The following is a 72,089-nucleotide window of genomic DNA, read 5'->3' as shown; positions in this document are numbered from 1 at the left end:
CTCCGCTCAGCAGACTCACAAATTTAATAATAATGCAATGTAGATCATGAAACGTTATGTTTGACAATACACTTCCAAAGAAAAAAAAGACAAATAACGCAACAGAATATTAAAAGTCATATGATATTTCACTGCCTGTTGGTTAGTCAAATCTATTGGCAGTTTCCTCTATAAATTCTCAGTACAAAGTACAATAGATTTTATCCATCTGACAAGTAAAATATCTACTATTATATAATATATCTATTTCACAGTTCACAAATCTGAAATAACTGAAAATTATTTTGACTATTTTCTATAATCATATTTACAGTCGGCTCAGGAATATTCACATAAATGCTATACATAAATACATTATTTGATTTGATTAAACATGACTGCAGCTATAAGCACAAATAGTTTTCTTTGTAATATCATTAGCATCACAGGAAAACAAAAAACACACAAAATAGACTTCTACATAAATAAATAAATAAATAAATTAAGATAAAACAAAACATCTGACAACCATTACCATGTGTGTATTACATTTCTAAAATGTATTTTTTTCTTGTCTCCCTGTTTTCCCCAGTTTCCCTGACTATAGTGGATTTGATTAAAATCGAATTCTGATTTATAATGAAATGTAAAAATTCCAATCAGTATTACATTAATTTAATTTATTAAATTTGGCTCTATCTTCTGAATATGGTGACCAAGCTTCTATTTGTATCAAACAGAACTATGCTGCCCTCTTTTGGTCCCACTGGATCATACCTTTGGGTCAAAAGTTGCTTTGTAAGAAAACAAGGTAGTCTGAGCTACTTCAGCTTAAGAGTTCCTATAAAGAATCTATTAAGCATTTTAATAGTAACAATACCATCTGCTCCACAGAAAAGCAGAGCGATTTATTCGCAGCATCCAAAGTGTGCGTTCAGACACACTAATCTGACAGACCATCACCTCCCGAAAGCTTTTGTTTGCATCATTTGCATTCACCACAGACGAAAAGGGCCTCCTGTGTTATTAAACTAATCCTCAATCCTTTGTTGCTAGTGGAGCTGATCTTTTGACCTCCGTAGTGCAGTGATAGGAAGCCGTCAGCCTTGCGGATTGGGGCGAGCATGATCCTCACCTGTGTTCATATTTCTCTAACAGCTGCTTGGCATTATGTATCTTTCTGATGCCACCAGGAGTGTTCTAGTCACCTAGGAGGATGGATACCATGGATGCTCACTAATTCTGCTCTATACTTGTTTGCTAGTGATAGCGTTTAGTGAAACCCAAGTGTCTATCAATCTGGTTATTAGCTGACTATAGATACAAGACTTTGTATGCTTTATTTAAATGTCATGAAGCACTAGAAGAGCAGTGTTTCGTGTGAATTTTGTCAGATCTTATTATGCAAACATGAATTAAAAATGGTATTCATTCAACAATTTACTTAAAATATTCCTCCATTTCTTCTTCTTTCTTTCTTTCTTTCTTTCTTTCTTTCTTTGCTTTTAGAATAAATATCAATGCACAAAGTATATTTGCTGTAGTTTCCATTCCAAAAAAAGTTTCAGTTAAGACAACTTTTAACTTTTTTTCCCATAAGTATTTTGACACAATTTTGTATTACTGAATACTAACTAACTAAACAGATGAATAAATAAATTATATATTATTTTAGTTTTTGTAAAGGTTTTCCTTCATTGAAACAAAGTCAGTGTGGTATAACCAGCATAACCACTTCTTTGGACCCTCATGACTGTGTTTCAAGGACAAGGCAATTTGATAATGTCTTTAATAATGTCACATTTTATGAAAATGCTTTGTTTAGGTCAAATGTAGTGACCCTAAGAAAGTGTAGTAGTTTAGTTTACATGTACTTACTAATATAATAACAATTAATTATTCATAATTACATGCAAGTAACCCTGAGCAAAACCCAAACCCAAATCCTAACCCTAACTGTATAATAGTATTTAATTAAGATTACTCAGTATTTAATTGCATAGTTACACTGTAACAAGGACACCTTAAAATAAAGTCTAACCCAGTCCTCTTCTGCAGGTACATACTATGTATTTGTTAAAGTAATTACATTAACTGCCTTTATAATTAAGCCAAACATATGTAGTTTCCTTATATTATTCACCACTTTCTTAGCTAACTACAATGTAAGAACAGGTGAGTGCACATACTGTAAAATAAAGTGCAAAAGAAAATGAGATGATATTAATGACTATATGTTAAATAAAGGAACTAGTAATAACAAACAAATAAATAAATAAATTAAAAATAGACCAACTACATTGAGCTGGGTAAAAAGGCCTTTGTTTATTCTGCTTCCTTTACATGGAATTTGCTGCAGAACAACTTAAAACTTAGTAAATTGATTCCTTTGAGTGTTTTTAAGTTAAGAATGAAATGTTTTGAGTTGGACTCCCTCACATGTCAGTGTTTTTAATTGAGATTTCATTGTAAGTGCATAATTGTCTTTCAAACTGTTTCTATTACTTTATTTGTTTTTATTTTCATGGTTTTTTTGTGTGTGTGTGTCTTTGTACGTATGTAATGATGTGATGTAATTCAGCTGCCTATCTTGGCCAGGTCCCCCTTGCAAAAGAGATTTTTTTATCTCAATGGGCTTCTCCTGGTTAAATAAAGGATAAAAAAAAAAAAAAAAATTCATATATATGTTGGCTCCTGAATATCATATATACTGGGATCTTTTGATTTGGGCTAGTTAACATCAATCTACTGTAGCAACCACCTAAAATACACTACAAACCCAATAAGTTATTCTCTGGCAACCACCCATATATTGTTAGAATATTTTCAACATGGCAGCTACATTTACTACCATTTAAAAGTTCATTAAAAAAAAAAAAAAATCTAATATTACTATTACTTGAAATATATATGAAGGAAGTGTGGCCAGATGGAATAGAGGAAGTGAAACAGGTAAGGGGTATAAGTACACAGTAAAGTGTATAATTGTGCCCCACCTCACTTTCTTCTACTGCTTATAATCTCATTTTGTGCCAACATCATCCTTTAATAGGCATAGAGGTTTTGGGGGTACATACAATCTTTTACAAAGAAAGTTGCTTAACACCCACACCATCAAGAGGCCACTTCCGTTAGTCCGAAATGGTCACAGTTAATATGGTTACCATCTGCCAGATTTTAGAGGAATACGTTTTAAATGCTGTTGCTAAATAGTAAACCACTTTACAAACCACAATCCAAAACCACTGAAACAGACGAAACCTTAATTTGTACTACTTACATGTTAGTGTATAGCAAAACATTAATGTCTTAAGAGAAAACTAAATGGCCAACTGCTCATTATGGTCATGACTGGTTAGCAGAAAACCATAACATTGGTTATCATGATTCACATGCTATATTCCAAGTCTTCTGAAGTAATATAATGAATTTGCAACTGGATAATTATTAGAGTTAATAATTTATTTATCATTACAGGATTATCACTGGAGTTGAACAACGGTTATTATCATGAGCTAAATCTAAAACCATGAAAATGAATGAATGTTCACTACAATATATAAAACTTCTCAAGGTTATGTATGTAACCATTGTTCCCAGAACGTAACGAGATGCTGTAACACCTCTTTGTGACCTTGTCCTGAAGCATGTGTGCAATCATTCCAACAGAGTGGCAAGACATAATGGGCAGGGTGATGTAGGGACCAGAAAGCTTAAAAGTGTACCCATTGTAAACAGAATTAGCTTCTGATAGGTCAAAGCAAGCGCACACAGGGATGCAGGAAATATGTAACCATGATTACATAAATAACCTGAAGACATCCCTCTTCAGGAACTTGTGTTGTATCAGAAATGCTATGGGAACGAGAATACCAACTCTACCATATTAACAAATGAAGGTCCTTCCTGATCACATTCTCCCGTGAACACTCATCGTGAAGGGACACAAGGTCCGAGAACCAAACCAAACAGTACCAAAGGAGCTGGATGTGTGAAAAAGAACCACAGAGCACAGTGAGTGGTCTCCAGAGAAGAAAACAGGTCGACTTGGCCCTTGCCAAAAACGCTCCAAATCTGGAGCCTACCTTGACTGGATGTCTGCCCCATGACCTTGAGGACTTGCCACCAGCCTTGACAAGATGTTGCTCCCTGATTGAGATGACCTGGGATATAGACTGCCCTCAGGGACAGAAGCCTTCCCTGGGCCCACAGGAGGATCTGGAGTGCCAGTTTACAAAGTGCACATGACCGCAAACCTCCGTTGGTTTATAAACAAGACCACCGAAGTGTTGTCTGTGCGGACCAGCACATGTTGAACTCTGAGGTCTGTGAGGAAGTGTTTCAGAGCCTGAAACTTATCTCCAGGCAATTTGTGTTCAGAGAAAGATGATGACCTTTCCTACAGACACTGGGCTGAGTGACCACTCATGATTGCTCCCCAATTGAGGGATGCGTCCGTTGTAAGTGTTACACAATGACATAGAGCATCCAACACAGGTCCCTGAGACAGGAACCAAGGCTTCTTTCACATGACTAAGACACAAAGGCAGTGATGTGTGACCTTGATGGTTTCACTTGGTGAAAGTGTGAGGTGACAGCGCTAGACCGAATGGTATACTTGACAAAAATTACTTTAACTTAATTAAATTTTAACAAATTTAAGGAAAACTGAATTTTTTTTTTCAAAATAGTATTAATAATTATTTTAGTTTTTACTACATATGATTTTCTGCACATGGTTACATTCCCATATGACATCTCATGGTCATTAAACTAGAAAGGAAAACTGTCCAAGCCTTCCATTGATTTCTGAAGAAATCAATGAGAAGAGATTAAGAAGATTCTCATCATTAAAGCTTAATTTTAGTGGTTAGTCATGCAGAGATCCCAATCACCTGTTTTTCACATGCTAAGTGTTAATAAACTCCCTACAGAGGGGCAGCTTGATTGAGTTTCTAAAGGTGAGATGACAAAAGCTGGATGGGGGATGAAAATGGGAGGAATGAGGGGAAGGGGGGAGCTATTGCTCAATAGTGGGTAGGTCTGGGCTGGCCTGTTGGTGTTGCGGGGACCCGGAGCATTTCGTGGACAGGTGTCCTATGATGGAGGTGGGGACGATGATCCGGGTCCCGGACGTCCCACAGGTCACCCCCGGTCAGGCTGGCGAGTACCAAATACCAGTGAGTATCAAGGGGGGTACATATCCGGCCTTGGTGGATTCCGGATGTAACCAAACCTCAATCCATCAAAGCCTGATTCAACCGGGGGCATTGGATACAAGCCGCGTGGTTAAGGTGCGGTGCGTACACGGGGATGTGGTGGAGTATCCGGTTGTCCCAATTAGCATTCAATTCCGGGGACAAAAGCATAGTGTGGAGGTGGCGGTTAGTCCCCACCTCCGGCATCCGATAATTTTGGGGGGAAATAAGGCACGGAGGGAGACCGTGAGGGTACAGGTGGGAGAAACTGAGCCAGGGCCGCCGGGGTCTGCTTCAGGGGAACCGAACGAAATCGGGAGACTAATTATTTCGGAGCGTGATGACTTTCCTCTGGAGCAGTCTCAGGATGAGACACTAAAACATGCATTTCAACAGGTCCGCGCCATCGATGGCCAGTCTCTCCAACCTGCCGTCCCGCTCTCCAATCCGTATTTTGCCATTTTAAAAGACCGGTTGTATAGAGTGACCAAAGACGCTCGGACAAAATTGAATACAACCCAATTGTTAATTCCAAAGGGCTGCAGGGAAATGCTTTTCCAGGCGGCTCATTCTAATCCTATGGTGGGCAAATTGGGACAGGCCGCAACACTAAATCACCCCATGGCCTCTTTCTTTTGGCCGGGCATTCATGACAATGTGCGCAGGTGGTGCGCGTCTTGTCCGGAATGTCAGTTGGTAAACCCACCGGCCGCCCCAAAAGCGCCTTTGCGCCCTCTTCCCTTAATGCAGGTCACCTTCGAGAGAATTGGTATGGACCTCATCGGGCCATTAGAGCGATCGGCACGAGGACATCGCTTTGCATTAGTCATAGTTGATTATGCAACGCGATATCCTGAAGCGGTGGCCCTCCACAACATTTCCGCTAAAAGTGTTGCAGATGCCCTGTTTCATCTTATCTCCCGGGTGGGGGTTCCAAAAGAAATCCTCTCCGATCAGGGCACGGCGTTTATGTCACGTACGTTACGCGAACTGTACGGATTGTTGGGCATTAAATCGATTCAAACTAGCGTCTATCCACCCACAAACCGATGGCCTGGTCAAACGATTTAATCGCACACTTAAATTCATGATCCATAAGTTCGTTCACGAAGACGCCAAAAATTGGGATAGGTGGCTAGAGCCCTTGTTATTCGCTGTGAGAGAGGTCCCGCAAGCCTCCACGGGGTTTTCCCCCTTCGAGCTTCTCTATGGATGCCAGCCCCGGGGGGTGCTCGACGTACTGAGAGAAACGTGGGAGGAGGGACCATCTCAGGGCAAAAACGAAATTCAGTATGTGCTGGACTTGAGAACAAAAGTCCACACATTGGGGTGGTGATTGGCGGAGAGGATGATCTCGGGCCAGAGGCGAATATCAAACCACAATCCCTCGCCCTGGCTCCAGGTGGAGGTCACCTCTCGCCATCCCAACTCACTGATTGAACGAAATTGCAGGCGGAGTTCGCCGACGTCTTCTCGCCCCTACTGGGCCGTACTAACCTGATTCAGCACCATATCGAGACCGAGCCGGGCGTGGTAGTTCGCAGCCGGCCGTATCGTTTACCTGAGCACAAGAAAAAAGTAGTTCAGGCTGAATTAGGCGCTATGCTTGACATGGGGGTAATAGAAGAATCTAATAGTAACTGGGCGATAGTTTTAGTTCCGAAAATGGATGGCTCAGTCCGATTCTTTGTGGAATACTGCAAGGTGAATGCTGTGTCTAAATTTAATCGACATTGGACTTAACAAAGGGCTATTGGCAGATCCCCTTGTCTCCACTGTCCAGAGAAAAGACAGCTTTCACAACGCCGTTTGGATTACACCAATTTGTTGCCCTTCCGTTTGGCTTGTTCAGGGCCCCAGCTACCTTTCAGTGCCTCATGGATAGGATTCTGCGGCCCCATGCTGCGTATGCGGCTGCCTACCTAGATGATATCATTATATTTAGTAATGATTGGCAGTGGCATATGCAGCATCTGAGGGAGGTCCTGAGGTCGCTGAGGGGAGCGGGACTCACGGCCAACCCAAAGATGTGTGGGATTGGCCGTGTGGAAGTAAGTTATCTGGGCTTCCACATGGGGCATGGGCAGGTGCGTCCCCAAATTGATAAGACAGTCGCTATTGCGACCTGCCCACGTCCCAAGACCAAAAAGGAGGTAAGGCAGTTCTTGGGGCTGGCGGGATATTATAGACGGTTTATTCCTAATTATTCGGACCTCACCAGCCCTTTGACTGACCTTACTAAAAAGGAGGTGCCAGATACGGTCCAGTGGACGGAGCCGTGTCAGCAGGCCTTTACTCAGGTCAAGGCTGCTCTGTGTGGCGGGCTGTTGTTACACTCTCCTGATTTTTCTCTCCCTTTTCTGTTGCAGACAGACGCGTCAGACAGGGGGCTGGGGGCAGTCCTGTCCCAGGAGATAGAGGGGGAGGAACGGCCGGTGCTGTACATTAGCCGGAAGCTCTCGAAGAAAGAGGCTAAGTACAGCACCATCGAGAAAGAGTGCCTTGCCATCAGATGGGTCGTCCTCACCCTCCGCTATTACTGTTCGGACCACGCTCCGCTGCAGTGGCTCCACCGGATGAAGGATACCAATGCACGGATCACTCATTGGTATCTAGCTCTTAAGCCTTTTAAGTTCAAGGTGATCCACAGGCCGGGTGTTCAGATGGCGGTGGCCGACTTCCTCTCCAGAAATGGGGGGGCGTAGAGTGAGAGGAAACGAAAGCAGTATTGAAGTGTCAGAATAAGAGTCAAGGTTTGGGTGTTTGCAACCTTTTAGTTCTTTTTGTTTAATAAACCTGTCAGCAGTCCAGCAGACCCCTTTGTCCTCTTCCTTCCATCCCACGAACTTTGCTACAAGGTCATTGGTCACAGTTCATCAAGTAGAGTTTGGTCTGATGATGCTCCAGTACTTTTACAAGAAACTCCCCTGCTTTAACTTCCCATAAAGTGCAAATATATTTCACCACAATCTGACAATCAAACATAATCTTAATAGTAAAAACCTTTTAGTCCACAGCCAGTTTCAGTGTTCACAATAAGTGTGGTATGCGCAGACACCCCCTGCTAATGAGGCATTGACCTCGGCCCAGAAGCACTACATTGTTTGAGCTGCTTATTTATTTATGACTGTTTGATGTATAGCGTGCTACTCATGATTAATTTCTTAACACAGACCTTGATCAATATGCAAGATTAATGGCAGATTTACTTTAATGTTATTTTTATTGGAAACATGAATGCAGTGCATTTTTCCCCTCTCCCCAACTCTAGCAACACTTGATTGATGTCTGTGCCGCATCAACTCCAGCTTTCCTTTAATTCCCTGCATAATAATTATTTTTTTCTTCCTCTTGTGGGCTTAGTCAGTTGCTGAGAATCTGCCTTTGTGGCGCACTCAAAATCTCTTGTTAAAAATTAAAGTGATTGTATTCTGCTTTCTAATGCAAATGGCGTCTCACGTGGCCTGCAAATTCATATGAGGTCCAGAAGACGGAGAGCATCCAAAAGGAATGCAACACAGACACACAAAAAAAGCTGAATAGGCATGAAGGTGGTGTTATCAAAAAATCCTGATGGCCTTTAGTTTACCTGTCTGTCTTCCTGTCAATCAAAAACAAAACAAAAAAAGCTTCGTTTCTGGACGATGTGCCTGTGTTTTCTTTGCCGGTTTTGTTTCACTTGCATATTGTTGTTAATCATAAAACTATATGGGCAAGGAGTTCTTTATATATATATATATATATATATATATATATATATATATATATATATATATATATATATATATATATATATATATATAGTTTTTATATATAATGTAAATATTTCACATTTAATCTACCATGTAACTAGCCATGAAAATTAATTAAAAGTAAATACTACACTAATTAATGATTTTTCTTCACTGTGTGTGTGTGTGTGTGTGTGTGTGTGTGTGTGTGTGTGTGTGTGTGTGTGATAGGTATTACAAGGAGAGGGTGACTTATGAGGACATAACCCATGTCCCGATTTTTCAAAACGCTTATAAATCATACAGATTGAGTTTTTTTGAGAAAGTACAAATGCACACATTTTCCTGTGAGGGTTAGGGTAAGGTGTAGGGTTGGTGTAGGGCCATAGAATATGCAGTTTGTACAGTATAAAAACCATTACATCTATGGGATGTCCCCACTTTTCACAAAAACAAACGTGAGTGTGTGTACAGTACAGAATACAGTATGAGTTTTATGGGTTTCTGAAGTTGTTTTCATTTGACACTTGAAATCTTCAGAGGTGAAGAGAATCTTCAGAGATTCTCTCAGAAGTGAAGCACAAGCAAAAGCTTCTTCTGCTCTCTTATTGTCATTAATAGTCCTTCTAGAACTGTCTAGAAGATTGTCAAGTACTGAAAATTTTTAAAGAACATATGAGAACCGTATCAAGTTCAGAGGCTGGAGGGGACAAGAACAAGAGGCATGTGTTTCATTTAAACCGTTTCATCATGTAATACGTTGACACTTGGGCCACATGTAGGATTAAAGGAATAGTTCATTTCTGGAATAATTTCAATCACCCTGTTTTTGTTCAAAACGCCTATGACTTTCTTTCTTCTGCAAAACACAAATATCAATGTCTTAATACTATCATGGCTGCACTTTATTATAAAATGAAAATGATTGTGACTCCATACTTCAAAAAGCACAGAAAAAGCATCATATAAGTAGTCTATGGTATTTATGCACTATTTTTAAGTTTTCTGAAGTCACTCAATAACAGACCAAAATAAGGCGTCATTTACAGATATGATTTGTGAAAAAAAAAATTGTTTCTAATGAGAGTATTTTGTGTCAGTGATTCAGATGATACAGATTTTTTTTCCAGACTGAACTTGCAGAAATTAAATTATTTTATGAAGTTGCAATTTCATCTGATGTGATTAATAGGACAAAGTATGATTTTTAATAAAAAATCATATAAAATAAGCTAAAGTGGACGCCACAAAATGGGATAAAATAAATGTTATATTAGGGTATATTTAGATGACAAAGATGTACAAAATATAAGAAAAATGTTTTCCTTTGCATACATATAGACTGAACACATAATACGCATGCGCAATGTCACCTTCCTAAATTTAAGCGGTATCATTTGCAAAAATATGCACTTTAAAACCGGTTTTAAGTCCCCTGAACTCCATCGTCATGTGAATGAATATATAAAAAGTTTTCCAATTTTAGTTGTAAATGGTGTTGTGTAAATGCTGCTTAGCATTAAAGAAAAATAAAAATAAAAAAATAATAAAAATTATTTTACATATATATATATTATTATTATTATTATTATTATTATATTTGTAATATAAAATAGTTTACATATTTGTTGTACAAAATATATATTTTTAAATAAAGACACATATCCTTCTCAAGCACCATGATATAAAATATTAAGAAAAAAAATTAAATGTAAATAACATTGAAATAATTAAGTGAGTAATTTTTAGAGAAAAAAAAAAATTGCCAATAGGGTAAGAAATAATAAATACAATAAACTAAAATTACCTCAGTATTTATTTTAACTAACCCACTGAAATATATATATATATATATATATATATATATATATATATATATATATATATATATATATATATATATAATTTTTATTATATATATTTTTTTTTTGCATAAACTCACCTAAATATGATTATATATATATAAAGAGTTCAGATGCAAAAGCCTCTAAATGCCATCTTAAATTTTAATCTAAGATTAGTATTTTTAATCAAGCTGCTATGCTTATGTTGAGTCATTTTACACTAATGGCAATGTGCAGGTCCTTTTCGAGGCTATTAAAGTGAAATAACTGAACATAAATAGGAGCCTGATAAAAATCCTAATTTTAGATGAAAATTTCAGATGGCACTTAGAGGATTTTGCATCTGAACTCTTCATATATATATATATATATATATATATATATATATATATATAATTTTTTTTTTTTTTTTTTTTTTGAAAACAAGACTTAACACATAAGTCAATTACATTTGCTCCTTTTTTGTTTTGTTTTGTTTGTTTCTCACAGAAAGTTACATTATTACTTCCGATGACATTAATTAGTCATTTTAATATTTTTTTTATAAAAGTTCTAATATAGATCTAGATACATTTGATATTATCTAGTTATTTCTAGAGATAAAGTGAAGTTTTCGGAAGACGTAATGTATGTAATTCAAAAGTAACTTGACTATATTGACTATTGACACACTGATTGTATTTCAATTTAATTTGTATGTGGTTTCCACTACAGATTTGTTTTCAATAACTGAGCAACCCCTATGATTGTCCCACATGATTGACTCCGTATGAAAGTACATTGACATTTGCAGTTCATGTTTAAAGAAATGGAAAGCATGGCAAGGTGCCTGGGATTTTCTCAAACTCCCAAATGTGCAGCGATAACACGTCCACAAAAAGAAGCTCCGAGCCTTGAAATGGGAGAAAAAAAAAACATACTGGTCCCTGAGGACTGAGTGTGTGTGTGTGTGTGAGAGAGAGAGAGAGAGAGAGAGAGAGAGAGCGAGAGAGGGAGGGAGAGCTGGGGGTGGAACAGGTCATGTAACATTACTCCATGCATATATGTGCTCTTTTTTTTTGTTTTTTGTTTTTTTTTGGTTGAAGAACACCATCTAGTCAGTGGCAATATTTTTAATAGGAGTCATATTGGTAGGCAATCATTAAAGCAAAAATAAAAGGAATGTAAAAGTGCTTAGAGATAAGAGGCATTTCCACTACTACAGGTGAAAAGGTTCTTTTATTCTTTAATCAAAATAAAATGTTGTCATAATTAACATGCCCATAAAAACAAGAAGGTTTTGTATTGTTACTTTACATATTTGAACATTTAAATCAAATTAGGCATCTTATTTTATAAATATTCAAAATGTTACATATTCTATCAAATCTGTCAAATCTGATATAAAACTTTTTGCCCCTTTTCAAGATAAAATACATTATAAAAGTTATATAAAATGGCAAGAAAACTAAATAAATAATAAAAAAAATGTGGAAATATGTGGAAATATCACTTTTCACTTGGGAAAAGGCAAAAATATCAGGTGGCATATCATTAAATTAAAAAGAAGCTAAATAGTAATTGTCAAAGGTGATATAAAATCATAAAAGTATAGACTTTAAATGTTTATAAATTTAATTGTTTTTCTTAAATTCTGGAGGCTGAAGTAGCAACATATTGTGTCAAAATAAAAAATTTATACATCATCATTTATACACAAAGTAAATATGTTTTTAATAAATTAACATTTGTGGACAGCAGTCATATCACCATCAGCATGTGATCATATGAAACAGTTTGTCTACTGTCATCAACTCAACTTCAGTGTTGTATTTCATACAAATGTAAAGAGAACTCAACACTGCAATAAGCCAAAGCTCACCCGTTTCCTGTCTGAGCTGGGACTCTCTCATAACCATCTGCATGAAGGCAGTAGCGGTTTTAGGCACGGGCGAACCGGGCAGCCGCCCGGGGCGTCATTTTTTCGTGACACATTGGGGGCGGCAGCACGAGCAGATAAACAAAAAATCCTCTGTGTCGTTTTTCGTCATTTATATCATTTCACTGTGTGTGGAATTGGCAAATTGGCGCTCCCTGCAGCTGCCGGCGCCCCTGCTTGCTTAACATATCCACTGAAGCTTTGTGTTGTGAGAGAAGTGTAAGGGAGTGGGGCGAGAGGCGCGTGCGACATTTCACCTCTGGGTCTCTCTCAAATGGAACGGACAGGGCGGGGGTGGACGGGGACGGGGGATCCACACTAGTAATATAATTAATAATAGGCTAAAGTCAGTCACACACTTCGACTTTCTTCCAAATAACGCACATTTCATTCATAATGTTATAATACAGGCCTATAGTTCCTGCAAATGAAACTAGGTAATACAAAACGATTATGCGGTCATCAGGGTGAATTGGTTTAGTCTTGACTTCTGGTCCTGAGTGACAGTTGGGGGGATGGGAAATCTGTTGATTGTCGAGTGCCAAATAAACAGAGATGGAGAAGAAAAGGTCAAAGCCAGGTGCCCAATTTCGAAAAAAAAGAAAAGAAGAAGAGGAGAAACGAGCAAAAGATAAAGGTATGCAACTATTGTCTCTGTCCCAGCCGGCATTTCAACGTTGATTCAACGTTGAAACAACGTCAGGTACCATGGTTGAATCAACGTTGAAAAACCTTTCGATTTTGCAAATTGGATCAACGTTGAAATCACGACGTTGATTCACCGTTGAAATCGTGACGTTGATGTACGGTTGAAATCACAACGCTGATTCACTGTTGAACTCCCGACGTTGAATCAACGTTGAAAAACCTTTCGATTTTGCAAATTGGATCAACGTTGAAATCACGACGTGGATTCACCGTTGAAATCGCGACGCTGTTTCACCGTCTTACCTGCATTATGGGTGAATTAGGGTCGTGCTGCAGCCCTGGGATGAAAGCTGAATGAGGTGTTGATTTTGAAAAGTTAATCAGCGTTGATAACACGACGTTGTTTCCCCGTCGTACCTTGCACCGTGTGTAAATACACCTAGATCCTAGTTGGCATTTAGATCAACAATGTACATGCAAGGCTAAAAATCTAATGACTGGCAGCAATGGCTTTACAAACAACTTCAATAAACTACCACATGCTCAAAATTGTCAAACAGCAGTTAAATTTTGGCAACATACTGTAGAAAACAGATGAAAATAATCCCACACTTTATTATGCAGAGTATGCATGGAAGTAATGCTAAAAACAGGTAGTAGAACAATCCAAATACAATAATATTTAAAGGTTTTTGTGAAATAATTTGGCACATAAATGCATATTTTTTGCAGCACTTACAAGACAAACCCTTGTACCTTTATGACAGAAACCAGTGGATCTTTTATTTTGGTGGAAACCTACAGTTTCTGTCAAAAACATGTTTTAGTAATGTGTCTCATTACAAGAGTTGTGTACATTTGTGCCGTGAAAATGTGTTGGAACAGTTCGACAAGGGAACCTTCCACCAGTTGGTTTCTAATGGGAACCCCCCGGACTGTGTCTTCTTTACCGTGGGGAATGCAGAATGAGATTTCTACCGCAGGGCAGTCTAAAATGTTAGAACCAGCAGCCTTAGTGTATACAGTGTGGTTGTGCTTCGGGTGATCCTTGAAAGTGTCCCAGCGCTAGGTCCTTTCTGACGCCGTCCCCTCCACTCTCTCCCACTTGTGCACTTTCTGTACCGTCCTGTATAAACATTTACATTTAATCATTTAACAGACGATTTTATCCAAAGCGACTTACAAATAAGAACAACAGAAGCAGTCAGGTGTACAAGCGAACAACAACAGTATACAGGTGCCATGACAAGTCTCAGTTAGTCTAGTACAGAACGCATAGCCAGGTTTTTTATATATATATATATATATATATATATATATAAAAAAGACAAGAAAAGAAGGAAAAGTGCTAGCATTAGTTGGTTAAGTTCTGGTGAAAAAGATGAGTCTTAAGATGTTTCTTGAAAATGAGTAAACACTCAGTTCGGATTGAGAAGCTGGACACAGTCCAGGAAAAGGTCCTTGAGAGTGATTGTGAACTTCTTTGGGATGGCACCACAAGGCGTCGTTCACTTGCAGAGTGCAAACTTGAGGAGGGCACATAAGATTTAACCAGTGAGTTTAGGTATGTTAACAATGTTTGACAATAACTTTGATATTGTGAAATATATTTAACTGAAAACTGAATGCAAAATAAATCACACAATATTTTCACTTTACAGTACAGTAACAGTGAGGTTGGAAACAAAGTGGACAACACTATTCATTAAACACTTATTTTAATGTATTCAGATGAAAATGTACAATATTAACAAATTATTCATAAGCAGTGTTTTCAGAGCCCCCAGTTACACTGTTTTAATCAGAACACTAACATTACAGTGTAGTAAAACAAGTCAAATCAAATTCAGTACATTTTTATTAAACTAAGCACAACCAAAACCTATCACAAAAGGTCAAAGCATCTCTAGCAGAAGTGACAGTGCAATGTAGCAGAAGAACAATTTCTTACCAATGTTTCAAGAACAAGCTGGATCCTCGATGACTCTACAAGGGGAAAGAAGAAAGAGTTTACTGAAAAGTTCTTAAAAAGCAGGATTTCATATTATACCATTTCTTTAAACCACTGGTTCTCAAACTTTTTATACCAAGTACCACTTCAGAAAATATTTGTTATTAAATATTAAGTTGCACCATAATGACCAACGTTACATTTCAGCAGCGTAGTAGGCCAAACTATTCAGCTACAGGTCTACAGTTAAAAAATGAGGCAGTTTTATTCTAATAAGAATATTTATTGTTGTCAGACACTTTACCATGTTTGAACATTAACACTACAACTGTGCTTACATACACAGGTAAATGAAAAAAAAAAGTTTAAATTAAAATGTAATTTTAAATGTAATTATGTAACAAAAGTTACAAAACTGTACTGTACTTTAACTGTAACATACTTAAATGTGCAAAAAAAAAAACTTACTCAAAGATTAAGTTAAAATATATTAACATTAATTAGTTTAATTTAGTGATTCACCTGCATAACAACTAGAGGGGGCCTGACACTTTGAGAACCATGGCTTTAAACAATCCTTTTTTTTTTCATTTTCTTTAATTCATTAAAATTATATTATTTAAATACCGACATTTGCACTTATATGTTGCAGAAAACACTTTGAAACTAATATAAGAATACAAACATATATAACACACCTAATGCATGGGATTCATATCAGGAAAATATGGGAAAATCTCTAAAAGACAGACATTAACACATAACTCACCAGCAACACATTAGGTGAGCATCTAACTTGATCATCTGTGATAAAGCAATGCAAAAATAGACACACGGGTATTTATTTATCTGCAGGTTACATGTCCTTTAAACTACCCATTTGTAAACTCTGGTAATACTTTACTATTTTCAAAAGATAATAAAGATAAAGATAGCGATTTTCTTACCTCATTTTGACAGGATGTTTTCAGGACCTCGCAGAACACCTGACCCTTCTTGTGTTCACAGTTTTTGTTCTCCATTGACATGTCACGACTCAAATTCGCTCGAAATAAATAAAAAAGGCAAATATGAAATAATTCGGGACCGACCGAGCAGTCAGTTATAACGAGCAGCAGCTCACAGTTAGCCGCCTCACTCACAGAAAGACGACAATAACGGTCATATTTTTAAATGTAGAAAAGCGCGAACCGATTCATTGTCCAGTTTCCTGAATGACAGCCAGATTAACCAATCATGATAGAAGTAATAAAATAAAACTACCAATGGGAGTTGTTTCAGTGTGATAAAGCAGCGAAATGTATAGTTTTATTGTTGTTAATGATGATAATATTTAACATTTTAGAATAGGTATCATGACTAAAATATTTTTAAATGCTATTAAAATAATAATTAATTTAAATAATTTAATATAAATAATTTAAAAGCTTGTTAACCTTTTTCTACCATTTAGCATTAAACATATTTAACGTTGTTTCATTAAAACAACTGACCTTATCTCAACCATATTTCAACGTTGAAAGTTGGTCATGTGCTGGATGTTTTTCAACCATTCAGCTTTAAACGTTGAATCAACTTTGTTTCAACGTTGAAACCACAACTGACCTTATTTCAACCATATTTCAACATTGAAAGTTGGTCATGTGCTGGATGTTTTTCAACCATTCAGCTTTAAACGTTGAATCAACGTTGTTTCAACGTTGAAACCACAACTGACCTTATTTCAACCATATTTCAACGTTGAAGGTCGGTCATGTGCCGGCTGGGGTATGATTACAGTATCCATTTCATGAATGAAGGGCTAATGTTAATTTGTGGTGGGTATAACTCTTTGTTAGCCTTTTTGCTAAGACTCTTGCTATGCTTATAGAACAATAATTTGGTTTCAACTCAATCACGAGATCTAATTTATAATATTGTGCTTTGCAATAAAACTGTTAAAAGTTCAGTTATCATTTCCATCAGTTGGTTTAACATTAGGCCCTGTAAATAACCAACGGCATTTTATTTGCTACACAGTATGCTAAGTATTGTTTCCTAAGTATAATTTTACAAGTCATAACTAAAAGTGTGTCATGCGTATAATTTGAGGCAGTGACCTAATGGCACCTCCATGAAAGTTAGATTGATATACAAATTTTGGTTGAAAAATATCCTGAAACCCAAAAAGTTTTTGTTTTTGCCTATACATATAATTTAAAGTCATTTTATTTTTTTAAACAACTGAGTCCCAGTGACCATAGCATAACGTGAATAAAATATAATTTTTCAATGTATTTTTTTTTTTTACTATTTGTTTCTATGCTCTAAACAATGTGATGACATGGGGGAAAAATGAAATAAATAAATGTTTTTTTTTGTTTTTTTCGGGTCTAGGAGGATATAGCGTGTAATGACAGCCAGTTAGTGTGTAAGAGCATGTTTATGTAACCCTTCTATTATGTTTTGAGTCAATTTGACCCTAGGCTGTTTTAGCTTTATAAAACATTATCCTATGGTCTTTTGATTTCAAATGCAGTTAAATTGCAATTTCATGGGCACTTCTAAAATATTTTGGAGCATCCTCTGCCACTGGTCAGGATGAGCCAACCACCTCCTCCGCTACACATATGTCTCCACAAATATCTGATATTGAGGATGAAGACCTCTTTGCCTCTACTTCTACCCATCATGAGCTTTCAGGTGTGCATATCGTGTGTGTGTGTGTGTGTATGTGTGTGTGTGTGTGTGGGCTACAAGACAACTGCAATTTAATGTAATTTTAATATTTCTGATAATTTATGAGTAGGACTGTGTTTTTTCACTGCTATGTGTTTTGAGTAATATGCCAATATGCTGTCTGATAGAAATTCCTGGAGCTGAACCCCCACTGAGCCCCACTGGCCCTCACATCTGACTGACAGGATTCGGACTGAGCTGGTTCACAGAGGACCAAGTAAAGTGCCACCTGGCTTTGTTTTCCGTAGGAATGAGAGTAATGGGAGAAGTTGCCACCACTAATATTTTAATAAGACATTAGTAAGTGGTGAAAAGATGGCAAGAAGTTGGCTGATTTCTTCAATTAAGAACAACAGCCTCTTTTGCTTCTGCTGCAAATTGTTTTCCAAGAGGAACATCAATTTAACAAGTGCAGGAATGGCAAATTGGAAACATGCATGCAATGATCTCACATCATATGAAAACAGTTGTTATAATAAAAGTATTGCTGTTTGTGCAGAACTTTGTTTGCTATTTTTTGTGTTTGTGTGGGGGGGGGGGGGGGGGGGGCGCTCGAAAGGGGTCTCGCCCAGGGTGTATTTCAATGTAGAACCGCCACTGCATGAAGGCAACATCTGTACAGGCATTTCCTGCCTGACCTTGAGACAGGCACACACACACACACGCACACACACGCACACACACACACACACACACACACACACACACACACACACACACAGGAGAAGCTAAATCACTGACAACTAAGGAGACTAACTAACACAAGAAAAAAAAAGAACATTCTTACCTAAAACACACTATGGCTGCTAGAGTTAATCAATGAATCCAGTTTAATGTTAATTGTTAAACATGAAAATAAATTGACATTTGTCTAAATATTTAAAGTAATAAAGTAAATGTTTAAAATAAGCTTACAAGATTTAACATTTATACACATTAGTCACCAAAAAAAAAATAAAAAATAAAAAATAACCTTTTAATTTTTTTAATTTATAAAGTTTTTTGTTTTTTTTTATTTTGCATTATAATTTTTTTTACTGAGTTTTAGTGCATTTTCTTTATATGGAAAAAAAGGGTCTCAAAATATGTGCAGTGTCACATGGTTAATGCAGATTGTCTTATGAGCTGAGCAGTTTACTTCCTGTTTGAACCATGATTTGACAATGGCTGCATCAAAGCTCCAAAAAGTTCAATAAAGTATGCTGACATAAAAATATTGCAAAGATTATATTATCTTTACGGTGTCAAATGTTTACGATTATTCAGTTCTGTTGAGTGTGGTGATAGAATGAGAAAACTTTTTGATTAATAGTGATTGCCGGGATATAACTTTTTTTTTTCTTAGTAGTGTTTTTATGTATAATAATCGCCATAAAATGTGATAAAACAATTTAAAATGTGATAATAACTGGGCTGAGATATATACTCATTTTGATGATTGCAGGAATTATTTAATTTCAATATACACACTATCCCACCGTTCACAATTGTGACCAACCATGTAAAAAAAGAAAGAAAAATATTATTATTATTATTATTATTGTTATTATTATTAACCATTTCAAGGTGTTACTAATGACACATTATTCTGATATTTTCATGTCTGAGAAAAATTTGTGATTAAATGGGTTTAACAGTCAATTTTTTTTGTGTAGGATTTACTTTAAAACAATTTCTGACTGTAAATTGCTGGTAAATTTCACAATTAATTAAAAATTACATTTAATCCCTAAAAAAAGGCATTTTCTATAATTAAAAGGGTGCAATAACCTCTTCGAAAAAATTACCAAAATATATCAGAAATTATTTATTTATTTATTTATTTTGATAAACAATGTATACTGCAACACATGATTTGGTAAATAACATTAGATATCCAAAGTATCTAAAATGGAAATTTAAATAGGATGTAGAGTGATGTGAGGACAATTCGGTAGCATATCCTGCTAAACAATACAGTATGTGTTTACATGCTAAAACTTTAGGGAACTATTACACAAACAGAGATCTCTTCAGCACACCCGCTCATGAGTGCTGGTATTCCCACAGGCCACACTCATGTTTTCCAGCCTGTAACAGTTGGCCTAATGTTATTGTGAGGTCATGATGCTGGAACAGGAAGTGAAGATCTTTTTCTCTGCACGCCCATGAGAGAATACAGGGACACGATGTGTTATGCTAAATGCTTGATATGTAAAGATTTGTGGGTCTGGTCAATATACTCTCAGTCCTGAAAAAATTCTGATTAAACATTAAGTTGATAAAGTGGTATAACAGCTCCAAATGAAACGTTTACTAATACGTATAGCTAATTCAGCTTTTGTTTATAATGAAAGATTAAGTAACATTTTGGCTTATGTCTAAAGAAAATATATTGATTAACTATGGTCTTTATAATAAATAATCTTTTAACTTTGTTTGATTGCTTTTTTCTTTGGAATATCAGAATATCTCTATTTGTGCTCAGAAGTAAGATGACCTATTGTGAATTGCATTTATCTTTTGAGGGTGGCCAATTCATGAACTGAAAAATAGTGACACATTCTGAATTGCATGTACCATTATAGTCACAAACATATGAACACATTCCCATATTCATCCAGACATATGTCCTGGGTTAGTAAACATGAACTGCTATCTGGGATGAAGGAAGATCAGAACCTGCATGTGACAGACAGCTCTTACAGTAATGCACATTCACTGTATAGACAGGTGCACATCTTCACACTGTCCTGGCTCATCTGTCACAGAGGGAAGAAAGAGACCCAGAAAAAAGGCATGGAAAGTGGGAGGAGGGAACCACTGTTTCAGGGCTCCCTGGGGGTGGCAACTCACTGACGGACCGTTATCCAGCCGGCCCTGATGGCCTTGGCGGTGGTCCCCAGATGCCCCGGAGGGTCCCTCTTGTGCTGAGGGTTGACAGCTGCTCTTTCCCCTGGGGTGAGACAGAGAGAAAGAGAGAGAGAGAGAGAGAGAGAGAGAGAGATATTCTGAGTGCCACCTCTATTCATGTCTCCGCTACATACAAGAGCTGATGGGTTCTCACAGGGCCAGACTTTTGTGCGCAGACTAACAAACATAAATAGTCAGTTGAAAAATAAAGACCTTATTCAAATTTATGGTTTTATATACTCTTTTTATGGTTTATATGTTCTATATTAGTACAATAGTACACTTTATGGTTTTAAACTATGTGAATAATGTTCATATTCTAACATGATGAAAATCTTCTGGAACACCTGTGTGAAATAAAGGAAACTGATTTCATACATCCACAAAAAATTACCACCAAATTAAGTGATTACAAATGGTTGAATAAGCAGAAAAGTCATTTCATAGATAAGCTCTAGCATAATTTGTTGCCATATGATTATTTTAAAACTTTTTTTTAATACATTTTAAGTGTTTTCACATGTCCAAATACCTTTATTTAAAACCTTTATGGAAATAAAAGAAGATATTTTAAATAATGTGGGTTACTAAACATTTGCTGGTCCCCACAGACTTCCATATTATGAAATCAATAAATAAATAAAACCTTTGGAAGTCAATGGGAACAAGTGTTTGGTTACCAACATTCTTCAAATTTTCTTAATTTGTCTCCAGCAAATTTGAAAGTGAAAGTAAATGATGATAGAATTTTTACTATTGGATGAACTGACCCCTAAAAATATCTACCAACACATTGATTATGATGCTTTCCTATCAGTCTTGAAGGAACAGGGGAGGAGCACAAGCTGTCTGGGTTTGTGGACTGACAGCATTAATCTACTGTAGAAAACTCTCTCAGGATTCATCACAGACAGGTTGAGAGAGTGCAAACACCCATCTGTGCAGATTTCTCTAAGCATCAGTGATAATAGTTTTCCCTCATCTGATTGCTGACAACTAATGTGGATGTGGCGGGACGCAGTTCCTCCTCGTGTGAGAAACCCACGCTCGTCACCACTGTGAGAGTGGGAGGCAGAGATAATGAAGGAGATGTCTGATTGGTCAAGACAGCACATGCAAATATCACAAGAAAAATTCATGCTCTGCAGTTTGGACTGTTAAAAACTTTTACTGATAGACTCCAAACAAATATTTACCCTAATCCAAAAGCGGTGTAAATATTCTTGACTGTTTATACAGCGAAAAAGTGTTTTGTTAAAAGGGTTACATGACGCTGCAAAAAAAATAAATAACATTATTTTGTGTATTTGATGTAATGAAATGTGTTATGTGGTTTAAGTTTCAAAAAACAGATTAATTTCCACATACTGTACATTATTGTTTCTCCTCTATGCCCCACCTTTCTGAAACGCATAGATTTTTACAAAGCTCACCATTCCGAAAAGTGAGGTGTGCTCTGATTTGCCAACTATGCGTTGCGTTATGATCTGCCGAATACATCAAGCCTGTAATGGAAATGTTCCGCCCCATACTGTCATGACAAAAACAATAAAACCCATTATAAATTATGAATTTATTGCATCCACATAATAACAAATTATAATGACTTATACTGTCTTTTTATGCGTTGTGTTGCTTGCACCACGTAAACATAAAACCATGTCTGCATCTGTGATCGGAGAAGCGAAACAAAAAGCGCTACTCTACACTGCTTTTTGAATAGTCAGTAGCTAGATGGCTAACATCTACAAATAAATTACAAAATGCAGCCTTTATTTTGTTGCCTTTGTTACCTGTTAGACTATTTTAGGCATTTCATATTGCTCATATTTTTCTTTGTTGTAGTAAGTTCTTATCACTGTAGGCATAGTTGTAGGAGTAACCCATGTTTGCTCTCTTCAATAGGCTATTTTTTCAGATTCACTCATAAAATATCTACAAGGTGCTTCAACATCTCTATTTATTTGTTATCACAATTTATTTACTACTTATACTTATTTATGTTTATACTTATCAATAAGAAATCTAAATTCTCACCTAGTGCACTAACAGAGCCTGGGCCGGCCCTGTGGCAGCTGCAACAGCGAACAGCAAAGTTAGGCTTTCTTTCTTTGCGTGAACATTTGGGCAGTGTTTACAAATCTTCCCACACAGGGATGTAGACGTGGGGATGTGTTTAAACGAGGCATTTTAGGAGGGTGTAGGCAAGTCTTAACTTTTAAATAGAATATTCCTTTGGGTTCGAGACTTAAGTCTTTGCAACTTTAGGGATCTTATCTATGTACAAATAGCTTGTAACACTCCAAAGAGAAAGGCAAATTTGAAATCGCATCATATGACCCCTTTAATGACGAGCAGGTGTTTAAGCTGAACATAAGTCCCTCGGTATTGCATTATATCTTCAATGTAATTGGGATGAAACAAATTCACACAAATACATAATGCAAATTTTCTGTCATGGATGTGCAATTACTGACAAGATATTGTACAGCAATTAAGTTAATTTACTGTGTAAGAGGAACTAGAAAATCCAGACAGATGTGGCTTCTGCTCCTAATTAAGGAGTTCACGAAACAGCCTGAGATTTGAAGTTGTCACAGTTAATTGGTAAATAAATAGTTTAGGAAGGTGTGAGGTGTTCCTGTAGACATTTATATTGTATATGTTACATGGCAAACGAGATTAGAGATGTTTGGATCCATTTGCATAGCTTTATTTAAAGACGTTTTCAAAACAGGCGCGGGTCAGATAATGGCAAATAGGTATATTGAGGGCAAGACACAAAAGTAGTCCAGTAAATGGGCATGGTCGATCTCCGGCGAACAATGTCCATAAAGGGTAATCCAAAGGGTTAATCAGAAACACAGGTGATGATCCAGGCAAGGGGAAAACATTATCCGAACAGGGCGAGATGAGAAGGGAATTCCAAGACAGGCTATATACTTCAGAAACGAGATACATGTACACAGGCTAGGGTCAAGACACAAATGACAAAGGCAATAAAAATGATTAAACTAGACTTTGACTAAGGAAACTCGGAATGGCTCTGTAATGTAGCTATCACCTGGGGAGCAATAAACACTACACAGTACAGTTTGAGAAGGATCTGAGTGAGTGTAATATAGTGTGTGTGGGATTGTTTACAGCTGTGTGCAATCAGTGCAATGGATGATGGGAAATGTAGTCCGTGGTGACGCATAACAGTCTGTGTAGTGAGAGAGTCAACATGATGGACAAGTGACCTCTGGTGTCGATCGGACGGAAGTCCATGGACAGGATTCGTAGCATTATATCTTTCAGAGTTATGAACCTTTTTGTGTGTGTTTTTGATCCATGTGACCCAGTTTCTCCCTCATGATGATTGTTATATGATTCCAGGTGTGTCTTGTTCTTCCCCAATTATCCTGTGTTTAAAAGCCCCAGTCCTTTCAGCTTGTGTTTGTCGGTTCTTGGACGTCCTTCCATGTGTTCCTGTTTCTCCTACGTTCCCTTTGTGATTGGATTATTAAAGACTGTGATATTGAAGAACTCCTCGTTTCCTCGTTCCTTGCTCTCCAAGTGTATTGTGACAGAAGAAAAGACTAAAACAGTTACCTCCGATTGTACCCTCTGTTTTCTTTTTCTCCAAGTGTTTTTCTTTCCGTTGTGTCCCATGTATTCCTTCCTTCACCCAGAATACCTCCTCCTGCTGCTGGAGCAGCGGGAGAAATCACTCGAGGGCCACACCAGACTGTCGTCTGTTGTCACACCAGACACACCAGACCCCACCAACTACTCAGATGATGCGCTCTGTGCATTCTCCGACGCCAGTTTGAACATGGCCCTTGAGCGAATTTTGCCGCGATCTGTGAGACAGAGCAAAGCCAAGTGATTGAGTGGCTCCACCTCAGCTCCTGGCTCCCTTGCCTCCATTGTCACCATTGATCTGTAATACTCGGATTTGCGGGTCTTGAGGAATTTGTGTTTCCCGAGTATTATGTGTGGGTTCTTGGCTATTTGCTGTATCTGATGTTGTCACTTGATAGAGGAGTCAGGAAAAGTCTTCTGTGCTCAAAACAGTTTATTTTAACATTTCTCTTAACTAACTCAACATCGTTCCAACAGATTTTCTTGTGCCCTTTTTTCTTTTCCTATCCTCTCTCTCCTCCCCCCTCCCTATTTTCACGTTTTTTTTTTTCCCCGTACGCTCGCGATATCTTGTGTACCATATAACTTTATTTAAACCTTCCCATTTCAATTCTTACAGATCCATCAGCTCCACCGGGCTCCCTCATCCCTCCGGTTCCGCCTTGGTCGGCCGTTGACCTGCTCGGTCATCAATGTTAGGCCCCCTGGATTTGGCAGCCATCCCTCCTCTACATCTCCTCCCACCATCGGCTCCTCCATGGGCCGCTGTTATGGCTGTGGTCTGGGACCTACTGTATTCCTCCTGCTCTGGGTCCCTCCTCTCTCCTTTCTGACTACTCTCTCCTTCATCACCCACCTGGACTCTGTCTGCCACCCTCCTCCCGAATATCCGTCCTCCTCCAGAACCTCCTCCCAAGTTCCTAGAATTATCCCTAATTAAACACACTTGATCCAACTAAACAAGTTCTTCTGGCTTATTTGAGAACTACATGGCAGGTGTGTTGGAGCAGGATTGGAACAAAAATTTGCAGGGCTCCGGCCGTCGAGGAATTGAGTTTGACACCTCTGTTTTACAACATGTATTTTACTAATATTTCTATAAAGACACAATCTTGCAGTGTTGTACATACTGTACATAAGTAATCATACAGACTGCACATTCTCAGATAACTTGACAGCTCAGAAGTATCTGCAGGGAAAGAACTGTTTGATTTATTTACTTTTTCCAACATGATGTCATGAAAATTCAGTGTAGTACTCTATTATAATTTCTACAAATATGTTATATGCTTTAAAGGAATTTGTGCAGGCTAAATTAAAAGATGAGAATTGTGCATCAATCAACATTTGGTTGTTTTTGTACAGAAATCAGTTTTATGTGTTACCAGTGTACACAAACACAAAAGCTGTATACCCTTTTGAGCTAATAATATTTATTTAAGTGTAAGTTGTATTTTTAGTTTCATGAAAATGCATAATATAGACTGTTTAATGTATAATTCCTATTTGAAAATCCCTACTACAGAAAACCTAAGAACTGGTGCTTTAAAGAACCCAGAGGAACCCATGTAAAATCAAGAACTTATTAATATCTAAAAATCACATTACCAGCAGCCTAACCATTCTTGAACCATTCTCCATCTTTTTGATTCAAGTGCACATGAGGGACTTGAAAATATAATCTGTGATAAATGTAAGCTTGTATGAATTAAAAGAGACTCAAAATGAAGTAAACTACGTCATATTATTATGCTACATAGTTAAACAGCACATCACAAAACACACACACGTCTCGAGTCAGTCTAAGCACATATCCACATTTCAATCCAAAATCTGGAATGAGCTCCACAATTATGTCTTTTTCATCACCCTACAAACACAATATCCCAACATTATTCCCAACAACAGGTGGACAAGCCAAAGAGGTAGGCCTTGGAGCATTTATTAAACTTCTCACTGTTTCTTGTAGCCTTCAATCCCTTTACCACATTTCCCAGCTCTACAGCAGTCAGGATCTATAAGCCTTCCAACTGAAAACCTTTCTGAAAAACTCTTCAATAGACCTCATGTAGCTCCTCCCCTTGTCTTGTGTTTGTTTTCCACACATGAAAGTAAGGTCGTCTGAATTTATGAATGAACTGCTCATTTTGAAATCTTCTCTGTCTACTGACAGTTCTTATGACATCCGCTTCAAATATTACAACAAACATGATTACTTTTGCTAACTTTACAAAATGTAAATCCACTTATCCTGCTATGCTATCGAGGTACTGGAAAAATGGAAGCTCAAAGACCGAATTCAAAAGATGGCTGCACACTTGTTTCTCTGATGCATAAGGTCTGTATGATTTATACAAGCTGAAGCAATCTTATTCATGCTTCCACAGAAGTAAAAATTGTGTGTTAAACTTGTCCGTTGTTATCAGTTATGTCAAGCACCATTGGCTCTTATTTTTGTCACCTGCAAGTTTGAAGTTCGAATAAGTTTGTACAAGTTTGTAGAAATTCAGTTTTAAATTTGGATAAGTGTAAATAAGTTTGAATAAATTCTGTATTTCTGGACCTTGACTGCTTTGGCTACTTTAGATTTTCTTTGTGTTGAAAAGAGCATCTGGACAGTCTGCTTAATATCTTTCCAAATGTGTTCCACAGAAGAAAGAAAGTCATACGGGTAAGAGCAAGTAAATGATGACAGAAGTGTCTTTTTTGGGTGACATATCCCTTTCATTTAAATTATTAGTCCTTTGTGCTTTGCTTGACATATTTTAATAAACTTTTTTATCGACTCTTACTGAAGCTGTAAAACAAATTGGTTTGTACATTCCTCCTGAAGAGTTCTCTCAGCACTGATTCTCACACAGTTAATCTATATCTGCTTTTCACGTGCACAGCACACTCAAGCTGGGCTGTTTCACCGAGCTCATGCTCACCGCACTGTGATGACTTTAATTGATCTCAACAGCTCTTAAAGATGACAGCCTGAAAACAATTAACACCTTTTCTCAGACGCAGCTGACTCTACTTCCGGCCAGCGAAGGCATAGTATTTGTTAATGCCAGCAGAGCAATGGGTCACGTCAACCCACTAAGAGTTTACAGTTAAAAAAAAAAGATTTTAGCACGCTGTAAGAACAGTGAGAGAACAGCTTTGACAGTCTAGTGTTGTTTTAAGAATTTAAACTCTCCAACTGCACATTCTCATGTCACCTACACTCTATGTACTTTATCTATGTTTTGATGTTAATTTAGTTCGGAGCAAGAAAAAAAACTTTGTAGACTTTCAAACTGATTAGCACATGATATATTTATGACATTGAAGAATACTTTTGCAATGACCTCAAACTTGTGAGTTTTGTCAAATTTTCCACATATGCAGCAAATGAACTGTTTTACAACTTGACAGGAAAGGGATTGTGTTTTTAAGAGTAATTAGAAACATTTGATCCAGTGGGTGCAGATGGGTTGGTTTAGGGGTTAAGTAGGATCCAGGTGGTGGAGATGGGTAGGTTTTGGTAAGTACAGTGTAGTGCCAGTGTACTTACATGGTAACTGCTCAGGAAGGAACTGTTCACAATATAAAGTGTAACATTCTGGTCCCCAACCACAATTTATATGTAAAGCCTAACTTGCTAGCCGCTGCTGTGTAACATCAGAGTAATTACATGAAAAATCGATAACACTTTAGAATAAGGTTCCATTAGTTAATGTTAGTTAACTACTTTCGTTAACATGAACTAAGCAAGAACAATCCTTCTACAGCATTTATAAGTCTTAGTTCATGTTAATTTCAACATTTACTAATGCATTATTTAAATCAAAAGTTGTGCTTGTTAACATTAGTTAATGCACTGTGAATTACCATGAACTAACAGTAATAAATGTATTATTCATTGTTTGTTCATGTTAATTAATACATTAACTAACATTAACTAATGGAACCTTATTCTAAAGTGTTACCGAAAAATCTAATATAAAGTGTAACACTTTCTCTACCAAAAAGTGTTGTTAGTCCTGTTTGTACTTTCATTATCAAAAAGTGTTGTTACACATTTGTACTAACACATACCATTCAGTGGGTTGGTACATATGTGTAGTTACACAAACATGAGAGCTGTAGATAATATGTACTAATGTGTACTTACACTGTGGTTACATACTATGTACACATCTAGTTACTATGTAAGTACACAAGTATTATACACAACGTGGGACCCAGATAAGTAATTAACTTGTAACTCCTAAATGTAACTAAATTAACTCAGTTAATTCATTTTGCTTTTAAAAAAATCAATAGATTCTTATGAGCACCTGTTTTTGTATCTTGTGACTTTAGATCCAATAGAGTAAGGTGCTTTATGTGGAATATTTTTTCTGCTGTTCCCTGAGCAATATCTTGACAGATACTTCTAGAGAAATGACAACAGTCGAGCAGTTTTGCTAAACAAAAGGTTAAGGCAAGGTGTAAAATCAAAGAGTTCACAAGCTAACTCAAAAGATGAAGATTTCTCTCTATGTACAAACAAAGTTTGCATCTCCTTAAAAGGTTGATGAAAGAAGCAATCCAAGTCTGTAAATTCAAAAGAGTTTTCTTGTCCCATGGGCACAGGTCCCAGTTCATGCCAGATTAGCAGTGTGACTTAAAAAGTGCTCATTTTTGCATTATTAGCCAGTTTATTTTGGTAACAACCCCGGAATGCATTCCCTCTTCTTGGTTGTGCTTGAAATAACTCTTTGAATCCAAATGCTGCCACACTTAATAAAGAAGGAGCCTCCCTCTTATGCTTAACTTAAAGGGATAGTTCACCCAAAAATGAAAATTCTGTCATCATTTACTCTTCCTCATGTCAACTTTCTTGTGTCTGTGAAACACAAAAGAAAATATTTTAGAAAAAAAGTCTTAGTGTTTGTATGTCCGTACTATGTCAGTCACTGAGGTAATGCGTTACTTTAGACTGACTTCCATTGCATGGATTAAAACAGTATCTTTTTTTTTTTTTTTTTATCTTCAGTATCTCTCTTTCCATAAAGCCATATAGGTCTGGAATGACCTGAAGGTGATAAAAAATTGTTTGGGTGAACTGTCCCTTTAAGATAAAGTTTGTTTTTAAAGGCGGTGCTGTAAAGTTGATTGTCATCTTTTTATTGTATCGTTGTCGGTTTATCAGTCAAAATTGGAAATGAGTAGCAACACAAGAAACTGAGATGTAAAAGGGAACACTCCACCCTTGAAACACTGCCAGCTTTTATGTGGCAAGCTAAACTGCGGGCAGCTGTTCAGACAAGGGATCTGAGTGGGATAAGGAACATTACAGTGACTGTAATTCAGCATAAACAGTCCATAACAGTGACAATTGTTTCCAGCTTGGAGGTACTGTAACAAAACTCTGGCATGGTTCCACGCACGGGCCACTAGAGTACTCCAGTGGGCAGTTTGACCTGGAGGGCCAAAACATGTAGTAACAACCACATGTAATGATCTACAACCATTGATTTTTTCCAGATGGTTAAAAGGTGACTGATTTAGAAACTCCAAACATTGCTCAATGAAACATCTCTATACATGTCCTCATGAATTAAATGCCTTTACTAAATTTAAAATGAATGTTCATTGTGGTTATATGTGTAAATTACATACGCATTGCCCTAGTTATGCTTAAACTAAATAATTAAAATCTGTTATAAAAATAATATCAAAGTTATTCAGAGAATAAATATAATAATATGTATAATATATAATACATATAGATATAAACATAAAAAATAATGATTTGTGTGACAATGAAAAATGTGAAATGAAAAATGTGAAAATGATATTCAACCTTAAAACATTTTGATCGGAAAATTGTACACATACAGATATTACAGAAATTACACACTAAGATATACTGAAATGTGAAATGAATGTTATATTTTTGGACACTCAATGCATGCCTATTCCACTGAAATGAAAACTTATTATAGTTAAAATGTATATTAAATGTAATTTGCTAAACTTTAGTGACTATTGTCATGCAGTGCAAGCATTTATGGTGAACTAAAATATAAATTAGTAATTTCTAGTATGTTGTATTTTTAAATACAGTTCTAATGATTAAACTTTTTGGTGTTTTTCAAAGCAAGTATAATATATAGTATATAATATATATTCCTTTTTCTATTATTGGGCAGGCCCAAGCGAATTGAGGTTGTGTTGATTTGCACATGAAACATATATTTCTTTGTGTGTGTGTGTGTTTATTTATTTTTTATAGCTTGGGCTGTGGGTTTTGAAAGGGTTACAGAACTGAAGCTTGGACAAGATTGGCGATCCAGAACTATCTGTCAGGTTTTATGAACGATAATGGACAGAGCTTGTTTACTCAGCTGAGGTTCCCATGACAAATGCAGTCTAAATCACTGTGCGCGGTCACGGACATGGTGCAGTATTTTCTTTTGCTTTCTGCTAGAACAAAACAAAGCATACATAAAAACAGTGCATACTTTCCCATTGTTCTTTGTATGTGTGTGCCATATGGAAACAATTGTCTGAAATATTGTGAAACGGTTTGTGTGTTTCTGCGTTTTTGCTGGTCCATGTTTATTAAAAATGCAACGCATATGCAAAAATCTTTATCTTGTATAGTTCAAAACAATGCCACGTTAACACAGAGCACGTCATTGTAAGTTTTTCATCGAAAAACCATAGAAACTTGGTAATCTTTAAAAAACAGGTGCTTTGGAGTAAAATGTAAATACCCTCATAAAAGAATATTTAATTGTTACGCGTGTTACATGTACTTACTATTATAATAACAATTAATTATACACAATAACATGCAAGTAAACCTAAATCCGAACCCTAATCCTGACCCTAACCATATAGTAAGTAGGCCTACATGTATTTAACTGATATTACTCAGTATTTAAATGTATGATTAAAGTACACTGTAAAAAGGACACCTTAAGTGTAACTAAATTAATGATGCACTAATGATTAACTATCTGGCATCAATAATGCATGACTGTATGCTTCTGAAAAAGTCATTTTTTGCAAGGAGAACGTGTTTTTTTTTTAAGTGTAGACTTCACAACAAGAATGTGAAGTATAAGAGTCAAATACAGTGTATATGGAAGTGTAATAGTGCCCTCTGTTGGGGAATTTATCCCCTCATTAAGAACTATATTAGCTGATAATGAGTATGCATAATATCAAATTTTTTGAATTTGATTAAATAAATAATCAGCTATTAAAAAGCTAAGCAAAATAAAAAAAGAACATACCTAATGGCATTTGGAAATGTATTATGATTTTTTATATATACATTTATTATTATTATTATTATTATTATTATTATTATTATTATTATTATTATTATTATTATTATTATTATTATTATTATTATGCTGGTATTAGTCTCTCAACAAGTTCTATATTCTGTTTTATTTAGAGATGAATAAGAGTATGAAATAGTCATTTAAATGGAAGATAATCATTCATACGGTTTCATGCACATGATGCATCTGATTCTCAGTTATTGTGTATTTTTAGATTTTAAAACTTTTAGAAATAAGACTGAAATAAACTATGACATTTACTTTTAACTGTGTTCAAATTACACTGACAGAAATAGCAACCTAAAACTATTAATATCTAAATGTAATAGTTATTATAATTCTTAATTATATGTAATAATAATTCAAATAATTTCATTATAAATTGAATATAACACTGTAACAATCATGCTATTTTTTACTTTTTGTTTGAGAAATGTGTTGTTTGCATGGAGGTCAGCTTCATTTATAGGCATATTTAACTCACGATAAAAAAAGAAAAAAAAAGTCCTTGTTGTTCAAAACTGTATGACTTTCTTTCTTGAGAGTAAGTACATAATGACAGAATTTCCATTTTTGTGTGGAATATCCATTTTAAAATGCATACTATTTGTTTCTGAAAGCCAGGAATGCATGGGATGTACACACACACAGTTTTATCAATGCCCTAGCTGCCATAAATTTGACGTTTCCAGCTAAGAGCAAAGTACTTTCAGCACTGTTTAAAGAATTTTCCCCTCAAAATCCAGAATGCAGTGCACAGATTCTGACCTGCTAAAACAGAAATTAACTGACTATTAGTGCAATGCAGTGCTAAAACCGAGGTTATGAAGCGAGTAAACTGACAATGGGCCGTCTATCTTGCTCCTCATCACTTTTCAACATGATACAGCACTTTCTCAGTCAGTAGGCCCCCGTCTTAAGTGCCTCCTGTGGACATTGTTTACCACTTTACACCCCCCCCCCCCAATGGCCACACCACTACTGAATAAAAACAGCCTTAGCTGTCAATCTCTGTCACTTCTCTTTTTGTTTAGCCGATCAAATGGTTCCCGAGTGTCCTGATGTCCCATCTAGACTTCAGATCTCCCTGCCCACAATGGTCTCTCAGCTCCTTCGAGAACATTAAGTGCCATCTCGCGTCTGTTGTCACTCTAGACCATCGATGTTTCTTACTTGTTTGATTGTCATCATGTTAATGATTTATTTATACCATGTGTTTATGTGAAAGGTTGCCCTTTTTATCTCCATCTGAATTCATCTTTAAAATCTCAGCATTTCACTGAAATAAACACATGGAGGCAGACATGGAGGCAGAATTGAGAAATGGACCCTGAATTGGAGATGACATCAGGAACCCGGTGGCCTAACCTCCGCTGATGTCTGCTGTCCATCACAAATATGAGCGTGATGGAATCAGGATGCCAAAGTGCTGACTGATTAACAGACTTTCAAGGATGGCTCCTTTCTGCCATTTTATATTTGGGCTATGAAGGATCAGTGTTTTCTGAATGCCTTGCGATGTTGTTTTTGACTGCAGTTGTTAGGCTTTGCGTCCTCTCATTGATGGGTGTACTGGAAATGTCCATTAAGTTTTGACAGAGACATTTGGTGAGCTTTGTCCCAGTTTCCACAGCCAGAAGTTGAAAGACAAAGCGACTTTGTACTGTTACTAGCTGCAACTTAAAACCCGTTATCAAGCACGGCTCCTGATTTTTGCACAATGTTTGCAATTCACAAATTATGTGATATAAAATCTATCTATGAATCTATTAAAGCAAATGAGGGCCCTTGAAAAGTATGGAATATATATTTTCGGGTGGGGCATTAGGACTGGGATTAGGGTCCGGGATCTTGTACAGCGCCCCTGCTTCCATGGTGTCTAAAATGGTGTTTTGAACATGTCTCATTGTAGACCCATGATATTCCTTAAATTACCAAAATGCAAATACCATGAACATTGTAATCCAAGGGTTAATTTGCCAGCAATATAATTGCAAACAGTAATGACATGCTATTGATTTAATTTAGTTCATTATAATTTAGAGCAATACATATTTATTTGGCAATCATAAAAGTACAATTAATAACCATATATTTCCGTCTAAGGTTTCCGATGAGTGTAGAAAACTCGACATAGCCTATTTGTGTCTTCTAATTGCTGTAATACTGTATATTTCTCTCTCTCTCTCTCTCTCTCTTTTCTTTTTCTTTTTTTAATGTACAAAACAGGATAAGCACTATAAATTGTAGCCCACTAATCTGGTTAGTGTGTTATGGTTCAGAGTAACATATATTCATTAGAAGAAATAAATAATTCGTCTGTTCTGCTTAAAACATTTACGAATTGTGTGCTTTGTACTTGGCTGGTTACGTATGTCGAGAAACTACAGTTCCCATGATGCCTGCACACGACGTCATGCACGCGTCCGTTCCCCCTTGACGCACAATACGCGTCACCGTAGTAACTGGCGATCCGCTGCTGTGTCGTTTAGCGCTGGAGCGGCGGAAGGGGCCGAGGGATTCTGTTATTATCGGTAACAGATATCCGAGTCCACCTGTGTATTAGTGCGGACTGGACGACACGATATTGAGGCGGAGAGCCCCTGCTAAGGCGCCGAGATGTTGAATATGTGGAAAGTCAGGGAGCTGGTGGATAAAGCGTGAGTACGCCCGGGCTTTTGCTTTCTAAAGAGCTTGTATGTCGATGCAGAGGCCCGTTACTTATAAAGGTGCGGATCCCGTGACGTCACACACCATCAGCTGAACACGAGCGCCACACGATTAAATATAACATTTTTTTTATTTTAGTATTTTCAACATATTTATGACCCCTTCCCGTTCATGTGTAATCTTCTATTAAATTTACACAATTCTACGCGTGTGTTTTTTTTTCTTGGTTGTGTATCAAACCCTGTGAGCTGTCTACCTAGGCAGCATCTTTGGGGACGGCAGGAGCGTGTAGCAATTTAAGGCATTATAGGCACTTTTCCCTTGCCTATATTGCTCTCAAAATGTTGACTAGGTAGACAGCTCACTAATTTTTCAGATATATTCTTCTTACGTATTCATTCATCTTGTCAATAGTGTTATCCCGCTAAAACATCTCACTATTAAGCAGCACATGAGCTTGAACGTTCTCTATTAGCATTTCTCCTTATCTTATGCACCGTCACATATGTTTTATTTGTGTGTATTATGTTAAAGATTGTGTTGTTTAAATGCAATACAGTTCACCGGTTACAGGCCCGTTATACATGCTAGCTAATTAGCCTATTAGCTAAAGTCAACATTATAAATTCGTATGGGGAATGGATAACGGTATCGCTCAAGGTTAACATCACAACACATCGATTATGTCAGATTTGACGATTAGCTGTCAACCCTAAAATTACGACGTTCAGATGACCTTAGTAGTACCTGTGGGCCTTGTTTTTCTCCATCACACTTGGAGCTCTTCACCTGTAAAATGAATTAATTTCAGATCAGTCCTTCTGATTTATTTAGTAAGTGATGGCAGAACCTTGTGGAGCAAATTGATGAGAAACTTCAATATTAATCTTGATTTTAAAACGTTTATTTATTTTTTATTGTGAGAGTAAATGTGTTTTACTTCTTTGGGTAGCCCAGTGATACACTGCATGTATTTTCTCAAAAAGTTAGTGCATGGCTATGTGCTCCATAATTGTTAAGAAATGTTTTCATACAATTTTAGTAGCAGGTTATAGTGGGAAGAGAAAAATGGTTAATGACAATTGATTGATTTTTTTTTTTTTCATTTGCTTTTTTTTGTACAGGCTACTTGTAAATCTATTCAGTTTTGTTATGCTGATCAATCCTTTTTCACAATACCTACACAGAAATAGTACATTTTCCAGTTTTTGGCAGTTTTTCAGTTTGCACCATTCAGTGGAGCATTTCTGTTTTATATCAAACTTTCACCAATACTGGAGGGATATTAACCTTTACTAAGGATGTCCAAGCATAAAAGGAAATATTTTTTTATGAATTTGAAGACTAGAGGTTTATGGTATAGCTATAAAATGCAAAAATGTTAATATTCAATGTATAACTTAATGTACTTGCTCCTAAAGGGTGTCTTTTTTAAAATAAATAATATAAAAATGATATATACAAATAATTTAGAATACTATTTTATTTTTATCGTTTTTTTTTTTTTTATGGTTTCTCATTTGTAAGTCACTTTGGATAAAACCGTCTGCTAAATAACTAAATGTAAATGTATGTTCATGCTTTCAGTAATAACTGCTCAAACAATTTTACTGGTCATAATTTTTCTGACTCCCTTTTTTTCTTGGTGTCTGCCTGGTGCACAAACAAGCCGTGCAGTCAAGTTACTGTAATGGAATGGCCACAGCAGAAGGCATCTTTTAAGCAAGCATATATTCAGCTGAAAGGAAATGGATATTGATATAGTTTGCCTTTTCATTGGCATTGATTTTGCATTGTTGGGTGAAGCTTTTTTGCTTGTCCTTGCAGTGATACCCACAATAATAAGTAATAAGTGTTATTACGCTTGTTAGCTTGGTGCAGGCAGCATTTGTTCCATTTTGTGAGATTGTTTGTGGTGTAACAGAATGTTGTGGTGCAGCATGGTGATGTCTTCTATTAATTTAGAGGCTGGATGAATGGAATGTACTGCTAGTTAACCTACTGGTTAACTTTTTAACTCTAATTTTTGTACTCCCCAGGACAGAAAATGTATTTTAAATGTGTGTTACAATTTACTCTACTTACTTTTGGTCATTGCACTCATATACTGCCCTGCAAAGCCAATATGCAGTAATTATTTTGTCAGAAATTCTTTCTTTATGCATCTCTTAGACTGTAGCTGTGCTACAGAGGGAAAGGAAGTGTGAAAATTGACTCAATTTATTTTGTGCATGTGGTTTGGTTTGGTCCTCACACTGCATATAGCGTGACCCATTTAGTATAACTGAATTAATAATAGTTATAATATTATTTCACTATGCACTTTACTGATTTAGTTTATATTTTAATAAAATATTAGTAAATAAACTAAATAATAGTGTGTGTTAATATTATAAAAAATAAAAGGCAGTCATAGTTTTTAATACAAATATATTTATTTTAAAGTAAACTCAAAGTTAAGATGCTTATATTTACCGCTACTTTCTTTGTTTGTCTCTTTAAGAAGAATCGCTTTATATATTGCATAATTTTAAGTCGCTTTGGATAAAAACATCTAAGAATAAATAAATAAAAGTGTTTTCCTCATATTCAAACTTGAAAGGAAGGCTTTTATTTTGGCAGGTTGCCAGCATGTAAGTATACACACTTCCGGATTTAGCGCGGCTGCTGATTAAAGAGCGTCAGTGGATGAATGTCACAGTTTTGCATTGTGCTTTGAAAATGGCATGGTATAAGCCTAGATTTATGCTTTCAGGTTGAAAATAAAACTTATATAATACAATTTGTGATCTAAAATGGTAATTGTGTATTAACAGCTATCAACCATGTCGGTACACAAATGCGCTGTCAGAACATATTTATATAACACATTTTTTATTTTGTTGCGCATGCAGACCTGCGGACCACTTATGTGCATATTATTGTATATATATATATATATATATATTGTTGTATGTATATATATATATATATATATATATATATATATATATATATATATATATATATAGAAATAAAAGCTAGTTGCCATTAGGGATATGCCGGTATCAATTTTCCTGTTGCGGTTAATTGATAATGCTTTTACCATGGTATACGGTATTATCACGGTAGTGAAATTTTGTTCTAAAAAAGTGGTCATAATACAGTATAACTGGTTAAATAGCTTTTTTTCTTATAACAAAAATAACTAAACATTTAAAACAATAAAGCAATACAGAAAATATATAGAAGTTAAATGTTTTACACATTAAAGTGCAAAAGAACTTTAAAAACCAATAGGTATCACTTTACAATAAGACCTCATTAGTTAACCTTAGACTAGTTAATGCATTAACATTCAATTCTAGGCAAGGCAAGTTCATTTATATAGCACATTTCGTACACAATGGTAATTCAAAAAGAAAGTAAAAAAAAAAAAGTTTTTTTTAAATAGTCTATTAAGTCTAAATATTTCAGTAATTGGCTCGGATATAAACACCATCGGGAAAAAAACAAATCTGAATGGTTATTTAAAATTATTTAAATATGGTTTAGAAAGTAACTGCTGCTTTATTTACTGTGTTTACAGGGTAAGGGCTGCATTTAGCGCCACCTGCTGTCAGAGAGTGAATGTGCTTTCATTCAGTGTCTCTCACGTGTTCCTCCATGTGCTTCTCATGTGTGCTTGTTTACATCAGACCGCATGCACTCTTTCAAGCAGCATACAGTGATGCTTTGCATTTTAAGCAGCTGATGCAAATACTTAGAGCTGAAACAACGAATCGATTTAATCGATTAAAATCGATTATTAAAATCGATTATTAAAATAGTTGTCAACTAATTTAGTAATCGATTCGTCGCTAAATAAATTTTATTTGCCATAAGCGGCTCATTTCGTGCATATTTCAAATCTGCGGTGACCAAAGTGTGGCAGTAATGAGCCACCGGAGGTTTTACTCAGCCAGTACAGCAGGTGAAGTAGCGAATAGCAATAGCTGACCTCGTTTTATGTCACATGCTTCCCGAACAGCGTCTCTGCAGCATTCAGCGGGAAGTGGGAGTACTTTACTTTGAGCCTTCAAAATGAAGAGTAACCTGTAAACTCTGCACTACTGAACTGTTTAAGGAGCCGTTCACATATGGTGCGATGCGCCTGTTTTTCCAGGCGCATCCACACCGCATCCATTTATCCTTTGCTGAAATTTCCGGGTCTTCATGGAGAGGGCACGTCATGGAGAGAGCACGTCATGGTTGCTTAGCAAAGGCAGACGCCTCAGGGGCGCTTCTGCCCGAGCGTTTTGATAAGAAGGAGAAAGCGGCGCGACTAGCGTTTTCCACGCGTTTTTAGGTGCGATATGTGAACGGCCCCTAAGAATTTTATTTGTGCAGATTCTCCAGTACAAGGTTGTTTGCAAATGTTTAGTCGTAAAAGCTGATAACACTGCTTTTTAACAGTTAACATTTAAAGCTTTACAAACATGTTATGTGATCAGTTTGTCGTTTACCAGTTCATAATTCAGACTTGCAGCCTAATTATGACTGAATGAGAGAGGTAAATGTTTGAGTATATTTAAAATGCACTTCTTTTCTAAGTATTCACTGCTCTTTTTCACACAGCAGGTTTTTTGTGTGTGTCCCAATTTTTTTTTTCTGGACAACCTTCTGATGGATTTTACTTTAAATTGTGAGTTCCATTCAGGTTTCATGCCATTGGCACTTTTTTTCGAAGGATTGTTTACAATTTCACAGCATAAGCTATAAAGCTTTTTCCCAGTAAATAATAAAATACAATGCACTGCAATTTTATTCTGTTTTATCCTTATACTTCGTGAAAATATGTTCTCAAAGATTCCTTAAGCTTTGTTTGGGATGTTAAACTACTTTAGGAGCTCTAAGAACTGCCATGGTGAAAACAATATTTGAAATCTCCTTGTGAATTTTGCTAGAGTATGGGTCAGTGTTTTGATTGCAGAAGAGTTCGACAAAGGATTACTAACATAATAAAACAACTCCAGGTATATTTTTGATGAGGATATGACAATGCAAAATGGTTAAAATCTCTTAAAAATCTATGCTGAATGATAAAGACCCTTTATTAATAATTTACTTGGGGAAAAAATGGAAAAAACTAAAATATAAGTACATAAACCGATTAATCGTAAAAATAATCGACAGATTAATCGATTATCAAAATAATCGTTAGTTGCAGCCCTACAAATACTCTTCTTAAAATGCATTCCAAATTCTGAATAATTTGTAATGTATATTTATTCACGGTATTTAGAAGTGCCCACGATAACAATATCATGCATTTTAATTAGAGCCCGACCGATATGGATTTTTGGGGGCCGATGCCGATGCCGATATTAACTTGAAAAGAGCCGATTTATAAGCCGATATTTTGATTTTGAAAATAAACTGGATATTAGACCCATTTGCTATAAGCTGCACTTACATAACATTCAATGGCAAAATATCTGCCTGTTCTATGTATGTGGGCTGTATAAACCATTTTCCAGAAGGGATTTATGTAAAAAAAAGCCTTAGATTATAGTCTCAATCACTAAACAATTGCACATCAAAAGTATATATTTTTTAACGATCAAAAAACAGTCTGATTTTAAACATTTAACACTTTTACTTTCTTCCAGTTGAAGCTGATTTTAACAGTCTGTGTGTGTACTGTAAATAAATTATAATACTAAAGTTAAAGTTAAAGTATTTGCAGAAGTAGTCCCACACTTTTGCTGCTACATCATTCACCCTTTTCAGCCATCTGTAGGGCAGAAAGAGAGACATAGAAAGAATAAGCATGTGTATTAATAATATCACCATGTATCATTACTCATGTCATCATTAGAATTATAATAATAATAAACAGGGATCTCCTACATAGGCAAAAATGAGAAATATATATATTTTTTTATTTGTCAAGCAATAGGTATTAACCTCCTTATATTTAACAATATTATTTCAACATTTTCCTGTTATGTCTGTAAAGCTGCTTTGAAACAATATGTAAGAAAAAAAAAGAAAAGAAAAAAGCGCTTGTTCAGCTCACATTTATTTACATGTCCCCTCTGATTTAATCATTTCTGACGCACCTACTGTAGTTACTGTAACTACACTATATTTGCTCTCACAGACACATTCACAACGGACCCGTATATCTCCTCTTCTCTTTGTGCAGTCTGAATCAAAATGGTTAACGTTAGTGCCATGAACACACCGCTGTCAATTTTGAGAAGAACCACCTTCAAACAAGTTAATAGCAAGCATTTAAGGGGCCTGCTAAAAAGGAAGCTATATTAGCGTTAGAGTAACGTAACCAGCCTGAATTCACCAAATTGTTCCCTGGGCCTGAGGGTAGCCTCTTCTTCCTTGCTTCTCTCTTAATTCTCATCAGCAGGACTAGCGCTATCGCTCGCTTCTTACAACGGGACAGATACATGTTTGCTGCTGACCGAAAAGAGGAACAACAGACTATGAAAGAGCTCCCGCTAAAAGTTTTTAAAACTCCGCCTACGCCATAGCGCAGAGCAGGGCAAATCGCGTTGTATCTGAAAGGCAACGCTAAACCCAGCGGCCAAGCGCTGTGCATACCGCGTCCTGTGTGAAAGGCCCATTACGCGGTCATTATGTGGGAAACACACCGCAATAGAATAAGCACTAAACGCTAACTTTATAGTTCGACCTCTTATTAACGTTCGCGCTCTTCCACTGATAAACATGGTATTAGCTTTGTGGCTAATCTAATATAGCAATGCATTAACGGCTGTAAGTGATGTTACAGAATATTTAGAAGTGATAATGATAGGACCGTTAACTAGAACTACCACACCGTTTTTATATACAGTGTATGAACTAAATCTACAATCATTTCACATGACGAACGACAGACTCACCTGGGTGGCTTGGCTGATCGCTTTCTTCTTTGTGGATTTCTGGCGCTGTTGCAACTCTGGAGCTGCAGACCGCCCTCTGGTGGGCAAACTATGCAACACTCATAACATGAGTGAAGAATATGAGACTGTTTCTCATGTTTCATCGGCCGTTATAAACGCCGATGCCGATTTAAATGCAATTAGCTCATATCGGCCGATAATATCGGCCGGCCGATATATCGGTCGGGCTCTAATTTTAATCACCGCAATATATCACATTACCGAATACCGGCACAAGTCTAGTTGCCTCAGTTTTTTTTAGTTGATATCTGTTAAAATGTTGTATGAATCAACCCTGTTACCCTATTATTTTTTTTTGTTACAATGACATTGATCGTTAAGCTAGTTTCAAACAGTGAATATTACAGATATTATTGTAACTAATATCTCCTGTTTTTATGTCAGAATAAAGCGGAAAAATACTGCACGCAAGTATGAAACATTATTTGGTGCTATTGACCCCATCTCATGTATATTTGTATAATAAAATCAGAATAAAAACTACAATTCCAAAAAAGCATCTACACCGCTCAACAGCTACGATCTGCACTGCGGCTGTTCTTCATGCCTTTAGTCAACAGAGCAAGTGTGAAACAGTCATGTGCTTACACTTTAGAAATATAGAACATTGATTTTATGAAATGAAATATTAAAGGATTCAAGTATTTTTATTATCATTTCAAAACATGGTACGTGGGCTGGAACAAAACTGAGTACTGAGGTGCAGTTAAAACCACCACACACCAACACACATGCAGATACCCAGTCATACACACACCAACACACATGCATAAAGGCACTAGAACCTAAAAATTAGTAGCATAGCGATATAAAGCAGTGTAGCTTAGGCAAATTTAGTAAAAGTATTATATCTATGAAATGCATCACTATAAAGTGCGTGCAACATTGCACAGAAAAAAGTTTATAAAATAGAAATTCAATAGATAGGAGCAAAAAAAGTCACCCGCATGTATGAATTATTATATTTATATTATAGGGCATCCAATGGCCGATATATGATGCACATTTTGTTTCGCTGATATCTTTGGCCATTTTTTTTTCCATTCATCTCATAATAGTGAGTTTATAATAGTAGTAGTGGTAATAGTTATAGTAGTAGTGGCCCTGTTTAGAGTAATAATACATGGCTCAAAACAATTCTAAAGCATGCTTTTTGTTTCTGTTTACTGACAGACACCAGTGTTTCCCACAGACTGCAAATTAATTTTCTGCCAGCAGGATATCGTTATATTCGATATTGGATATTGCACGATAAGTTAACATGCACATTATAATCAGCCCAGAAGTGTCGTCTGAATTGAACGTGTTTCTGCTTTCACATGCAAATGACTTGTTACACTTATGAATATGATAACTTTACAGCATCAATTCTAGTTGGGTGAAACGTAATGAAAGTGCTTTATTCAGAAATGTTTCAACTGTAAGGTAGAGTTGTCATATCTGTGATGCTTTTTCCACATTAATGTACGTTCGGTGCTATTTCTGCATTTTCTTTTACACAGTCCTTGCAAATTCTGTAATCTCACAACATTCATTAAAGAAAGAAGATTGGACATAACCCATTTAGTGGCTTTGGTGCTTTTTGGCAAGACTTACAACTGTTTTGGCATCTTTTGGCCCTAGCATTGATGACACAACCAGAAACAGAAGAAACAGACATACCCTTGTCTACAGACCTGCAAATACTCTGAGAAATCTAAGCTTAACCCTAACATATCCGAAAAATCGAATCCATTATCCTTTGAACTGTAATCAAATTGAATCGTAAAGGAAAGGTTGTCAGCAGGTACTGGAAGTATTCTGTCTTTAAAGATGCCCTTTTTGCATTTGTAGCAATGTCAGAAAAAAAAACAAGGAATTAAAAAAAAACAGTATTGAGAAATGCTAATAAAAAAAATTTAAACAAAAAAAGTTCAATCATATATTTAAAATGAAATATTTCATCCATATATATATATATATATATATATATATATGTGTGTGTGTGTGTGTGTGTGTGTGTGTGTGTGTGTGTGTGTGTGTGTGTGTTTGTTTGTGTCTTTGTTGTTGAGCGAAAAACCCAGTGCTAGCCCCAACTCTGAATCACCCTTCATAATTCACATCTCTTGGGACTTCTTTCCCTAGCAAACTTTCCCTTGTCCAGGTATCACTGCTTTCATCTCTTAGCTGGTGCTTTCGTTCTCTCTCCATCATACTTATTATAAACCACCACCATCCTCATCTCCATCGTAAAGTTTACTCCAGACCTTAGCTTTCCTCTGAAGCTGTAGGTAGTCTTTTTAGTCTTGAGGTGGCGGAGCAGGAAAGCCGAAACCACTCAGAGAGCTTTCATGTGAGACGTCTTGAGTTTGTTGTGGGTTTTTCGCAGGCCATAGCTCCACAGTGAATGTGTAAGTACACCCATTCATTCTAGCGAAAAAACAGCGAAGGAGACAATAAAAGAAGTGGAGAGTAAATCTCGGCAGGCCCATAGAACAAAGAGGTTGTGGATGCAAAGGATGGCAAGCCGCCCCTACGTCTGTCTGTGCCCCCTTCTCTTTGTGCAAAAGAAAGCCTGCCTCTTTTGCTTTTGTCTTTCCTGCATATTAAATATTCCAGTGGAATATGTGCAGCACAGTACACAGCGCACCATATGTGTGTCTGGAATGTATTTATTATGTGTGTGTGACTGCTTTACAGGCCGCTTGCTTGCATAAACCAACATCATTCATTATTCATTTGCCTGAGATTTTCCTTGTAATCTTAGCCCAACTTTGCAGCGCGCTTTCTACATTGAATAACATCGATTGCCAATCCCTCTATCATGAACTCTTGCTTGGCATTGAAACAGCCAAAGAATAGACACTGTGATACGTTGCATGTTTGTTTGTGGTCACGCCAGTAAATTTACAACTTTTGTACCTGATTGATGTGGTGGGCCGCCACAAATAGAAATTGAAAAAAGGCTTTGACTTGTTGAATAAACATGAGCAATGCACGTTTAAAAATCAAAAACCGGTGCGGGTGTTTTCATATCACTATTTCAGAAGGAAACCGACTGTTTTCAGAAATTTTCAATGTCATTTTTATTTCATCTTCCATGTACTACTTGATAAAGCAGCGTCTGTGAGCAGAGCGTTGCTTTGTTTTACAGCCGTTACTTGAGAAACCTCTATCTCTCCTGCTTTAAAAGTGCCTCCTGCTGGCTGAAAATTAATACAAATTAAATAAACAGTGATTTTAATTATTATTATTTTTTTTATAGGAAGGTCTAGTATTAGTTTTAGGAACACAAATCGAATAAAGTAATCAAATGTAAAACAGCATTGCATATTTGACTGTATTAATTAAATATTGTTCTTTATTAAAGTTACAAAAGCTTTTCAATCAAGAGCAGTGAATGATTTCTTTGTTCTTGTTCGATTAATATAAAGACTGACACTTTATGCACATAATGCACTAATACAACAGGCATACGTTCAGCCGGCTATGTCTGCTGTAGGATACTTACTAAGATGGGCATTTTGACATAACCTTTTTTTTTTGTAAATTTGTCCATTTAAACACAATACTTCAGAGAGAGCTTAATATGTGTGCGCGTTCTGAGGTGTGGGTTTGAGCGCTTCAGATGAGCGCATGCACAAATCTTCTCACTGAGCACACAAGCTCTTAAATGTTTAAACTGGCTAAGCTTAAATGAGTTTAGTTTAAACACAGATAGCAGATAGATGTTTGTTTTACATGTTATTTATAGCAAACCATATTACAGATGCTTAATAAGGTTTAAGTTGAACCGCAACATATGAGACAGACAAGAGTATTTTTTATGGTGGGTGAAATGCTATTTCATGCATACTGAGTTTTTTTACACTGTCAAAGAGTTGGATTCCCATGCTAAACATGGACAAAGTTTCAAAAATTGTACGTTTGAAGGAGTATTTTTGTTCCAAAAATACTCCTTCCGGTATGTCACAAGTTTTGGAAAGTTTTTTCGAGTATGGCTCTGTGTGACGTTAGATGGAGCGGAATTTCCTTATATGGGTCCTGAGGGCACGGCTGCCGGAAGAGCGTGCGCTCTCCTGTATAGCAGAGCACTGAGAGGCTGAGCACAGACAAACACTGATCAGAGCGAGAGCGTCGCGAAATGTCACAGCAGACAACCCTGCACAGATTACCAAAAAGAAAACAGCATTAAGGGACCAGTGGATGGAGTTTATTTTTACAGAGCATCAACGGAGTTGTGCAAGTGTTTTTGTTTGTTCCCTGCATTTCGAAGATGCTTGTTTTACAAACAAGGCCCAGTTTGACACCGGGTTTGCACATCGTTTATTTCTTAAGGATAATGCAGTCCCAACGAAAAAGGGTCACGATCGTGTGTTGGAACCGCATGCGGTGAGTAAAACTGCTTCAAATATCTCTGTGTTGTTAACTTAGCTATCGGCGCGTAAGCACATCAAGTAAACAACATGCGATGTTGTCATCAAACTGCACTTTCCACATGTAACTTACAGCTTAAAAAAAAAAAAATACGACATAAAGTGGAACTTAGTCATTTTCCAAAACCGCTAAGCAAATATATACAGTTTTAGTACATACCACATACAGACGCCTTTACTGATGTTGCTCTTGTTAAATTTCAGCCTCTGGATCTGTGTCACAGCTTCCAAACACTCTCAACGCAAAAGCCTACTCACGCTCGTGATTCTTTAGCTCCGCCCACACGTCACGCCTCCAGCCTGTCGTGTTTTTCCGGGAAAAATCGGTACAGACTATCTTTCTCTTATGAATATAATAAAACTAAAGACTTTTTGGAGTTATGAAGGGTGCAGTACTACTCTATAGGTACTCAAGATTAACAGGATATTGAGTGAAAACGAGCATTTCACCCCCCCTTTAATGATTACTCACATCATGTATGCATGAAAAAGGGTTATAATATAAAATTTTTCCTGATGGTTAAACCACATAACATTTTAAAGTTATTAACTGTACTTTTAATTTTAAGCTTTGGCATATGCATTTCAAACTAGATTTGTAGAAGTTTTTCTCTGTCTTGCATACTTTTACTATTTCATTGACCTTTAAACTATGAAGCAATTTATTGTTTTTGCATAAGTGTTTCCATAACTTGTGCAGAACTGATTTTACCGTAATTACAAATACTACTGTATTATTCCTTTTTTTGTCTTTCACATCATGACTGTTATCATGACTGTTACAGCTCTGATGTTTAAGGTTAAAGTGCAATGAATAATATCTTTAAATCACAAAAATGTATTACAGAATCTAGTTGACTGTTGATTCTCGTGCACAGCCAGCAGAAAATGTTTTGTGTCGCCTTGCATTGTAAAAACACCTTTAGAAGACCTTCATAATTTAATTTAATTTAATTTAATATATATAGATTAACAGGTCTTATTCATAAAATATGAGCAAAGTACATTGTGCATAACATTTGTGTTAGGGCTGAAACGATTAGATTTTTTTCCTCATTACTGTACAATGAAAACCACAGAATTGTTGACATTGTTGCAGATTTATTCAAAAAGAAAAACTTAAATATCACATGGTCCTAAGTTTTCAGACCCTTTGCTGTGGGAAAACCTTTTCCAGAGTGCTCAGGACCTCAGACTGGGTCGAAGGTTCACCTTCCAACAAGAAAATGACCCTAAGCACACTGCTAAAATAACAAAGGAGTGGCTTCACAACAACTCCGTGACTGTTCTTGAATGGCCCAGCCATAGCCCTTACTTAAACCCAATTGAGCATCTCTGAAAAGACCAGAAAATTGCTGTCCACCAACGTTTAGTATCCAACCTGATTGGAGGAATGGCAGAGGATCCCCACATCCAGGTGTGAAAAACTTGTTGAATCTTTTCCAAAAAGACTCATGGCTGTATTAGATCAAAAGGGTGCTTCGACTAAATACTGAGCACTTAAGACCATGTGATATTTCAGTTTTTCATTTTTAATAAATGTGCAAAAATGTCAACAATTCTGTGTTTTTTATGTCAATATGGGGTGCTGTGTGTACATTGAGGATAAAAATTAACTTAAATGGTTTTCAGCAAATGGCTGCAATATAACTAAGAGTGAAAAATTTTATGGGAGTCTGAATACTTTCCGTACCCACTGTATAACTCAATATTTTAACTAATTGCAAAAGCTGTATAATTAAAGTCTACTGATTTATCAGTGAAATAAACGACAGTCGATTAATCATACCAATAATCGTTAGATTAATCGATAATCAAAATAATTATGTTGCAGCCCTAATTTGTATTTAAATTAGGGATGTAATGATTTAGCCAACTTCAATTCTCTTACAATTTTTTCTAAGCAAAATAAGATTCAAGAAAATTATAAATGAAAAGGTATCCTTTTATTTTTGCTTGGATAAAATGCTGCACATTTCTTTGTGAAACAGAAATATGGCAAATAACAAAACTTAATTGAAATCTTAAAACAAGCCCTAAATCTAATGAAATAAGACAAAGTAAAAAAAAAAAAAAAAAACTTCATATAAATAAAGCCTTCTTGTGATCTTTTCATTTAAAATAAGAGGGACCCACTGCATTTGAATCATGATACAGAGATGCTGAATAGTCTGTATATTAAGTAAAAAAAAAATAAATAAAAAAATTAAGAAGTGTTTTTGAATTTGAAGTTTTTTTCTAAATTAAATTGCATTATTTGAAATTTTAAAACAAAAACAAGATGTTTTGTGAAACCGTACAACATAAAACCTCTGCAGAAACAAAGAGCAGAAGCTCTGAATGAGATGCAGATTCATGCTCTGACAGCAGGTGGCACTTAAGGAACAGCATCAATACAGCATTCCTTGGTTACCATTGTAAACAAAGCAGAGTAGCACTTACGAACATTGTAGTGATGTGTCGTTCTTGAACGATTCGTTCATTTTGAACGAATCTTTAATGTGACTCGGGAAGAACGAGTCGTCTCGGGGAGTGATTCGTTCAGTCGCGCATGCGCATTATTCTATGGGTTCTGTTCTAGTAGTAGTAATTCACCTGTCAGTCAATGCAGTCTTGAGCCGGAAAGAGAATTGATTAGTTCATAGTTCGAGTCTATCGGGTTTTTGACTCGTTCCTCAATCACGTGACAGCCCAATACGTTAAACCCAATGCAGCATGAGCCGGAAAGAGAATTGATTAGTTCATAGTTCGAGTCTATCGGGTTTTTGACTCGTTCCTCAATCACGTGACAGCTCAATACGTTAAACCCAATGCAATATGAGCCGGAAAGAGAATTGATTAGTTCATCTCATGAGTCTTCGGGTCGAGTCGTTCCTTAATCACGTGACAGACCCATACGCTAAAACCATAGACACTGACAGTAAAATAATGCAGATAATTGAATAGTTCATCTTTCGGTTCTTCGGGTTCTTCGTTCTTTTGTACTGTGATGTGACAACATTGGCTAGAGTAATTAGTTCATTTACAACTTTCCTTACAAAATGGGTGCATAGTACTTATTTATTATTAGTATTATTTACTCTTACAGTAACGTGATGCATTTCTGGTTTCAAATTGTTGTTTTTAATTTCTGTCATGGTGGTACTTTTCCATAACACTGAATGTGGAAATAAAGAGTTGGTTATGCTTAAAATGTTGATCTTTTTTTCTGTCTGTTTGTTTGTTTTTGTTTAGTTGTGCAGTTATTAAATCAGATTGTCTGTGTAAACCATACTTTTGTAACATATGACACTTTATAAACATTAAAAACACTGTACATACTTTTGAATAGTTGTTTATTGTTTATTACAGAAAAGCTTTGTAACAAAGAGGACAACTATTCCAAAATAAATTAAAATAATAAAAATGTAAATAATTAAAAATGAAATTAAAATTAAAAGATAATAAAGCCACAGGGTCTAATAACCTTAACAAATGAACTTTAAAAGTACAATATAAAAAAAAGAAAAACTAAATATTGCACAAAAAGCTATTCCCAAAATAATTTTAAACCATTTGAATAAAAAATAAATGAAAATTAAGAGATACTAAAGCTACGGAGCCTTATAACCATAACAAATTACCTTTTAAAATCACAACAACAAAAATATTGCACAACAAGCTAGTCTTTTTCTAAATAAACAAAAATAAATAAGCTTTAAAATAAATAACACACTGTGGCTATATTTTTAGGACTTGCTTTAAGGCATGTTTACATTATAAAAAAAAAAAAACAAGCTCCCTGACCTTGGATGGGCTGAGTCTGTGAGTTCTTCTATCTGAGATAATCTGCCCAGTTTTAGAAAAAAAAAATCAGATGGCACGGATGTGGCCACAATGCAAAGTCTTGTCTTTGTGACTTCAGAAAGGCTTGTGTATACTGGTGAACATCTCCTCCACCAGGCCAGAGGGTCTGATGTGCGGGGTAAGAGTGGCTCTGCAAGGTTGGCCATCATAGCATCTGAGGTCTTAGAAGAGGTAGCAGAAGGCCTCAAACTTGCTACCCTCTCGTCAAAGTCTTCCCAAAACATGGCCCCTGCACTGGCAGTGAACCAGGATCTGAAACTCCTCACTCTGAGCTGGGTTAAAACTGTTAAAGCTGAAGTTATCGTAACCTTAATGTCTTTAACATTTGTCTTTAACATTAATAATTCAAATTCAAAATGTTATTTGCTTTTAATGTATGTCATTATGTCCTTTTTTGAGCAATCTTCTTATACATATATAACACCAATATGTCAAGTCTGCCTAGGAAAAGCAATTATTATACCAGCAAACTCAAAATTGGAGTAAAAATGAACAATCTAGTCTATAAATACTTTTAATTGTAAGCTTGGATTATTATATTATTAAATAGCCTAGTGTTTATTTACCGATAGACAGTCAAGAAGACAAATTAATCAAAATTTTATTTATAACAGGGTTTTGTATATTTATAAAATAATAACAAACCACAGATCCTCAACAAACAGTAACAAAAACACAGTGACAGAAATGTCAGAAATAGCGCATGGGGCTGTCACGTGATTAAGGAACGAGTCAAACTCGACACGAAAGACTCATGAGATGAACTAATCAATTCTCTTTCCGGCTCAAGACCGCGTTAGTTTTGCGTATGGGGCTGTCACGTGATTAAGGAACGAGTCAAACTCGACCCGAAAGACTCATGAGAAGAACTAATCAATTCTCTTTCCGGCTCGAGACCGCGTTAGTTTTGCGTATGGGGCTGTCACGTGATTAAGGAACGAGTCAAACTCGACCCGAAAGACTCATGAGATGAACTAATCAATTCTCTTTCCGGCTCGAGACCGCATTGGTTTCGCGTATGGGGCTGTCACGTGATTAAGGAACGAGTCAAACTCGACCCGATAGACTCATGAGATGAACTAATCAATTCTCTTTCCGGCTCAAGACCGCGTTAGTTTTGCGTATGGGGCTGTCACGTGATTAAGGAACGAGTCAAACTCGACCCGAAAGACTCATGAGATGAACTAATCAATTCTCTTTCCGGCTCGAGACCGCATTGGTTTCGCGTATGGGGCTGTCACGTGATTAAGGAACGAGTCAAACTCGACCCGAAAGACTCATGAGATGAACTAATCAATTCTCTTTCCGGCTCAAGACCGCGTTAGTTTTGCGTATGGGGCTGTCACGTGATTAAGGAATGACTTAAACCCGAAGACTTCTTGTCAGATAAGAGGTGAGATGAGCTAATCACAGACTGAAGACCCAGGTAAAGAATGAATATTTTTTTCTTTATCTCATAGCATTTTAGTTTTGTATTGTTTGTAGTGTGATCGACGTTTGCGTAAGTACTAGATGTGTTGGGGAGGTAGCACTTAATATTTTAATAACATTTTGCTAAAATGAACGAAATGGACGAAATGACTCGAAAAAAGATTTGTTCATTTTGCTGAACGAGACTCAAAAGTCTGAGTCGGTAAAATGATCCGAACTTCCCATCACTAGAACATTGCTGTAATATTATATCGAGATGAGATTAAAAGAAAATATCATCTAAACTTTTTTTTAGATAGTTCCACTTAGAGATGCATTCATATATTTGTATCGATTTTCAACCGGCTCACGGTTAATCGTTATATGCCTAATCTAAATTGTATGATTTGAATGTGACCGTTTACATGTTAATGATTTTTCTAATCGATTGACACTTGGGATGCACAATAAATATCGCCCAATATTTAATACACATCTTGTCAGTAATCAGTGGTAAATCTCTACACATGCATGATTTCACATGGAGCAGCATTTACTACACCGAACCGTTGTTCACTGACAAGCTGCGCCAAACCACAATCCTTTTTTGCGCATGTTTTGCAGTGCTTGTCACGTGTAGAGATTTACAGCTGATTACAGAACTCGCTTTACTGACAAAATGCACATTAAATATCGTCCGATATTTATCGTGCATCCCAAATTTACACATTCATTCTGCTTGCGCTCTGTAAATAAGGACCAAAGGTTGATTTTTGTACAGCCCTGCTCAACATACATGGTCAACATGGTGTAATGAAGCTGTTAGATGAATGTCAGTGTGGCTTTTTATGGAATAGTGCTGGTTAAATACCTTGACATCCTTCCTTGCCAGATGCCAAACAATTAGATCCATCTTTCAGTCATCAAGACCATATGTGCAGCATTGGTCTCTATCTGAACTGCCTGATTTACTTCAGGAATTTTGAGGTTTTGTTTTTGAAAGTGTTTACAGATTGAATTTGCTCTTCCATTAAGTAAAACTGATCCATTGGAAAGACCACACCACCTGAATGAAGCCTGAAAGTGACGCAGATGAGCGGGATCAATTTCTTTGTTGCCAATTTTTGCTGAAGTCATTGATTTGGCTCAGACCTGATTTTGGCTCTCTGATTCTTCAAATGATTGCAAATCAGCTGCATTGTCTTTTCCGGACCACCTATTTCCATGTCCCAGTGAGATGCATATTGCCCACCTGCCAGCATTCCTGTTTTTACTGCACATCATCCAGCACAACTAGACTGTCTGTAATAACTTTCAGAAGTTCACTTTCACCCTCCCACCCTGTTTGCCCTTTGGATTGTGAGAGTAAGGCGGAAAAAGACACATTTTCACATTAGTAATGATTATGGAAAGTGTTTGCAGCTGTTTTGAGAGTAAGCATGATAAACATCCGTCAAGGACCACCTCTGCAGTCTTGTGCGTGTGGTTCTGGATTTTAAGTATGCCATTTTTGATCTATTATTTACAGGCTTCATCCATGCTGGTTGTCTATTAGTAGGATGCACGGTTTAGTCTTTGCTTAAAGGGATAGTTCACCCAAAAATTAAAATTCTCTTTGCCAAAGCTCTTTGACTCTAACATACACAGCAAGAGTACTACCACAGCAAGAGTACTACCATAGTACTGTCCAGAAACATAGTAAGGACATCAGTAAAATAGTTCATGTGACATCAGTAGTTCAACTGTAATTTTACGAAGCTACAAGAATACTTTTTGTGTGCACAGAAATAAAAAATAACGACTTTGTTCAACAATTCTTCTCCTCCTCATCCAAATCTTATCCGATCCATACAAGGACGAGCGAGCGCGGGTTTGACTAGATGTATTTGGAGGTTATTGCTCAGGTCTCGTTCTGCGCAAATTCAAATATTTCCATACTCGCAATGTATCTGAATGTTAAACTATAATATATATATATATATATATATATATATATATATATATATATATATATATATATATATATATATATATAATGTAAACCATATGGAAAAGATCATCCTCTTCACATTAGCAAAAACTTGCATAACAGCAGAGTTGACCGGTATACTACGGTCTATTTAAACTGACCAGTGTAACCTTTTATATGTTTGGTTGACTGTACTTTATCTTAATAATGAACAGACTGCGAAGTTTGAAATTAGAATGCACTTTAGATGTTCTGTGTCATTTATAGCAAACACAAATGTTGCTAGTGTGTTTGCAGCACTACTGTTATTTTTTTATATATATATTAAATTTTGTATATTTTTCAGTTTAATTGATTTTTATTTCTTAAATTGTATTTATTTAAATGCATATATAAGTTTACATTTATGTTCCAACAAACTTGAGAAATTCTACTTGATAAATGCTCTAAAACTTTTATGTAAATTATTGACTGAATTATTGATATATATATATATATATATATATATATATATATATATATATATATATATATATATATATATATATATATTATTATATATATTACCTGTTTTAAATATTTAATACTTGGTCAGTTTATTGATTTGTTTGGTTAACTTTGGATACATTTTTTATTTTAATACCGTGCAGTGCACAAAATTAAGATTTGAGAGATGGTTCAAGTCAGTGCTCAATAAATGATGATAAGTTTAGAAATGTTGTGCATCCACTTATTATTAGTGTGACATTTTAGCATGCAAATGAAGGGGAAAACTTCAAGATATCGGCCCTAAAAATCGGCAGCACATATCGGCCATTGGCTGACCCAGACCTCTAAACATCGGCATCGGCTATAGAAAAACCCATATCGGTCGATCTCTAATATTTGCTTTAACTTTGCTAACTTTATAAAACTGAACGAAACTTTTTCAGAAACCATCAAAAATATGCCATTACAAAAAAAAAGAAGAAATATACAATGAAAATCAAAAGAATAACAGGCTCTTCAAATATGCTTCATTCTTTGTTAATGTTTTTCAAAGATTAGTTTTCGCTAATCGTGAATTCTGGATTCTGGATGCATTGCTACAGATTTCGCTTACGCTTCGCAGTTTTTTCGTTTTGTGTTTTGACACAAACTTCTCTTGGGGGCGGGCTTAACAATTATCTACTCTGATTGGATAGTGAGCTTTTGATGGACAGGTGCTCTCTGACCTGGAAGTACAGACATCACTCAGTGGCACGCATCATGGAAAGCTCTCACGGTGATTTGTATGCAATACTTTGTGCTTTGTATTACTGAATATGTAAATAATATTTGACCTTGATCATCTCAGTCTGTAAAGATGAGCTCTTAGGAGAGACACGAAGCGGCGTCATCTTCCTCCTCCGCTTGTCCTTCAAGGCAGCTTGAAGTAAGCTTGTGTTACTGATGTAACCAATAACATCGATACAAGTTTTATTCATGTTACAGTGTGCAACAGCTCGTTGCGGGTTATTATTGTCATTCACAAGGAGGAAGATGATGCCGCTCCGTGTCTCTCCTGAGAGCTCATCTTTCCAATATGCGCTCCACTGAGTGACGTCTGTACTTCCAGGTCAGAGAGCAGCTGTCCATCAATCAGAGTAAATCACTGTTGAGCCCGCCCCCACGAGAGTACAAATAAAGTAAAGACAAAGTAATAACAAGGCGGCAGAGCGAACTTATCATCCATAGTGGTTCTCACGTAGTCCTTCTCTTAAAGACTGATCACTTAACTTATAACACCGCACTATGATGTAATGCAAAATACATAGTTTTGGCCGTTACAAAGTCTCTATCCACAAACAGACGTACATTGTCTGTAGATATAAGGTATTTTGTTGCACTTTGTTGAACAAGTAATCTGAACGGCCCTCAGTAACTGAGTTTAATGCCAGTTATGCTAGAATGCATCTCATTCTTGTTTCTGTGGCGGTGCGTCGAGCTCGTCATGAGGCGTGCAGTCCGGAGCGCTGTATGATGACTAATGCATCAGTTCAATTAACTTTACTCCAAATATATCAACTTACCTGTTTTGAATATTTTATATTTAATGTCCAATATAAGTGTTAAAATGTTGGACTTTAAAATAAATCTACTATTGATTTTCACCATTGACTGATTTTGCAGAACATTTAGACTGATAACTTCTGTGCGCAGATGCGGCAAATTTATCACAGGATGCGTGATATGACAGTTGCGTCCGACTAAATGTATGAACTTGCTGCTTTAAATACAGTATTTTTATATTTTATAATATACGTTAGTTTATCAGTATGTTTGAAAGTATATTTTTCCGATTATTGGATTCCATCAGCTCTCTCTCACACACCTGCGTGGTTTAAAACACCAAATATTTAAATTATGACAAGGACAAAGAGTCTCTCTCTCGCTCCACCCATGCACGATTATATCCTGTATCATCGATCTCACAGGCTGATGATATGACGATTTGAAAAATGATCATATCGCCCAACACTAGTCCACTTGAACTTTATCTCCACAGCTGTTCTGATAATCACTTCACAAGCTTTTCACAAATCTACTGTCAAATACACACTAAAACTCAACAATCTTCACGACAAACTGCCAAAATAAAAGTCTGTTTTAACTAGTGCTGTCAAAATTAGCGCGTTAACGCATTCGATTAATTTGAAATATTTAACGCGTTAAAAAAAAATAACGCAATTAACGCGGTTGCAGTTTTTTTTTATTTCCAGTTGTGGCCTATGTGTGTTCAACGTGCAAAGAAATATGGATAAGACCAAGGAAGGACTTTTAGATGGAAAGTTTCACTCTGCCGGATTACTCTTCAGTCTGCCACAAGAAACATTACTCTTCATTTAATCTGCCACAAGAAATAGCAACATTAAAATCATGAACTCAAATGTCATTGTTTAAAAAAAACAAAAAAAACAATGACTGTAACAGTGCGTAAATCAGACCTAGCTAACGTTAATAAGCTTAAACAAAAATAACGAAATAATTGTGTAGCGGAGTATTTTTTGTACACAGTGCCGCGAACTGTCAATCACGCGTGCATCACTGTCCTCCTCGCAGCTGCAGCAACTTGCGCTCTCTCTCTTCATCAAGCTTTAAAACAAAAAGGGGACAAAAAGATCATATTGTCTTTGTGCATAGGCTATAGATTAATTAGATAAATGAATATCTAAATTTGTGCCTTGCCGTCTACGGTATTTTTTTAGAACTTAGAAAAAAGATGCTGCAGCCAATGAACAGCCAGCGGGGGCTGCAGGACGACTCAACCTCCGCAGACAGTTTTTAATGTTTATCAGACAATAAATACTCAAGATTTTGCTTTAGTATAACTCACAACGAGTTTCACACACCTTCTCCGGCCACGTTGAGTTGTTGACACTTAACAGTGGGAAAAGCGACACATGCGCTATTAACTTGTATAACTTAAGGGTGAATGGGTAATGTAGTTTCTGCTCTGGGTGGGATGAATTAGGAAGCTTGCATTGTGAAGGGCGCTCTGAAAATCGACAGTGCAGGTAAAAGATTAAAACTTCTATTAAAACAGATGTCCAAATGAGCGTACCGGTACGCTACAAGCACGTTCTGGGCGCACGGAGAGGTGGCGGTACACTCAAGAGCTATATTTGGAAGTGGCGGTACTGAGTACCGGTGCATACTGGCCCACTTAAAGCACTGGCAATGACTATACTTTGGAATTTTTTTGCAGTCCACTTAGAATTCAACATGGAAATCATTTTTGTTTTTTATTGGCATTGATTGTTTTGAAATTCAAATGGTACTTACATGCCTGTGTTTTTATTTCTGTAATAAATATGGCTTTCAAGCCAACAGTTAATTTGGAGGATATTGATGGTTTATTGCAGGTATGTTGTTTACATGAGAAAATCTGTGTTACAAGTTAAACAAAAATTCCAATAAACAATCATATTTTGAATTTAAATAGTTTCTTTGTCTTGAGTTTACATTCATTATTTACATTTTACATTTACATATCCAAAAAGTTTCAGTCTTTTAATTGCGATTAATCGCGATTAATCGCGATTAATTTTAAAAAATTGTGCGATTAATTAGTTAATTTTTTTTAATCGATTGACAGCACTAGTTTTAACTTTAACTTAAGATATTATGATAGTGAAAAAAAGCAATGCATTTTTTATCATGTACTTTGCGTACTTTGTTTTCATATTATTAGTATTCATAATAATATTATTATTTTTAAGGAATATCATACATCGTCTAACACAAAATGCAATATTTTACTAATTGTTTATAATTTTTGTTAATAGTTTATAATATTTGTTTATTAATTGTTACATTTTCACTTGATTACATTTTAAAAGATTAAATTGTTAAAGTTTTATGAATTATTTTTATTACACACATTTTTTTTATGATAAATTTGTATTTAATTATAAAACACACACACATAGACAAAGAAAAACATTTAAAAACATACAATTTTATATAAAATATATATATATATATATTAGTGCTGTCAAAATTAGCGCGTTAACGCATTCGATTAATTTGAAATATTTAACGCGTAAAAAAAAAATAACGCAATTAACGCGGTTGCAGTTTTTTTTATTTCCAGTTGTGGCCTATGTGTGTTCAACGTGCAAAGAAATATGGATAAGACCAAGGAAGGACTTTTAGACGGAAAGTTTCAGTATAAAACTCTGCCGGATTACTCTTCAGTCTGCCACAAGAAACATTACTCTTCATTCAGTCTGCCACAAGAAACAGCAACATTAAAATCATGAACTCAAATGTCATTGTTTAAAAAACAAAAAAAACAATGACTGTAACAGTGCGTAAATCAGACCTTTCTGTAACGCTAACGTTAATAAGCTTAAACGAAAATAATGAAATAATTGTGTAGCGGAGTATTTTTTGTACACAGTGCCGCGAACTGTCAATCACTCCTGTACGCATGCATCACTGTCCTCCTCAGCTGCAGCAACTTGCGCTCTCTCTCTTCATCAAGCTTTAAAACAAAAAGGGGACAAAAAGATCATATTGTCTTTGTGCATAGGCTATAGATTAATTAGATAATTGAATATCTAAATTTGTGCCTTGCCGTCTACGGTATTTTTTTAGAATTTAGAAAAAAGATGCTGCAGCCAATGAGCAGCCAGCGGGGGCTGCAGGACGACTCAACCTCCGCAGACAGTTTTTAATGTTTATCAGACAATGAATACTCAAGATTTTGCTTTAGTATAACTCACAACGAGTTTCACACACCTTATCCGGCCACGTTGAGTTGTTGACACTTAACAGTGGGAAAAGCAACACATGCGCTATTCACTTGTGTAACTTAAGGGTGAATGGGTAATGTAGTTTCTGCTCTGGGTGGGATGAATTAGGAAGCTTGCATTGTGAAGGGCGCTCTGAAAATCGGCAGTGCATGTAAAAGATTAAAACCTCTATTAAAACAGATGTCCAAATGAGCGTACCGGTACGCTACAAGCATGTTCTGGGCGCACGGAGAGGTGGCGGTACGCTCAAGAGCTATATTTGGAAGTGGTGGTACTGAGTACCGGTGCGTGCTGGCCCACTTAAAGCACTGGCAATGACTATACTTTGGAATTTTTTTGCAGTCCACTTAGAATTCAACATGGAAATCATTTTTGTTTTTTATTGGCATTGATTGTTTTGAAATTCAAATTGTACTTATATGCCTGTGTTTTTATTTCTGTAATAAATATGGTTTTTAAGCCAACAGTTAATTTGGAGGATATTGATGGCAGGTATGTTGTTTACATGAGAAAATCTGTGTTACAAGTTAAACAAAAATTCCAATAAACAATCATATTTTGAATTTAAATAGTTTCTTTGTCTTGAGTTTACATTAATTATTTACATTTTACATTTACATATCCAAAAAGTTTCAGTCTTTTAATTGCGATTAATCGCGATTAATCGCGATTAATTTTAAAAAATTGTGCGATTAATTAGTTAATTTTTTTTAATCGATTGACAGCACTAATATATATATATATATATATTTTTTTTTTTTTTTTGATGTGGCGATAAATATCGGTATTGTATGACCTGGAAAAATATTGTGATTTTTGGCCATTTTGCACAGTCTTTTGTTGAATGGAAAGGGCAGCCAGGCCATTCTGTTAAACATCTCCTATGGTTCATATGGTTCCCAATGACAGTTTGGTTTAAGGGTCATTTAAGGTTGTGGAAACTTTGTTTGAAAGTTAAGAAATGTTTTTGTTTGCATTTATCCCTCTTCCAACCCTGTGAAACAGCAAGTTGTATGTTTTTGTTTAACTGTCATCCTTTGAAGTGAATTGTGAGTCTGCCCTTTGACCATTGATCGACTTGAGTTAAAAACTTAGCTATAAAAGGTTTATTTATTTATTTATTTCTCACTTTCTCCATTTAACTTAGACTGTCTGTTAATTAGAATTACGGAACAACAGGTCTTCAGATTTATTCCCAAATAAAAGCACATCATTTCATTGTCATGTCCTCCTACGCTCCCTAACATCTGAGGTTTTGTGGAAAACAAAGAAGTTTGACGAGCATTAACTCTTAAGGATGGTGCCTACTCCAAGTTACTCTTTTCTGTTGTCTACCTTTCTTAAAAACTGTAAAGATTGGTTTACAAGTTGGGCCATCACTTGAATCTATTTGGCTAAGAACAATGTCCATGGGGCCCTCTTTGTTAGGCCACACACGTGTGGCTAGCTTATCTGTATTTAAAACTTTGCCATGCAGATTTTATAAAATATGTTAAATCTTACATTTCATTTGTAGAGAAACTTTTTTGTGCTTCATAACGCCACCATTCAGTATTGTAGCTCTTTCCTACAAAATTTTTCCATAGACTGACAGGTTAATCTACGACCATGTTGACAAAGTGGTTTAGTCACATGAATGCTCGGTAGATTTAACACTAAACAGAGCTGTCTGTTCAGTTTTTCACACCAGGATTCATCTGAACACATTTAAACCTTTGGCAGCACGTTCTTTCCTATCAGTCCAAAATACACAACAGTCAACCAAAACTGACCAGCTCAAGAGAGTTTTATTTTTATTTCAACACCCCCATTTGCAACAGTATGGACTTGGTGTGTCTGTGTGTGGTTGCTTGGTGTTTATTTGTGGTTCTTTGTTTTTCCCTGTTTCCCAGCACGAATGTTGTGATGAACTACTCAGAGATAGAGTCCAAGGTTCGAGAAGCCACCAATGATGACCCCTGGGGCCCATCGGGCCAGCTTATGGGAGAGATTGCCAAGTAAGTGCTCAGCCTGCTGGGTGGTGGAAGGACTATGTGTTCCCTTCAGTCTTCAGGCATTCACTCACTCTATTCTCAATTACCGCAAGACATTTGTGTAGGGCAATTATTGAAGTATTATCGCATTGATAGCTGATGATTTCAGTTAAGTATTGCGTCATTCTGTAGACTTGAGAGAGTCTGAAAGTTGTTTAATTACCCCTTCATGTAGTGTCTTATGTTAAATTGTGAAAAATCAGACTACATTAAAATCAGAAACTGGATGGATGGTTTGGCAGTATTTTAACTTGTCAAACCACTGTGTTAGTAATATCAACACATTTTAAATAGGAAACACAAAATAACAGATAATATCATAAAAAAAAAAAAAAAAAAAATCTTTTTAGTTTGTCAGTGGTATAATTCCTGTATTTGTACAATAAAATGTACTATTATACAACTTTTAATAAACCAAGCAGAATTGCTACTGCATATGAACTTGGCCATTTCAGAATCACTATATATCATTCAGTTGTTCCACTGGTAGAGAGAATTTTTATTAAATTATTTTTTTAACTGAATGAGAGGACTGTCTATTTCGGATAGTTGTAGCCCAATTTATCCCCTGGTTACAATATCTTAAATTTAACCAATTTGGCATGGAATAATTTCCTTATTTTAATCTCCTACTGGAAGTAGTTAGTATAAATTCTTTGTACATAATGTGACTAACCCACCTTATTGCAGATCCACATTTATGTACGAGCAGTTCCCGGAAATTATGAACATGCTTTGGACTAGAATGCTTAAAGACAACAAGAAGAACTGGAGGAGAGTTTACAAGGTACAGGTGCACTGCTCATCTTGTATCATATTTTCAAATGAAATCCAATTACTGAAATTAAATTTAGACTTCGTTTAGACCTATTTAGCCAAAGCCCAGATATTTGCCAACTCATTGACCCTGCCTATGTGTTAGCCTATTGCTAATTTTCATTCATTTCCACACACAAAGTTTTTATAAAACACCCTTGCTTCATTGAACTTATTGACGTGATGTATGTGTGCTGCATCTGTAGCATGTTGTTGGGTCAAAACGATAATTTTGACTTGTTCCCTTCAGTGTGCAAAAAAGTAAATTCACTCATTTACCCCAAATCATGCATTTAACTCTTTTGGCCGCTTGATTTGGAAATATCCAGAATAATGCCTTCTTCCATGTGTCCAGGCCTTATTACTATTAGCGTACCTCATCAGAAACGGGTCAGAGCGGGTGGTCACCAGCACCAGAGAACATATCTACGACCTGCGCTCTTTGGAAAATTATCATTTTGTAGGTGAGTTTAAATAGATGAAAACGTTAAAGGAACTTCTTTGAGAAAATCTTTATTCGAGTAGTGTGCAAATGGGGAAATATAAGCAAACAAGTATTTTGATACTGTTGCAGAGTGGGATATGATGAAATCAAATTTTAGCTCTTTGGCCTAAAAACATTATTATAAGCTAAATATACAGTGTCAAGTACACTGAACGTAGCCTCATGCTCTTGGGTTGAATTATGCTCTTGGCTTATTTGTACACAAGAAATGTTTATATTTAATTTTGGAGAAAGAAGAAATTTTGTTTGTTTAAATTTGGAGATGTTACAAATTTTTTTAAATAAAAGTGTTAAATTCTTTATGAAGGCACTTTATCTTTAAGCTACATTTGTCTGATAAGTGAATGACGAAACAGGTCTTCATAGTGTTAGAGTCTGTTTCCTTTTTGTAGCTATTTAAAGTTCTGTGCCTTATTCTAAATATGTTTCAAAGATTCTGGCTTTTCAAAAGCGATTCTGTTTAATTTTTCATCATTTTACACTTAGTTTCAGTCATCTACCACCATTCACACACAAACAGTTCCATATGATTTGATGAGCTCATTTTTATTTTGTTAGATGAAAATGGGAAGGACCAGGGCATAAACGTACGGCAGAAGGTGAAAGAAATGGTAGAGTTTGTCCAAGATGATGACCGGTTGCGTGAAGAGAGGAAGAAAGCCAAGAAGAATAAAGACAAATACATTGGAGTATCTTCTGACAGCATGGGAGGCTTCAAACAAAGTAACTGTAAGTTTAGCAAATTTGAGAGTTTTTAAATTTGAAAGTACATGATTTCTACAACCACCACCAGTGGTGCAACCATTTATTGAAAGTTTTCCAAACAGGTTTCACGGATGTTTTGCTATCTGCTGTTGGATGGAAAAACAGATTGCTTTTCCCCAAATGCTTTCAAACCTAAACAATGTGCTAAATATTATTTGAGGCATTCCATGAATATGGGAAAAAGATATGTCTGCCAAACTGGTCATGCCTACATCATTCATGACTTAACTGTCTGACAACTTCTTACACCAGTATACTTACATAATGCATGCCAAATTGAAATTTGAAAAAAAAAGAGAGAGATGAGGAGATGCTCTCAGGAGGTCTCTCCGGTGCTCTCCGGTGCTTTTTATTAGTAGTATTTCCTAAATGAATTGTGATTTTGTGATGATTGTTCCAGTGTTTTATTGGTAATCAGATAAACCAATAAATTCCCTTTGGTTACAGGTCATTTTGAGGCATTATTTTCTTCTCTTGAGTTTGACTACAAAAGTGAGCTCCTTTGTCTGTGCACTGTAGACATACCACAGGGACTTGTTCTAGGCCCTCTGAAGTTTTCTTACACTGTGAGGAAAATTCCCCCTGGATTTCTTTCTTCCCATGACTGATCTTTTGATTAGAGCTGTTCTGATTTCAGGGCTATCACTTTTTCAGCTTTGCTCACTGCATCATTTGGTGATGTTTATGATCAGGTTAGAGGAAATAATCAGATCTCTGCTTTTTGTATTACATGTTTTTTTTTTCTTAGAGCTGTCTAATCAATTCAAGATGCCACGTCCCTTGTCGTGTCATTAGTGATGTTACTTGTGTGCAAAGTCAAAAGATTGTGCTTTGTTTCTGTTTTGGTTTGTTGCTTAGATTTCTCCCATTATTAGCTGTACTACAGTTTCAAATTGCCAATTAATGATGGCATGCCAGTGATGGATTTGTTTTGGTAGAGAAAGATAAAAATACTGCAGGGTCAGAGGGGGCAGACAGCTTGATATTATATTATACTTGAACTTTGTTGAGTTTAGTCAGGTGTATTTTCCATGCTTTTCAAAGTTTGAAGTGCATTTGTGGGCAAGTCCATCAAGGGGGACTTATTTTAAATAAGTAATTTTTAAGTAAATTGCTTGTTTTATTTTTGTGATTACTTTTCTTCATGATTATTTTACTTTCTTTTATGTAAAGCACTTTGAATTACCATTGTGTCCGAAATGTGCTATATAAATAAATGTGCTTTGCTTTTCCTTGCCTGAAATTCTCTTAAATTTACTTTTATCAAATTTGAGGTAATACAAAGTCTTAAATATACTTAAATATCATAGATATCTTATTATGTGCTGAAGTTAATGCTTTGTTTTTAGTGTATTTTAAAAACAGGGAATAAATAGGTTCCAATGGCCCATTTACTCCAAGAACGATAAGTGTAAAGATATATTGCCTACACCAAGGCACCTATTCTCACACATCAACTGGAAAAAAAAATGTTCTGAAAGTGCCATTGTCATTTTAGCTGGACCTTGCTCTTTTCATGGAATTAGATTAAAAGATAGTTCTCATCATAGTCATCTTCCCTGATGTTAACAGGCCCTTCAATCTGAAGCATTAAATATCTGAAACGAATTCAGCACCTAACTGATTTTGTATCCACTTTTTCAGCGGGAGAACAGCTGGACCCCGAATCTAAAAGCAAATGGGAGGAGGACTGGGAAAAAAACAAGAGCAGCTTCCCATTCAGTGAAAAACTTGGGGAGATAAGTGACAAAATTGGAAGCACCATTGATGACACCATCAACAAATTCCGCAAGAAGGAGAGGGATGACTCACCAGACCATATCAGGTACATAACAATGAGTTTTCAGTCCATATAATTACTAAAGCCATAGAATGAAACATCCATCAGTTGTTGATTGAAAGGTGGTAGATCGGCTAAATCTGAGCCAATTGTAAGAAAGGGGCTTGGATTAAGCAAACTAAATGATTAGGTAGGTCTGGCATATTTCCCCAGAAGATCAAGTTACAACATTTGATTAAGAATTCCGAGTTGGACAGTAAGATCAATAGCTTACATTTAGAAAATAGATGGGGTGGATTTTAATTTCATGCCAACTTTAGTGCTTTGAAATCCACTTTGATGAATGAACACCTGTAGGTATATGACCTAGCACAGTTCTGCACTATATTATAAACTTTTTTTAGTATCTAGCTACTATATTTGTTTTTTATTATGTTGCCTGTTCCTGCAGTGACAATGAGGATGAGAGAGTTTCACAGAATGGTCGTCCTGCAAAGTCAGAGTTTAAGGATGATGACGAGACTGTAACAACCAAGAGCATCCAGATCACACAGACCACAGATACAATCACCTCCACCACCACTACCACCACCTCTACACGCAAACGCGGCGGAGTCCCATCCAAAACTGTTGACCTGGGCGCAGCTGCTCATTACACTGGTGACAAAAGCAGTCCAAATGCTGACCACAACAAGGTACAAAAGAGCCTGAAAAAGAAAAAGAACCTGCAAAGCCTAAACAGAAACAACTGAATGAACCTATACAGTCCTCTCTGTGAAGTTATTAGAGGTGCAAAAGGAATCCTGTGCTGCCTTCATGTGGTAGAAGTGAAATGTGACATTAATCATTCTCTTTTCAGACATCAGTGAGTCAGTTATCCAGCACGGGGCTTGCAGATCTGTTGATGGTGGAATCTGGTTCTGGTCAACCAGTGTCTTCAGGTAAGACCCCATCAGCTGCATTAATAACATATAACATTTACTTCTTGGTCATTGTTCATTTTTAAGCCCAAATTCCATCATGGAGGGACACAGACATAAACTTTTTCCTGAGTGTTGTTGTAGCTTTTAAGCCATACTTATGAAAGTTCTTCAGGGATGCAGTCAGAGACGTCTAAGTGCCCCAGCCCAGATGGGTGTGAGTTGTGTGTGAGAGAGAGAAAGAATGAATAGGAGATGGGTGCACAGATGTTGTTGTCCATCCGTATCCTGTCACCAGCCCAACAGCTGTGCTGTGTCCTCTAGCATCAGTCAGGAGGTCAAGAGCTGTTGCAATCAGGTTATGACAACCTTATTGTGTGTTTGTGGATGGACACTGTGCATCTGAATTTTAGTCATGCATCCAGATCATTTTGTCCTATTGTGCATTGCCACTATAGAAAAATAAATATATATATATATATATATATTATTTTGATTTAAATTAGATTTTTTTTTTCAGTAAGGATGCATTAATCAATCTAAAGTTACAGTAAAGATATTTATAATGTTAAAAATGTTATTGAAATAAATGCTGTTCTTTTGAACTTTATATTCATCAAAATATTAAAAAAATATTAGGCAGCGCAACTGTTTTCAACACGGCTAATGAGAAAAAAAATGTATATGCTAATATGCTGCTCAATTATGAACAGCAGTTATCATATTTATTAATGTTGAAAAGGTTTTTACTGCTTAATGTTTTGTAGAAACCATGATAAAAATGTTTTCCAGGATTCTTTGATGAATAGAAAATTCAATGAACACCATTTATTTGAAAGTAGTAGTATTTCATTTAGGTAAGTATTAAATAAATCACATGTATTAATAAAAACATGTCTGCTAAACTGTAATATTTCACCATATTGCTGTTTTTACTGAAATAGTTTTCAAATAAATGCTTGAAATCTTTAGTGAGCCTGAGAGACTTATTTTAGAAACATTTAAGGGAAGCCTCCCTTAAAAAACAAAAATATTTTGCATAATACGTTTATATATATGGGAAACAATATACTGCAATATATATATTGACCCTTTATGGCTATATATTTATACCTGTGAAAAAATGTAGAAATGAAGACAAATTTAGCATTACATGTAATATTCATAAGGTTTTATCCTTTAATGTACATATATATTGCACATACATGTTCACATATAAAAGTGAATATATATATATATATATATATATATATATACACACACACACACACACACATATATACAAACATTCACATGAGTTTTAGCAGATGTCTAGTTCCCAGCATTATTTGCTTTCTTGTTAATTTTAAAGTTAAGAGTTATTTCATTTGTTTTTGCAAAATATTAATATAGGGGGAGATCTGTTAGTGTTTAATGTTCTATTATTTTGGAATTTAAAAGGCTTTGTGGTATGTTTTGGGGGTTAGCGTGTGCTGAAGAGTAGAGCCTGTGGTTAGGTTGACGTCTGGCCTAACACCATTAAGAATATATATTACTTTATTTAAAAAGTAAGGGCTGTGCACTCTTCATCACGCTGATAGTCTCTTTGTTTCTGTTAACTAGCGATATATGAAAATATGAAACATGTAAATAATTATAAAATATAATACATTTACATCTATATATGCATGTAAATACAGTATGTGCAATATATTACTGAATATAAAATTACTTTTATATAATTAAATGTCACATATTTTCAATATATGAAAGTGGCAGTTCCTTATGTACTATACCAATATATTATAATATATTGTATTATTTGGTATTTGGTAAATACCGTCCAATCATGTAATACATTGATAATGCATAGATCAGGAAATTGATTTTCTTTGTGTAAGGGTTTACCTACTGCAAATATTTGAACTTCTATTCTAAATTTTGTTGCTTTCTAAAGACATGTTATATTAATGTTTTACAGGTGGAAGCTCAGATCTCATTGGTGACTTTGCTGACTTTTCCTCACCCGCTGCCTCTGGCGGTCTCCCATCAGCTTCTGGTAAGTGTGACCCAACTTACATGCACAAGGGCCAAAACTGTGTTTTTACCTCATCGGACAATATTTTGCAATCTGTAAATGTGTCATTGTGCATTTTTTTATGTAAAAGCTTAACCTCAAGTAAGTGTTTAGGAGATTTGTATTTATATTTAAATAAAAAGTCTGTATGTTCTGTGTGTGAATTAATGGTGCAGTTTTGTCTACTACTACACACTTCGCAAGCACGTATGAATGTACCTCTCAGGTAGCACGGCTATAATGCTTCTCCAATGAGCCGCTTCTTCTTCGGCTTTTGCTGTGGTGCTGCAGGTTACACCAGCAACATGCCGTTGACGCTGCTGACTAGTGGTTTGCACGTGTACTGCATGTCGACACAGACAACGACGCAGAAGTATAAATGAAAACTGACGCATAGCCTACAGCCTACCGATTTCACAGGGCCCTACAATTTTCAGAAGTGCTGCAGTTATTGGGGTTTTCTTCAGCAGATGTTTACCTCCAACTGATCTGAATATTATTTATTCAACAAAGGTGTGGAGAATGATTACTTTAGATGTAGCATATGCAGATTTTGTCCTAATTGATCATTTAGAAAGTTATTACAGCTTTTTGACACGTGTTTAACTTTACAGAGAGAATGGGTGTGCTTGGCTTGACTTTTCCCAGCATCCTCTTCCCTCCCTGGGCCTCGGCTCAATGGAGAGCAAATGGCACTTTGCTGGTGGGCTGGAGGATGACAATTCTGTTGGCTTGTCTAAATATGATTGGAGTAGCAACACACGACACAGTGAAATATTGATGAGTGACTGAGGGGTCCAGATGGAGCTGCTACCTGCTGAGTGTTATGAGCACAGACACACGTCAGCTCCCATCACCCATGCCCCATCTACCCTGACAGAGACTCACTCCTTAAGAGCAGTGTGTGTGTGTGTGTGTGTGTGATGATCTGGCTAGAAGCCCTCAAGAACAGCCAGTGAACAGTGAACCAATAACCTTGTCAGTAGGAGAATTAACACAAATCGATAATAAACATTTAGGTATTTAGTTCAGGTTGTTAAATGTCAAATGGTCACTTGTATGCTCACCAAGGCTGCATTCAGTATTTTTTTTCATATTATCATTTATAAGAACTGTTTTCTATATGAATATACAGAATGTCAGAAATGGCAGATAAAATCTCGCAGTTCAGATTTTTTTTCTCGCAATTGCAGATTTATATCTCGTAGTTCTGACTTTTTTTTATTGCAATTCTGGTGACTTTTCTCAAATTGATTTCACTTAATTCTGACCTTATTACTCAGAATACGATTTTATATAATGCCATTCTGATATTAAAAAAAAAGTGCATGAAAAAAAAGTCAGGATTGTGTTTTTTTATTGTTATTATTCGGTGACAGAAACATGCTTCCACAGAGAAAAGCATTTATTTAAAAAAATAATAATAATAAATAATCTTTTTTTTTGTAACATTGTTATAGTCTTGTCACTTTTAATCAATTTAATGCATCTTTGCTGAATAAAATTCTTAATTTATTTGCGGGAAAAAAAATCCTACTGACCTCAAATGTTTGAACGGTAGGAAGTATATGTGTGATTAATTCAATGGTTCTTGATCTCCTCAGGTTCGCTGTCTACTGGTAATGGTGAGTTTGGTGACTGGAACACCTTCTCCTCCACCAGTCCTCCTGCTGTCACTGCTCCGTCTGCCATCCCAGACCTGTTCAGTGACGTACCCACTCCAGCCGGTCCAGCCGCCCCAGTGCCCACATCCACCCAACCACCTTCCGCTGACCTCTTTGACTTGATGGCCCCCAACAACAGCAGCCTCAGCGCATCTCAAAGCCTGACCTTCAACATGTGCCCACAGAATGCAACCATACCTCTGTCCAGATCACAGGTAAACACCAGTTCAGTTCAGAAAAGCTTCTCAGATCCCCAGATTTGCCCACCTGTATGCATTTTGCATAGCAGGGTATACATTTTGATTTTCGATCTGCTCTTGAAGTGTTGCCATGTTCACTTATTATAAGTGATGCTTTTAAAGCATTTTTGGGCTTGTTGTTTGTACTTGACTCATAAAACGATACAGAGTTAATAAAGAAGGTAGGAGCAAGTCGCTGTATTTTGGCATGTGGCAAATTTTCAAGATATAGCCTTTTATTGTCTTGTTCTTATTTGCTTTTTTATATCAAGATCTGTTTTTTTTTTTTTTTTTTTGGTTACAACATTTTTTAAACTATGGCTCCATTTCTTTTAACTCTTCTAAAAAAAAGTATTGTCTACCTTTTTTTTAAATGCATGTAAATTGAGTTTAATAGGGTATATTCTGTTGCAATTCTAAGATATAATTTCAGATATAGTAATTCACATTTTGCTCTTTCTTTGTCAGACAATAGGGGGTCCGTTGTTTCCCCAGCAGATGGGATTACAGAAGTCAGGCGGGAACGTATCAATGCCTGCCACCTGGTCAGACCCAAGCGTGAACATCAGCCTGGATTTCCTGTCGGCAGGCCTGAACCCTCCCAAACCCTCACAGCCCACACTCAACACCATGATGCAGCAAGGTTAGAAATCCTAAACAAACGGTCACCATTGTAGTTCTTCTTTCTATCTCCATGATTCTTGCCTTGAGTTCAGGAAATGTTGTTCTTTGAGGTAATCAACAGTAATCCAGCTACTTAGAATACTGTTACAGTCATGTATTATTCATTCATATTTTAACTGTAATATATTTTTTATGTAGGTGTCCAGCCACCGTTGAACATGGTCATCCAGAATTTCGCAGGAATCACACTGAATGCCCAGCCCTCGGCGGCCGCTCCCAGACCAGGAGTACAACCCATGTTGGCAGGGGGCACCATGGGAATGCCTCCTACTATGGCGACGGGCACCATGGGATTGGGCTCTGTGGGTACCGGAGGATTGCCTGTCAATCAAGGACTCGTGGGCATGAACATGATGCCTGCTGGAATAGGCCTGCAAGGTGCCCTCGGCATGCCCAGCATGGGGATTGGCCAGGGCATGAACCCCGCCATGGTGCAACCTAAACAAGATGCCTTCGCAAACTTCGGCAACTTTGGGAAATGAAGGGTGATCCACTCCAAGAGAATTAATGGTCCAAATACACCTTCTCAAAGAAGGAGCTGCATCCAGTAAAATGGACAAAACTGACAAACCTAGCTCTTCAATCATTTGTCCTTATTCATTAACAAATACAAACACACAAGAATCTGTTTTTCTTTCATGTGGGGTTGATAATCGAAGCCTGGCTTTTTTTTGTTTTTTTTTTGTAAATGATGCGAAGCATTAACTTTTGAAGGAAAAAAAGATGACGTGTGCTGTTTGGTACATTTTTCCATTGTCTGTTTCATAACTGACCTTTTTCCACCACGGCCCTGTTCACTTTTCAAATACGACTGATTTCAAAAATTACCTCATAATTTGCATTTTTCATGCTGTGATTTAAAGGCTGCAGGGGGTTGATATGTAAATATCTTGGTGTGCAAAAATAAATTATTTTACTCGCTTCTCAGATGGTATAAGATGGAACGATGTACCACAGGTCCTTAATATTTGCTCATGTTTTGGTTTTTTGGTTTGACGTTACAGATACACAGTCACTCCCTATATTCCGTTTGCACTCCAGCACCTGTTTCTGTAGATAAATAGGGTCAACTTTTTTTTAACAGGCTATATCTGTAGATATAGTTTGAGTACTTTTGTGTAGCGAGCTGCCTGACCGTAATTTGAAGTGTGCCTGCCTGTGAAAAGGCCACGTTTAACACACGTGTGTGTGAAGGTTATTAACCGTACTTGATGAATCCAAAACTGTCTTAGAGGGGATGTTACATGAAAAGAGAAATCCATTACATTCTACAGATGTTCATCTAATGTAAAGATTTCTGGGGGCCTATTTCCCCAAATTTGTCATCTGAAGCTGCACAGATCAGTGCTTGGGCGGTAGCAGGAGTAGTGTTACACTTTTCTAGTTACTACTTGAATTGGGATTTATAACGCCTCATAACAGCAGCCATATCCATTATATCCTTGCATGTGTGTCGATTTTATAGTTTCAAGCATTGTTGCTGGTCAGTGTTAACTTTATGAAATGTCTGTCATAGGATTATATGATGGCTATGGAATTGATGAAGGCATTGTGAACCCCAAATGAAGTTTACCGGTTGTTTTTTTTATTTTACATTTGGTTTTGTCCATTTTCTCATTTGCTGCTTAACACTGGGCCCTCCATCAGGCACTGAGGCATTATCTTCAAAATGACCAAATCTTTATTTTATTACTATTTAGATTTATTCCATAGTGGTTTAGTTTCTTATTTTAATACTTAACATTATACAGAGAGATCCTGTGCATATATACATTGTCCTAGACATGGGTGAATCAAGTAAACACTTCTTAGTTTTTATGCAAATGTGAAGCGAAACATGAAATCGAGCACCTCTTTCATTATGGTTTCTTTTCAGATTTCCGTTTTTGATTTTACTGTACTGAGGAACTTTGTTTAACATTAAACGATTTCATCAAAAGCTGTCTTTGTGACTTGTATCTATACTTTCAACATTTTAATTAGTGGCTAGTAAAATTAATAGGATATTCATAAAAGTGCTTGATGGTTCACTGTCTTTAAACTTAAAATTAAGATGTACTTGCGGGAAATACATTTTAGTTTTATGAATTTGTGATATTTAAAAGGGCATCTATTGAAGCCATGTTTATCAAAAATCTTATCAAATCTAATAAAAATAATGTAGATGATGATGAGCTCTGATCTGAAAGTAGAGAAACTGTATAAGTAGACAACTTATCTTAAATATCTTGGCATCTTAAGTACCACTTGATCCACTTTTCAAGAGAAGATGTGC

General features: G+C 36.2%; 1 protein-coding gene across 1 annotated transcript; it reads left to right on the top strand.

The window, feature by feature from the left end:
* Window positions 1-34,273: 34,273 nt before the first annotated feature.
* Window positions 34,274-71,755, top strand: LOC113063888 (clathrin interactor 1-like). The gene is made up of 12 exons (XM_026234297.1): window positions 34,274-34,479; window positions 60,245-60,349; window positions 61,076-61,172; window positions 61,557-61,665; window positions 62,265-62,435; window positions 64,116-64,296; window positions 64,703-64,946; window positions 65,111-65,192; window positions 67,132-67,209; window positions 68,832-69,106; window positions 69,599-69,773; window positions 69,953-71,755. Exons 1-12 carry the CDS (start codon window positions 34,439-34,441, stop codon window positions 70,294-70,296), a joined length of 1,902 nt encoding a protein of 633 aa, XP_026090082.1. The 5' UTR covers window positions 34,274-34,438; the 3' UTR covers window positions 70,297-71,755.
* Window positions 71,756-72,089: the final 334 nt, after the last annotated feature.

The sequence above is a fragment of the Carassius auratus genome, chromosome 46, assembly GCF_003368295.1.
Source record: "Carassius auratus strain Wakin chromosome 46, ASM336829v1, whole genome shotgun sequence".
NCBI classification, from domain to species: domain Eukaryota; kingdom Metazoa; phylum Chordata; class Actinopteri; order Cypriniformes; family Cyprinidae; genus Carassius; species Carassius auratus.
The sequence above is the reverse complement of the archived record's forward strand: the minus strand, read 5'-3'. Positions and strand labels throughout refer to the sequence as shown.

Excerpts from the sequence above, each read along its gene's own strand:
- LOC113063888 (XM_026234297.1), top strand. The coding sequence starts at position 34,439 with ATGTTGAATATGTGGAAAGTCAGGGAGCTGGTGGATAAAGC. Across the intron at positions 34,480-60,244 it reads AGGGAGCTGGTGGATAAAGC|CACGAATGTTGTGATGAACT; the intron begins GTGAGTACGCCC and ends CCTGTTTCCCAG. Across the intron at positions 61,666-62,264 it reads GGAAAATTATCATTTTGTAG|ATGAAAATGGGAAGGACCAG; the intron begins GTGAGTTTAAAT and ends TTATTTTGTTAG.